Here is a 57,357-nt window from a genome sequence, read left to right as displayed (position 1 = left end):
CTGCCTCACTCTCTCACCTTCTCCTCTCTCCTTATTCCACTGACCATGCATGTTCCAAAAACAGCTCTCCTTTTCATTTCGTCGCAACCCCTCAGCCCCCTCTAAGTCCTCGGGGTTCCTGTCCAAGTCCCGAATCCTTTGCAGTAACCACGCCCCATAAAACCATAAACGAAGAGCCGGAATACAGGGGCATCACCATGATCAGGCTCAACCAATAGGATGAGTCGTGGTGGTATAAAACGTTACACAGTTTTGCAATTGTTCGCTCTTTCTGTCAGTCCAGCACTCCTGTAAGGAGGGGGGTCAAAGTAACGGGGACAGACTTCTTTGTTCGAAAAGAGCATCACAAGCAAAAGAAGCACAAACGGATAGATATAGACTTTCAGCTACACCAATTTTGCTCCTGAAGATCCTTCAGCCCTAGCAGGATGGAGGACGCCCACACCAAATCTGGCTCAGAAGTCGTAGCCTTCTTCGGGGTTGATGAGACCACTGGGCTTACACCTGACCAGTTCAAGAAGAACTTGGCCAAGTATGGCCCCAATGGTGAGAAAGAGAGAATGGAATAATGGGATGGAGTTAAACCAGGTCATGACTAGGTTGGGAATAGGATTTGAAAACAGCTTGGGCTTGAGTTGGTTGACAGATGCAGTCTTGATTCCCCATAATGAAGCATTATGGAATCACCCAGAATCATTGTACCACTTGTTACAAAAAGAAGCATGATCTAAATTCTCGGGTAAAGCTTGAAGTGACATCAACAGGTTGTTCACCAGAAGTTGAGAAGCAGTGCTTTAAAATAGCTCAGAAGGAAAGCAAAAGGAGACAGGTGATGGCGCAAGGGCCTTGCTTTGGTGATTCGAGAAGGCTGATTTCATGAGCGGTATTTCTGCTGAGGGGAGGAGGGAGCTTCTTATGTGTGGTCAGTGTGCATTTTCAGAAATGCAGCTGGCATTGCAAAGTCATGATGTACACACAAGTGGAACAAGACTGCATTTATGAAAGCTTTTTAGATGGCACTCCTTATAAAATGAGTTTGTAATGGCATTGGTTTGTAAAAGATGCTTCATTTGTTATTTTTTTCCACTCAATGTCTTGTAATAAATGTTTGTCTTTCAAAATACATTAAATATATCCAGCAATGAAACAAACAAAAAAACGTTTTCATATACTTCCTGTAATCCATAAGAGCTCAAACTTGGTATGCAACTGTATTAGAAGTTGTTTTTGAGCTGAATTCCTGGTTAATAGAAATCAGTTTGATCAGTTATTATCAGTGGTTGCAGAAATAGCTGACGAGTAATCATCAGCTAAAACAAGAAATATAATGCATTAATTTTTTATTATGTATATTAATCTGCTCTTTTCTCTCTTCCTCTTGCTTTTGTTAACCTGATCTCCAGAACTGCCAGCAGAGGAGGGTAGGTATACTCATTTAATTGTGTTTCCATATAATAGACATGACTAAACTCTTTGGTCCTCCACCTAGAGGTCATTTAGTTACATTATCAAATTGGAAGAGATGCTTACACATATGTTTATTGCATTTTTTAATGACAATCATATCCAATCTCTTACAGGAAAGTCCCTCTGGGAACTGGTCGCAGAGCAGTTTGAGGATCTGCTTGTCCGAATTCTGCTGCTTGCTGCCTGTATCTCTTTTGTAAGTAACCACAAAGCTAAGCACACACACACACACACACACACACACACACACACACACACACACACACACACACACACACACACACACACACACACACACACACACACACACACACACACACACACACACACACATGTCAGAAATCATTGCTAAATCATCACAAAAGCAAGACTAGCAACTGGCTTATTAATCTGTCTACAATGAAGCAGCTCAAGAGATCTAAGTGATGCTCTGAAGACCAATTGTGTCAACTTTCTTTTCAAGCCAGAGTTACAGTAGTGTTATGTTGATACCATAATCTTGATATGGTCAGGTGTTTCAATTCAATAAGTAGCTTTGTTGATCAGTCAGAGGAGGTGACAAACACAGTCTTTTGTGCATTTTGGTAGGTTGCCTGATTGTAAAGGCATTTGTTTTTGACTGACTGCTGAGGTCATAAGTGACATCAACTAAAGGCATTTAGGATATATTCCCCTCATTTACCACACACTTATTGCATACTGCATACTGATACCATCTATGGTGATCCGTTCGTGCTTCATTTGCCAATTTGGCATGTGGTATAAGGAGTTATATTTGTGAGCTTGCCAAATTGGCACAGTTGTAAAGCAAACATAAGCAGCTCGCATGACAGCTGTGTGTCGCGCAACGTAAGACCATCCAAGATGGCGCAGATCCTCTGCCGTGCACCTGAAATAGTTTCCTTAAGAGCTTATCAGTGTCATTTGGTCGTTATGTCATTTCACTCTGTAAAATCTCTCTTTTTTAATCTGCCTCTTTTAAACAAGGGTGTTTCTTTTAGGGAATGGGGTTTGGTTAGGGTTATGTTATGTTATGGGGTATTAAGAAGTAAGAGTTGGACATGAAGTGGTATCGATTGCTTCTGCCCTCCTCCTCATGCCTTGGCCAGCTGTCGCAATGGCCTTAGAAGGAAAATATTGAAGTGCAAAGGAGAGGTGTTTATTTTAAGAAAAGCCTCAAGCTGGGCAGAGAAACTTAATCTCTCAGCAAAGGTCAGGTCCAAGGGAAGATGGGATACAGAGTGCTGGAGAATGAGGTACAAAGAAGGGAGGGCCAGTGTTAAGCATAGACTCTGAGACATCAAATCGCACAATGTTATGCAACAACGTACTATGAAATATAGTTTTCAGTGTTGTATTTTTGTCTGCATTTCACAAGAGCAATGTAGATCACTTTGGACACTTAGGAATCCAATTTCTGCCATGGAGCTAAATATCATGATTACAAAATAAACCTCCCCTGAGACATAAATAGTCTACTATAGGGATCAAATTTTATAGTACCCTTATAACTATTCTGGTGAAATAGTACTTGTTTTGTATAAGACTGAAATGATCAGACCTCATTGATATAACAATCATTTAAATCAATAAAGTCATCTATACGTATACAGAAGCACATTTTTCACAACCCTCATTGTGGTGTTGGTCTTGTCCCCAATTGCATGTCTCTTCCTCTTCAGGTGCTGGCTTGGTTTGAGGAAGGTGAGGAGACTGTCACAGCCTTTGTCGAGCCATTTGTCATTCTGCTTATCCTCATCGCCAATGCCGTTGTTGGTGTATGGCAGGTCAGGACAATGACAATCTAGTAGATGTTATATCACAGTTTTCATATAATATAAATATAAAAGTCCTTAAGTCATTCATTCTCTGAGTCATTGTATCATTGGGACTAAAATAAAGTGTTAAATTTGACAGGAGCGTAACGCTGAGAGCGCCATCGAGGCTCTGAAGGAGTATGAGCCTGAGATGGGCAAAGTCTACAGATCTGACAGAAAGAGCGTGCAGAGGATCAAGGCCAGAGAGATTGTCCCTGGTGACATTGTTGAGGTTTCTGGTGAGGCATTTTTGCTTTTCACTTCTTGTACCCCCTTCTCTGAGTAACACAGTAGAAAAGTCTGTAATTGCATGATAAAAAGCTAGGACTCTAGAGAAGGCCTGCAGGGGCATCATAAGAAGTTCACATCCTAGCAGAGGCTTGTAAGAGCCATGTAAATACTAGCTTGCTAGTGGAGTATGTGTTAATGACATGCTCAGGTTATTTAAGGTACCATGTGAGAAGGAGGGAGCAAGAGAACCGTGGAGGCATGAAGGATGGCTTTAAAAACATGCTGAGGGATTGAAAACAAAATCTTGTGTATAAATACTTCCCTGACACCTGCTAGTTACACTGCTTGCTTTTTTGTTGCCCTCCTGCTTCCTGACTATTCAGTATATTTTATATGAGTCCTTTATATTCTCAAAAATGAATATTTATACACAAAAGGTGTTAGAGAAACCTCAGAATCAATGTGGTTGTGTTCATATTACAACAGTTTGCAGCATAGACTATTGCATCAGCAAGCAGATATTTGGCCAATGGATTCTGCTTTTGCCATTTAATTTCTATAACAAGAAGATACAAAAGATAAACTTTATATTTTTTACTAACCTGAGACTATTAGAGTGACACTGAGAACTTGTGTCTTTACTCCAGTTGGTGACAAGGTCCCTGCAGACATCAGGCTTATCGCTATCCGTTCCACCACCCTGCGTGTTGACCAGTCCATCCTTACTGGTAGGTATCAATGTTTGTTGATCAAATGATTCTCAGGTGATTATTGTTCTTACATTAGAACCTTTTGAATTGATGATACTGGTGAATAACTACTTTACTGATTTCATTTGCCATTGGTGTGATCCCTCAGGTGAGTCTGTCAGTGTGATCAAGCATACCGATCCCGTCCCTGACCTCAGAGCCGTCAACCAGGACAAGAAGAACATGCTTTTCTCTGTGAGTTGACAGTAATCAACCCATCCATGCTCATTTTTTAGGCATCCATCTGTTCTAGCTTGTTCTTCTCTCTCTTCCTATCCACTAAATGCTCTGGCAGGTGATCCAATGGATTCCACTTGTGGTCCTGGAGAACCCCAGATTAGAAACATACATATTATACCATACATTTTTGACTAGTAAAGGCTGGTTAATTAACTGCTGATTTAGATGAGTTGTTGGAGTGCAAAAGGTTCTGTAGTACCAGAATTATATCTTTTACTCCATCCTTTACTTCAACCCCACATTATTCCATTAGTTCGCCAGTTTATCTGCTCAGAGCATGCATACTTTAAATTACTTTCACCATTTTTCATTCCTGTCAGAAGAATCATCCATCTATACATCCACCCATCTATCCATCCATCAATCCATCTGTCCACCCATTCATCCATCCACCCATTCATTCCATTTCCAATGTCTCTTTCCATCCAGGGCACCAACATTGCTGCTGGCAAGGCTATTGGTGTTTGCATTGCCACTGGTGTTTCCACTGAGATTGGTAAGATCCGTGACCAGATGGCTGCCACTGAGCAGGAGAAGACCCCTCTGCAGCAGAAGCTGGATGAGTTTGGCGAGCAGCTTTCTAAAGTCATCTCTCTGATTTGCGTTGCCGTCTGGATGATCAACATTGGTCACTTCAATGATCCCGTCCATGGTGGCTCATGGATCCGTGGCGCTGTTTATTACTTTAAGATTGCTGTCGCCCTGGCCGTCGCTGCCATCCCTGAGGGTGAGGAAATAAAAATTATGTTAAAGATCTTTAGTTTTGCAAACCCGGAAATTGAGCCCTGGGGTACTGTATAATGGGGTCTCAACAAGGCAGAGGCCCTGGGAAAAAACACTGGAACTAAATTTGGCAAAGGGGTGAGGTTTAGGTCAGTATTATTGACAGCAGGTTCAAAATACCTATTTGTCAAGTACAGTTAGATTTTCAAGAAACAAAGAACCAAAGATCTGGAAACTACTTGCAGTAATTATAGAGTTTTTATAATCATGCAATTTTTAAATCTAATCAGCTAGTAATGCCTAATCAACTAATTTAATGAATAATGATGATGCTAGGTGAGGCTAAATGTTTCCAAAATACAAATGAAACAAATTAGCATATTCAGAAAGCTGGTATTATGTTGGTGATCTTATGTTGGTGTTATTTGCTTCTAAACAACATCTTGTGTCTTTTTTATAACATAATAAATATAATTAAAAATATTAAAAATATAAAAATTAACAATATAAAATAATTTGACTTTGTAACTTCTAGCATCTATCAAAGCTTAATAGGCTAATTTACTAATGATGAATGGGGGAGGAAGAGACTCTTTTTCTTAATAACTAGTCAGGAAAGTTACCTTGTGAAGTAAAAACTTGACAGTTCTTAGCTGTCTTAGAGTCTAGTCTGAGATGAAGGCCACATATTGTCACTTGTCAAATAAAAATATGATTTATTTATCAGTATGTTGATTTTATTTATCCAGGTTTGCCTGCTGTCATTACTACCTGTCTGGCTCTCGGTACCCGCCGTATGGCCAAGAAGAATGCCATCGTCCGTTCTCTGCCCTCTGTGGAGACTCTGGGCTGCACTTCTGTCATCTGCTCAGACAAAACTGGCACCCTCACTACCAACCAGATGTGTGTCACAAAGGTGCGTAATAACATTTTTTTTGTGTTAAACATTACAATACTCAAGAATTTGGCTAGAAATTAATCCATATGTCCAAGCCTCGTGGTTCATTAATTATTAATATATCAATTCTTATAGGCTGTTCTGTTGAAATAAAATATTGGCACCCACTTAAGAATCTAATTAAGAATACAATTAACATTTTAATTTCTTAAAGGCCTAGAAGCTATAAATGTCAAAATCTCAAAATGATCGCTAATATTTAAGATCATAATAATAAGGTAGAAATATCATACAATCAGTGCACATAAGTTTCCAAATTGCGTGAAACTAAATATATAAGACAATAATTAATTGCATCATTTCTGATTACACTTGATTCATTTTTACTCAACAGATGTTCATCATTGACAGAGTGGATGGCGATCATGTGTCCCTGGATTGCTTTGATATCTCTGGCTCCAAATACACTCCTGAGGGAGAGGTGTAAGTAATGGATTTGTCATATTTTTATTAATTAAATAATGAAGTCATTATTTGTATCCTTTTATATTTAAATTCAATGTCCTGTTAATAATTGAAATGTGTATGAATGTTTTGCTCTTTAGGACTAAAGGAGGTGCTAAAGTCGACTGCAGTCAGTACGATGGTCTGGTGGAGCTTTCCACCATCTGTGCCCTGTGCAATGACTCCTCTCTCGACTACAACGAGGTATACAGTGTTTCGTTTTTATCCTTTTACATCGAAAAACCTAACAGTTGACCAGCTTACATAACACCAGACAAGAGACATAACACCACCAGAAACACACTTATAGCAAATAAAATAAAATAAAATGAAAAAGGCTGCTCATTGTTCTGAGTGTAAACAGATAAATCTTTTAGATGTAGATTTTCAGAAGTAATAGATTTAGAAGATAGTAGAAGTAGATAACTAAAAGCTCCAGAAGTATGGAAATACATCAAACAAGTCATCATATTGAGATGTATTAGTGTTAATCAGAGACCGCTTCATGTTGTGTAAGTTTGTAGTGTATTCAGAATTGTAGTGAATGCTGTTTCATGTTTTATATGTGTGCTTCATCCTCAGTCTAAGAAGATCTATGAGAAGGTTGGTGAGGCCACTGAAACTGCGCTGTGCTGCCTGGTAGAGAAAATGAACGTGTTCAAGTCCAACGTTGGCAACCTGTCCTGTGTGGAGAGAGCCAACGCTTGCTGCAGCGTGAGTCACTCCGGTCTACACTTGCCAAATATGTTTACATTTCAGTGTTATTTTAAACAGCCATAGTTTTAAAGAAAGACAGCTCTCAGGTCTCACTGGATGTGAATTTATTAGTATTTTCCCACCTGACAAATGTTCATTCAGGATAATTTTTCTTATGCAGGTCGTGAAGCAGCTGATGAAGAAGAACTTTACCCTGGAGTTCTCCCGTGACAGGAAGTCCATGTCTGTGTACTGCACCCCAGCCAGAGGAGACAGCGGCAGCAAGATGTTTGTGAAGGTGTGTTCATTGCTCTCACGTCTCTCCCAGCATCTCTCTTTTCATGTCTAATTTTATATGTAATTTTCGTTTCTTAGCTCTAATAATCTTTTTTCTTACTCTAATTAATAGGGTGCCCCTGAGGGTGTGATTGATAGGTGCACTTATGTGCGTGTTGGCTCCACCCGTGTGCCCCTGACTGGCCCCATTAAGGATAAGATCATGACCATCATTAAAGAGTGGGGTACTGGCCGTGACACTCTGCGTTGCCTTGCTCTTGCCACTCGTGACACTCCACTAAAGGTCGAGGAGATGAAACTCGAAGACTCCACCAAGTTTGTTGACTATGAGGTATTAAAAATCGTAAATTATTCTTACTATGAAAGCACACTCAATATGCAGTCCACTTATGTGGGCATAACCACACACCCTGTTCACTATCTTGGCCATATAAACACCATCGTCAGTCCCCTGTGGGTGTGTCCCAAAACAAACACCCTATTCAATATACTTTGCATATAAACACCATCATCAATCTAATAAGAGCATGTCCCAAAGCACAGACCGTATTCACTTTATAGGCCACATTAATAACATGATCAGTATACTGTGGATGTGTCCCAAATCACTCACACTATTAAATATGCAGTAAAAACAAAACACTACAATTAGTCCACTACAGGCGTGTCCCAAACCAAACACTCTATTCACTGTATAGATGATATAAACCCCATAATACATTGTAATGTATTTATAAAGAATAAGGAATAACAATTTCACTTCTTTTTGCTTAATGCTTTGTGTTATCTCACAGACTGACCTGACTTTTGTTGGCTGCGTTGGTATGCTGGATCCCCCTCGTAAAGAAGTCACTGGCTCCATTCAGCTCTGCAGAGCTGCTGGCATTCGTGTCATCATGATCACTGGTACATATCTCAAATCCATTTTTATTATAATCTTTTCCATGCACACTGTTTTTAAAATACTGTATACAATGAGTGAAATTCTTTTGCACATAACACACAACATAAAACTATACAAAAGCAGCATTTTAAACCAAAAAAGAAACAACTCTTTCAAAGAAATGTGTATATTATATAGTCCCTATAAATGGATTAAAAATGTGAGAACGAATTTAAGAGAACAGGGCAAAACATGCCTTATGGATGTTCTTACTTAAATGGGTCAAATCTCTTGCTCTCAGGTGACAACAAGGGAACTGCTGTGGCTATTTGCCGTCGCATTGGCATCTTTGGTGAGGATGAGGATGTTACTGGAAGAGCCTACACTGGTCGTGAGTTTGATGATCTATCTCGTGCTGATCAGAGTGAAGCTGTAACCAGGGCTTGCTGCTTCGCCCGTGTCGAGCCTTCCCACAAGTCCAAGATTGTTGAGTACCTGCAGGGCTACGATGAGATCACTGCCATGGTGAGCATCAAATTTTACAAATTTATTCTCATGTTCTTGTTTTCCACAGTAATTTTCTCTTTATTTACCCCATTTTCACTTGCTCCACATTTTCCTACATCTACCCATGTCATGCTTTAGCTCCCCATGTCATGCATAAACTCACCTTAATATTCTTGTTTTTTCACCCTCCTCCATACAGACTGGTGATGGTGTGAATGATGCCCCTGCCCTGAAGAAGGCAGAGATTGGCATTGCCATGGGCTCTGGCACTGCTGTTGCCAAGTCAGCCTCTGAGATGGTCCTAGCTGATGACAACTTCTCCTCCATTGTAGCTGCTGTTGAGGAGGGCAGAGCTATCTACAACAACATGAAGCAGTTCATCCGTTACCTGATCTCCTCCAATGTTGGCGAGGTTGTCTGGTGAGAGCACAGAATGGCTTGCTATATATTTGCAAATAGTGAGGCCAATAGAAATATTAGGGAGGGTTAATATTGTCATCTCTCAATTCAGGGTGTTGCTAACTATCAATTCTCTTGACATTTTCTAGTATCTTCCTCACTGCTGCTCTCGGTCTTCCTGAGGCTCTGATTCCAGTGCAGCTGCTGTGGGTGAACCTGGTCACTGATGGTCTGCCAGCCACTGCTTTGGGCTTCAACCCCCCTGACCTGGACATCATGGGCAAACCTCCCCGTTCCCCCAAGGAGCCCCTCATTTCAGGCTGGCTCTTCTTCAGATACCTGGCCATTGGTGGTAAGTAGATATAAAATTCATGGAACAGTGAATACACAGGAACAGGATTGCTTTTGTAGATTTCCTCATCCTGGTATACCATCATACTTAATTCTTTCTTCCTGAGTAGCCATCACACCCAAGATAATATTTTGTTAGACAGGGTTAGACCTGAGCATAAAGTCATGGATATTTGGGAATCCACACAAGTCAGTACTGCTATTGTGTATGGTGTTGGCTATGGTTCTCGCTTGTATTCCCTGTTATCAATATAAGGCACTCGAATATCTAATATAAAAAAAATTTCATCCCCTGGAAGCTACAACCACCTGAAAATGAAAGTTTACTAGAGGAGGATTGTCTGTTTTGCCTATATTCATATGTACTGATGCCTACCAAGACTGAATTGCTGGTAATTACCATCAGTATTTTTGGAAATTAGCACCCCTTGTATTTAATATCCTGTGCTCAAAAAGACTAAAATTGTGCATACTCATATTTTGTTGGAAACATAGTTTATGTTCCAGCTGGTTTGAAAATTTGGTTAAAAGACTCATCTAAATCTAACCCACATTAAGTGTTAGAAAAATACTATTGATTATGTTGATGTGGGATTACTTGCACCAGGGGCGATTCTAGGATTTCATCTTTAGGGGGCTTAGCCCTCAGTGAGAATTTAAAACAAGAAGAGTTTTATATTATATATTATATGACTACATAGTAAGCCAAAAGTTATGGTATTATTTAAAATGGCAGAAGTAGACACCAAAATTTTATGCATGTAATGATGCTAGTCTTGAATCAAATCAGTTCATGTATGTGTGCATTCTCTACAAACAGTGTGTCCAATGAATGCAGTCATTAATATAAAAATATTCACAAGACAAAGACCAAATCAATAAATGTTATTTTTATTTAGCATTGAATGGATTGTTTGCATTAATATTTTGTTTGTGCTATCAACTCTGGTAATAAGAATAATGAAATTTCACTGATTTTTGTTGCCGTCTTTGCGTCATTCTGCCGATTAACGTTATAGATAAACAGCTCCAGCTCTGACTGCGCGTACACGCTGCGCGTACCTGTGCTTCTCCGTTCAAATAAAGCAGACAGCTGAAGACGCACTTTTGAAAGACTACAACGCACGCGCGTAAAAGCAAAGTAAAAAAAGTCGCTCTTGTTTCAAACTGATACATAATTTTATTTCCCATCAACGACATTTTAACGTCATTTTTATTGTTTGTTTATGAAAGTAAATATTATACTTATAGTTTAAGGGTGGCTGAGATCACAGACAGGGGGGCTGGAGCCACCCTATAAAAGGTCTAGAACCGCCCCTGACTTGCACTATTGGATACTCAAACTGCCAACCAATTTAATGGTGGTGTTAAGATTAAGAGGCCCATTTGTTATTGGGAATAGACAAACACAATTTTCCATGTACAAATTTTGGCTGGCGTATGATTCATATAATTCCAGTAATGATGTTCATAGTGGGTGCACATCGTGTTAGGCCCTTCTTGACAACCTTGTTCTTATTCTACCAAATCCAGTGTCTTAGTTTGTGCCTGATGAAATCTTGGCCTGATTAGAAAAGCTATTTCTCTTTACCTTTAGGATATGTCGGTGCTGCAACTGTTGGTGCTGCTGCTCACTGGTTCCTATACGATGATGAGGGTCCAAAAGTGACCTACTATCAGCTGGTGAATCTTTATCTTTACTGCTGTTTTGTGTCTGCTTGATTTTTCTAATTTACTTTATCAACAAAGTAATGTTCTAGCATTTTTTAAATCCCTTTCCTTTGTTGTCCAGTCCCACTTTATGCAGTGCCATGATGAAAACGAGGATTTTGCTGGAATTGAATGTGAGGTGTTTGAGGCTGCTCCCCCCATGACCATGGCCCTGTCTGTGCTGGTCACCATTGAGATGTGCAATGCCCTTAATAGGTAAGAACCTTTTTTTTTTTTAAACCTGGTTCAAAAGTCGCACTACTGATTAAAAGGTTTTGAGGTGGTGTAAGGCTGTCCTACATTCAGTGTTTGTCTGTTAGGGATAAGATAGCAAGTTCCTCAAAGATTCATCCTCAGACACTCTTCACCCAAGCCATAGAACCGATTAAGCATCCTAAAAATGTCTATTGAACTACTGGCCATGGTCATGAATAAATTTGTTGTTGTTTTTTTAATGTCATTGGTTATTTGATTTAAAACGCTTTATCTACATTTCTCCAGCTTGTCTGAGAACCAGTCACTTATCCGCATGCCTCCATGGAGCAACTTCTGGCTGTTGGCCGCCATGACCCTCTCCATGTCCCTGCACTTCATGATCATCTATGTGGACCCCCTGCCCGTAAGTCTGTTCCTCCAACATGGCTGCATTTTCAACCCTGCTTTCTTTTCCACTTACCTACACTAAAGTTATGCTGTAGTACATGCATGTAGGTCATTGTCAGTGATGAGGGTTTGATGGAGTTTCTCTCATTTCAATATCCTATAGCTGGTCTTCAAGCTGACCCACTTGAACGTGGAGCAGTGGATGGTAGTGCTGAAACTGTCCTTCCCCGTCATCCTCATTGATGAGGTGTTGAAGTTTGTTGCCCGCAACTACCTGGATGGTAAGACCAACAACATGGACCTAATAATAAAATAATTTTTGAAATGCCATATATTATAATATTATAATCAACTGATAAACAAGTGTCCTATATTAATAATTACTTCTCTAATTAATGCATATATCACATTAACTATTTCTATCTATCTATCTATCTATCTATCTATCTATCTATCTATCTATCTATCTATCTATCTATCTATCTATCTATCTATCTATCTATCTATCTATCTATCACTAAATATATTCCATCCTCATTCCATCATTCCATTTTAACTATCTTACCCACTTTCAGCCCATCATCCTTTCACTAATTCTTCTATTTACTTACAGCCTAAACCAGTTCCCTCCCTCAGTTACCAAGTAACAAAAGCAAGGTATCCAAAAATTTCTGTGATTTGTTCGGATTTGTGTATTTCTTGAACGTTTGTATGTGTGTGTGTGTGTGTGTGTGTGTGTGTGTGTGTGTGTGTGTGTGTGTGTGTGTGTGTGTGTCTTTAAAAAAGACCATAAAAAGAGATAGATGGCTGGATGCAATGCAGATTATTTTGTTTGCAATTGTTAAATGCAATGCAGTGACACTGTTGCTGTTGTGCTGCAGCTTGTTTTTATTTAGTAGTCATGCAGCTGATATATATATATATATACTAGCAGCTTTTATGCAATGGCAGAGATTCTGCCAGCTAGCAGCAACTGGCTAGCATTAAATGTGAAAAAAATAATCATAAAATAATCAAAAACTGCATGAAAATGAATTGCTGGTAAGTTACAGGTTCAATAAAGGTATAAAAAGGTGGGGTATTGGCTTGCTTAATACATTCTTGTGTTTATGAACAGCTAATTGTGACAGAATGAGAGCTCTTGTATTTTTCCCATTCAGCAAAGAATTTGTGAAGATCTTGTGAAAGAATGAAAGAGGCAAGAGAAGGAGACAAAGAAAACTAGAGGAGGAGTCGAGAGATGACATCGAGCCGAGAGAAGCCTTTAATGAGCCCTCCACCACAGGGAGAGAGAGCAAAACACAGGAAAATGTATGAAAAAAATCTTTAAAACTGACTGATAGAAAATCTATTTAAAAAAAAACTGTTTATGGAAATAATTAAATTAATATATAGGGAAACGGTTCCAAATTAGTGTTTGACTGATGATTCATTTTATTCTTAAATCTAATAATAAATGTATTAAAGTTACATTTTTTGTTAAACTTGTATACTCTCTTCCTTGTCTTTTTCTTTTACACATGTTGATTTTTGTCCTGTTAGCATAAGCATTAACTGTACATTTGAATTATTATCATTTTTTAACCATAACATTTTGGTCACATAAAAAATCTTCAGCATAGTTGGTTGTGGATACAGAATTATCATTAGAATGGGTCTGCTTGCTGGTTTATCTTTGAACATCAAAATCAATTGAACATCAAGTTTTATTAGACAGAAGTTTTTGATTTTTTTTTTATATAACAGAAACAGTAGCACAGCCGTGGTTCATTGAAACAATATTTAATATTTGTTTAACATTTATGGAAGGAGTCTCCATTGTCAGTGCTGTGTACCAGTCGGACATAAAGCTGTAGCTTTAGCTTTTCTGACACTCAGAAGGTCTTCAGGACAGAGATTACACTTTTGCAGTTTCTCTGTAACATGACAATATGCATTTTTTGTCATATCAAGAAAAAAAAAGACAGGCTGATGAGGGAACGACTGTTTATACTGTAGCTGCTATACTAAGTGATAACAGGAACGGACTTGTTCCGCCAACGTTCTACAACATTAAATGTAACTAGAAACAGAAAAAATGTATGAATTGTCATTCTTTAATGATTTAAAAAAAATGTAATAACTGCCTTTCTGCTTTGGTTTGGTGCACAAAAACTTGTTATTGATTGCATTTTATAATGTATATGCTGCATGGCATATCTCATTCCACATTGTTGGTTAATTTTAGAACATTATATATTTGCAGTCAAATATTTTGCCAAGTTCAGATATTTATCAAGTTCAGATCAGAAATTTAATTTGTCTGCAGTCAAAAAAGAATAATGTTTGTACAGGTTGTTTGTACAATGTTTACATAAATCAGCAAAATTTGACATTTTGATTGATTATTGATTCATCTTAAAGTGCAGGTTTTGATTCTTCTATACGTTTTTCAAATTTTGGTGTGAAAATTAATGTCCATGTCAGCCATTTGTCTGGCGTAGTCCTCATCAAACATCTGGGACTGAGCTGGTGTGAAGTAGTTGGTCCAGTCTCCAACCTCCCCTGTGAAAAAGAAACACAATAATTATATGTTAATGTGACAATGACTTGGGCAGAAACAGGAGAAATGTTATTAATGTTATACATTCAGACCTTTTCTCATGAAAGGAGAGATGGACTGGTCAAACTCTTCCTTTGGCATGAATGAGTAGTTGGCCATTGGGTTGTCCTTCATAACTTTAAAGGATGTCAACTTCACGATCTTATCAATAATGTCTTCAGATACTGACAGGTCCAAGTACCTCATAATTTTCACTATTTCTCTGCGAGGGTTCTGAATTTAGAACAAAACTGAGTAAATAATGGGTATGAAAATCAACCTATACAAGTTCAAAATAACGATAAAGAGTGTACCAAGAAAGTGTGCCAGAAATTTGGAGTATCCCTAACCTAAGCATACATACACACACACACACAATATATATAAATATATTATATAATATATATATATCAATATATATAAATATATATATATATAAGATGTTGTAAACATCAACATCATATCACTGGCTGAGAGACATTGAAAAACTCACCTACCTCTTTCATATCCTCATAGAAAAGGTAAAGAATATTCCTCCTCTCTTTTTCTTTCCAGTAACCTTTCACATGGTTGTACCAAGAGCCCCAGGCCACTGGAAACATATTAGTGAAAAAAATTAATTTTCAGCCTAGGTACAAACAATGCATAAAAGAATGAGAAACATTATTTTCAAGTCTCACATTTTCCCTTCATGAACTTCTGAACATATTCTTCCCATGAACCTGGTTCTGGCTGAGTCAGATTCATTCGGTCAAAGTGGTAGTAGCTGACAAGGTTGTCTTTAGCATTTCGAGCCACATAAATAACCTGGAAAAACAATAGGTGTATTAAGAAAGATGAAAAGTCTGGCTAATTAACCAATTTCTTCCATTTTTTGGGATTTTTTTTTATGACTTTGTTGGTCATAAATGTACCAGAAAATGCTATTTTCTAAACCAGAGGTTAACCTAACATTTTTGACACTGAAATTGCGAGATTGAATTCCAGTGATGTAGCAGCTGACCTGCATTTACAGCCTGAGATGAATGAGCTGAGATAAAATTCAATATTTACACTCACCTTGCATTTATTTTCCCAGAATCCTTCAGGTACTAGCTGTATGGGTAAGTGTGTCTTGATGAATCTGGGAGGTTTCATTTTGTTTAGTAGGTCAAGTCCTGGAGAACAAGTAGACAGTACGATTTCAACAATTTTTGAATGCAACACTTGTGCATAATGTTAGAGAGAAAGTCAGCAATGTGTAAGCCCACTGGTACACTATGCTGAAAAATATATGTAAACACCTTCCTATCTCATTACAGATTCAGTCCAACTTTGCTGTAGGGGCTTGCTCATTTAAGCACAAGAAGCATCAGTGAGATATTTGATGTGGTTAAGGTTAAGGTTGTGTACAGGCTAATCAAGTTCTTCCACATCAACCTTGGCAACCCATGTGTTTATGAACATTGTGCTCAGGAATATTGGAACACTAGAACAGGTTTGGAGCCCTTAGTTCCAGAGTAGGGAGGCCATAATTCTTCATTATACAAATACATTCAATGTGTGCTTCCAAATTTGTGGCAATAATGTTGGGAAGCCCATATATGGTGGTGATAATCAGGTGTCCACATACGTTAGCAATATAGTGTACTGTTATTAAGCAAGTTTGTAATCAAATGTTAGTTACACTATCGCACATGCACACGAAGAAATCCCTGATGTCTCTTGCTCTAGCGACCGTTTACAGACCCCCAGGGCCCTACACAGTTTTTCTTAGAGAATTCACAGATTTTCTCTCAGACCTATTGGTTAACTTTGACAAAGCATTAATTGTAGGAGACTTTAACATTCATGTTGACGACACAAACAACGCTTTAGGACTCACATTTATGGACTTACTAAACTCACTTGGGCTCAAACAAAACATCACTAGTGCAACTCATCGACGTAACCACACACTAGATTTAATAATATCACACAGAATAGATGTCACTGATATAGATATCATACCTCAAAGTGATGACATCACAGACCATTACCTTATAATGTACTCACTACCTATAGAACAGACTAACTATGTCTCACCGCGTTATCGACTCGGTAGAACCATTATTCCGACCAACAAAGACAGATTCACAAATAACCTGCCTGATCTGTCTGGACTTCTTACTGTACCCTCAAACTCAAACGACCTAGATGCAATGACTAACAGTATAGACGCTATATTCACTAGCACATTAGACACTGTTGCCCCAGTCAGATTACAGAAGGTTAGAGATAAAACACTTGCACCATGGTATAATAGTCATACTCACACCCTCAAGAGGGAGACCGTAACCTCGAACTGAAATTGAGAAAAACTAAATTAGAGGTTTTTAGAATTGCGTATAAGGACAGTATGTCCAGCTATAGACAGGCTCTAAAAGCTGCTAGGGCTGAGCACCTGAGCAAACTCATAGAAAATAACCAGAACAATCCCAGGTTTTTATTTAGCACAGTGGCTAGTTTAACAAAAAAAAACAGAAATCTGAACACACTATTCCATCACAGTTCAGTAGTGAGGACTTTATGAGATTCTTCACTGATAAAATCAAAAGTATCAGAAATAAAATAGGTGACGCCCAACATATGAGAGCAACCAGTGACACAATCTCACCTAAGGCTTTACACAGCTTTACAAGTACAGGACAGGAAGAGTTAGATAAACTTATTACTACAGCTAAATCAACAACATGTTCACTAGACCCCATCCCAACTAAACTACTGAAAGAAGTGTTACATAAAGCTGGTAAGCCTCTTCTTAATATCATTAACTCCTCGTTATCTTTAGGTTACGTCCCGAAGTCTTTTAAGTTGGCAGTTATTAGGCCTCTCATCAAAAAACCTAACTTAGATCCTAGTGAACTATCAAATTACAGACCTATCTCACACCTTCTGTTTTTGTCTAAAATACTTAAAAAGGTTGTGTCTGTTCAACTGAGTTCCTTCTTACAGGAGAGCAACATCCTTGAAGAGTTTCAGTCAGGTTTCAGGCCCAATCATAGCACAGAAACTGCACTTGTTAAAGTTACAAACGACTTGTTCTTAGCTTCGGACCAAGACTGTATGTCACTATTAGTTCTACTTGACCTTAGTGCTGCATTCGACACTATAGACCACAACATTCTTCTAGATCGCTTACAAAATTACACAGGTATTCATGGACAGGCTTTAAGCTGGTTTAGATCCTACCTGTCTGATCGATACCATTTTGTAGAATTAAATGGTGAATTCTCCAGTTTATTACCAGTTAATTATGGGGTCCCTCAAGGATCAGTTCTCGGACCTCTGCTTTTCTCTATATACATGCTTCCATTAGGGAACATTATTAGAAGACATGGGATTAGTTTCCATTGTTATGCTGATGACACACAGTTATATATCTCATCAAAACCAGATGAAATAGCCACAGTGTCCAAATTAACTCAATGCCTTAGAGAGATAAAAGACTGGATGAGCTGCAACTTTCTATTGTTAAACTCCGATAAGACAGAAATACTACTCATAGGTCCAAAAACCAGTGCACAGAAACTCTCACAACTTAACTCCCATTTAGAGGGATGTACTGTTACTAGTAGCTCGACAGTGAAAGACCTCGGTGTTATATTAGACAGCAACTTATCTTTTAAAAATCATATCGCTCATACTACCAAAACAGCCTTCTTCCACCTTATAAATATTGCCAAGCTGAGAAACATCCTGTCTGTATCTGATGCTGAGAAGCTAGTTCATGCATTCATGACCTCTAGACTGGACTATTGTAATGCATTACTAGGTGGTTGTCCTGCATCTTTAATAAATAGGTTACAGTTAGTCCAAAATGCAGCTGCCAGAGTTCTCACTAGGACAAGAAAGTATGACCATATAACCCCAATTTTATCATCTCTACACTGGCTACCTGTTAAGTTTAGAATTGACTACAAACTGCTGCTACTTACGTACAAGGCTCTTAATGGTTTAGCTCCCATGTATCTAACTAGTCTTCTAACACGTTACAATCCTTCACGCTCTCTGAGATCACAAAACTCAGGACTTTTGGTAGTTCCCAGAATATCTAAGTCTACTAAAGGTGGTAGAGCGTTTTCGTATTTATCTCCCAAACTTTGGAATAGTCTTCCTGATAGTGTTCGGGGCTCAGACACACTTTCCCAGTTTAAATGTAGATTAAAAACTCATCTTTAGTCAGGCGTACACATAATACATCCCATAATATCATGCACCAGTACATAAGACCGGGACATTTTTATGAACTGCAGATATGTTAATCCCTTTCCACTGCTTCTCTCTTTGTACCCATCCTGAGGCATCCAGACATTGTACCAGCTCCCAACGTCCACTGAGCCGAGGCCGACTCTAAGAATCCTGAGACATCTCCAGTTAGACTCTGTGATACTAAGGAGATCCGAAGTCCATGATCCTTACACCAATACAACATTTAAATGACTATATATTACAATCACACCCCCAGTGTCACCCATATGAGGATGGGTTCCCCCTTGAGTCCGGTTCCTCTCAAGGTTTCTTCCTTTACCAATTTAAGGGAGTTTTTCCTTGCCACTGCTGCCTGAGTCACCTCAGACTTGCTCATAGGGGAATACATACATACACATCGTGAACTATATACATCAAATAACAACCTAGAATTTTTATTCTGTAAATTCTTATTTCTTTTATTATTCGTTATTTCCTTTATCATTAATTATGTCTACCTTCTGCTCTATGTTTATGTTCTGTAAAGCTGCTTTGAGGCAATGACTATTGTAAAAGCGCTATACAAATAAACTTGAATTGAATTGAATAGAATAGATGAAACATAGCAGAATTTAGTAAGGAATGCTTGCTTTAGTAGATGTAATGGATGTACATTTTTTGACCATTTTTTTACCTGATGGATTTGGGGGATGAGAATTGATCTCTAGAAAAGGGATGTGTACAGTAGTTGGAGCTCTCTTGCAAGTTGGAGCTCTGCTCTCCATTATGGAGCAGCAGATCCACTATTTCCTGGGTCCATGTGGTACCTGTTTCATGGATGAATATATTTATGACCATAATCATATGTAGAACCCAGTGTGTGTGTTAAGGTGGGTGGGAAGGAGGATTCAGGAGATAGACAGACATTGACAGACCTTTGGGGATCATCTTATTTTTCAATTAGCACATTTCATTGCACTTTCAACAACTCAAACAAGCTAAATAAAACACAGTCTCAATATTTTGTCATGTTCACCCTGGGTAAGCTTCCAACAGTCTTCAAGCTCTGTGTGTACATTTGTGTTGGTCTATGTGTCTTATATGCAACCTCTAAAAAAATTTACTCTCCCCTTCTGGTTGGTAACATTCATTCCTGAAAGGACAAACAAAGCACATTTATGTAAACTGGTCATGATCACACACAGGTGAGAATAATCGCACTTCACCTGTTTCAACCAGCTTCCTTTCTTTTTGCTGCTGATGCCCCACTATCACAAACCTCACCAGACAACTTCAGCAAACTCCCTTTTCCATGGTGAGAGATGAAAATACCACCTGCATCTGTGCCCCAGGCCTGTGGACCACCTCAAACCGATGATTTCAATGATTTTAAAGAGTGATTTGAGCATTGCAGAGAAGACAATAGAGCAGATATAACCAGAACAGAGTTTAAGGGGAAAAGGGGTGGGGGGGGCACCTACTTAGTGCTTTCATGATTGCACTGTATTTACTCTAATTACAAAGAGCTTTTGGCTTTCCATACAGTATCCTATCCTATTCTTTTTTTTTAAAGATAGTGCCAGAGCTACTGTATATGAACCAGTTTTTTTTTTTTTTTTTAGTACTCTCTTTTTTTTTTTTTACCATTCTTGTCAATTTTGGATGCTAATTCATCCAAAAGCCAGTTATCAATAGTCCACACAAAAAATGGAATGAGCCATCAACTTTGGGCACCAAACCCATGTCTATAATAGGCTTAGGTTGAACAGGAACCATTTTTTCTGTTTGCATAGCCAATAGGTGCATACAACCACACTTGAATAGTCTTGATGTGGTGCTCATGAGGTATGAGTGACCATGTAGATACAAATACATTTTGGAAAATTCCCATTTCAACCTTGCAACCTGTGCTTTCTGGGTTGTCAAAAGGTGGTTCACACAGGAAATTGTGGAGAGTTGAGCTGGACATTTTAGATTAGCCAGAGATTCAGATTAGTAATGTCTGAACACTCATAGTACTCAATGGTCTTTTCAAATATGTATCTACAAAGAATAATTTAAATCCTATCCTGGCCTTAGTGAATAACAACATCTGCACTGAATGTAGAGTGTTACCTAACTGCTGCTGTACTGTAATCATAAAGACTGCTTAAACAGACTTAAAGTATGGATACATTTATAGAAGGAGTCTCCAAAATTAGCACTTTATAACAGGTAAATTTTACGTTTTCTAACAAAGTAATGCATATTTTTTTCTAAACAGAGAAAAAGATCTGTCTGCCAAGTTAAATTTTTTCTCGGGTGTGCAAAAATATTTATCGGTAATTGTTCCCAGACCTTTAGCAAAAACACACGCACACACATACAAACACACAAAAAATGTCTTGAAGTGTTGGCTCTATTACCGCTAACCTGTAGAAACCCATGTAAACGTAAAAAAGTAATCCCTTCACTGATTGTGATAAAGAGATACAGCAGACATTTGCAGATATGTGTAATGATCCATCAGAGGTGGAATGTGATATGGGGCCAGAATTGTTTCGTTATTCTGAATAAATATACTATGATCCACAAATAAATATAAAGAGTTTCACAATTTTTTTTTAAATCAAAACATGTACAATAAGCATACCGTAAATATATGTTACAAATTTCACAAAAAGAAATGAAATTCACAAATAAATAAAATGGGATTTGCAAATAAAAAAATATTTATAAATTGTATTTATTTGTGAATGGCATCCTGCTCATTTGTGAATCGCTTTCTGTGCAATTGTGAATCACTGCACGCATTTTTGGATTGTGTTCTGTGCATTTGTGGATTTGAAACATTTCTAACGTCAAGACGTGCACAAGAATCCACAAATAGGTGGACTCCGCCCACCGTCTACTCCAGCCAATCGGACGACGGTCGGGCAGAGTAAATGTGTCTTATATAATTTGTGCTAGGAGCACTGTCAGAAAAAAATGGTGGTATTATTATTATTATTAATAATAATAATAATAATAATAATAATAATAATAATAATAATAATAATATTCTACAATTGTATGTACATTTATGTACATATATGCAATTGGTACAAACATGTACCTCTGAGGTGCGATCCAACTTGATAGGTGCATACCGCCACCTACTGTGATGGAGTGTGAAGAGTATAAATCAGAACGTGATTCGTTGGAGGTAGACCGTGCCACGATTGGTCAGTGCCATGAGACCGTTGTCCGATTGGCTGGAGTAAATGGTGGGCGGAGTCCACCTATTTGTGAATTTTTGTGCACGTCTTGACGTTAGAAATGTTTCAAATCCACAAATGCACAGAACGCAATCCACAAATGCACGCAGTGATTCACAATTGCACAGAACACCTTTCACAAATAAATACATTTTATTTATTTGTGAATTTCATTTCTTTTTGTGAAATTTGTAACATATATTTACGGTATGCTTATTGTGCATTTTGTTGATTTAAAAATATTTGTGAAACTCTTTATATTTATTTGTGGATCATAGTATATTTATTCAGAATAACGAAACAATTCTGACCCCATATGTGCTGAATCCATGTGCTTTTTTGTGTTTTTTTTTTCTTAGACCCAGTCTGTCTGGGTGTTCCATGTGTACATCTGCAGTAAACAAATTTCAAGGATATCATACGCATTGATCCAGGTTTGCCTATAGTAATGCTGTGAGGAGTGCTGCGATAGAGCAGTAGTTTCAAATAGAAAATTCAATTAAGCATTTAGAAAACCCAAGAATCTTTAGAGCACCTTAACGTTTGAGGGTGTAGGCCATTCCATCATGGCCCATACCTTGCTGGCATCCATCTTTACTCCCAGGCAGCTGATTACATAACCCAAGAATGATATAGTGTCCCGGTGAAACTTACACTTCTCAGCCTTGACGAAGAGCTGAGGTAGCAGTCAGGTTAACACCATGCAGTCTTGGCTAACATGGGTTTTATGGGTCTTGAAATAAATCAGAATGTTGCTGATGTAAATGATTATGCAGTGGTTTAATAGATCTTAGAATATCTTGTAAAAGGTACTAATAGTGCACTTTGTGACGAGAAATGCTGTCTTCTACTGTTCCCCCTTGATAATCCGGAAGATGGTACTTCTTTGGAAATGCCATTCCCTATGGGTTTATTTTCCCTGCTGTGATCTTCAGGGTGGGTAGACAGAGTTCTTCCTCCAGCTGCCAATGAATCAGATAAATGGCTGACCCTGAGTCTATTTAGGCTAAGAGATGATGAACTCCATTAGAACAGCTTATTTGTACTGGTAATTTTAGATTTTTTTAAAAAAAAAGTTCAGGCTCATCTTAGCAGTTATTTAGCTGGATTTATCATGGCAGGAGGCATAGTGATATCCTGGTTGGCCACAGTAAAAGTAGAGTTGCTTGAGTGGAGCAATAATTGTCTGTAAGTGTTCCCAGAATGTTGGCAAAGATTCAGATGTCCTTACAGGAAATTATGTATTTTCCAACTGGGTGTATACCACACACATATACACAAAATGTTGAATATTTTAAAGTGTCAGCTCTGTTACAGATAACCTGTAGTAAACTATATAAACAATTTCCTCTATGTAGTTGAAACTAATGAATTCACTGACTGTCACATTTTTTAAACTGTAGCCTAAAAGAGATCTGTGGTACAGTAAATGTAAACAATAAAAAAGTATTGGGGAGGACTGCTCTACCAATGTAATTAGTGATCCCAGATCCCAGCTGTTCTTACACTTTGTCTAAGTGTCCAGGTCAGTTTGGGGCACCAAGTGGTTGTACCTGTAGTGCAAACCTGCATTTCACAAAATTAAATATACCTATAAATTTGTAAAATGTGTGATGCATAGTGTCAATAATCAACTGTAATCGTTAGGTAGCTTGATGCGGTGTAAGACAAATAAAATGTGTCATTATAGAAATGTTCTAAACTTTGGTGTGGGTACACCACCATGTCCTATGAGTTTCTAATTAGATGTATTATCATGCATTGATCTGCACACATTATGAATGTTACATTCTGAATTAAATCCATCATTAATTCCTAAAGCTTCCAGAAACAGGGCCTTCTACAACCTGATTGACATAAACTTGTCATCATTTATGAGGTCTCAGTGTTTTTACCTGCTTTGGATAGGTGGAGATGAGCATATCCGATGGATCTGGGCGGAAAGCCCAAATGGAGCTCCAGTTTTGAGTGATCCGGTTCATAAGAGGTATGCCTTGCACATCAACCAGAGGAAAACGATAGAGCTCATTGTTGATGGCTTCTTCATTACTCATGGATTCTTTCTTCTTGTCCATTTTGTGGATGTCCATGTTTCTAGATGTTCTATTGTTTTATTGATATTTAAGATGCAACTGCATGATCTTGCTTCCTTCTTCAACTTTCAAATCTTACTGTCTTTCTTTTATAGCTTCTTTATTAGAATTGAATTCCAGGTGCAGTGCTTATCTTCTTTCTTCTTTAAAGACACAATGTTTAATAGATGTTATTATGAAGTTCCTGAATGGTTTACTCACTTTCCTTTTTTTCCTCTCACAACCTCCACTTCTGTCTGTCTGTTAGGGATTAGCGCAGATCCGTGATGGATCTGTGCAGACTTATAGCTCTTTCCCACCCTCCCGCCCTTTTCCTCAGCTTGCCGAGGCACGGGTTTGGCCGTGGTGCGTCGGGGAAGATGCTCAGCCCTTCAGTTCGGATGCGGACGTCGCCTCGGCCCTTCAGCTCAGCTGTGGATGTCGCTCAGCCCTTTCCGGCTACGCCGCCGTGTGCCCTGCTCCCCCAACCTGCCTCGCCGTGTGCCTTGGCTCCCCTCGCCTACCTCGCTGTGGTCCTTGCTCTCCCCACTAGTCTCGCCGTCGTCCTTGCTTCCCTCACCTGCCATTCGCCGTGGACCTCGCCCGCCCGGACCTTGCCGGGTTTTGGCGCTTCGGGAGCCGCGCCTTAAAGGGGTGGGGGGGTTTCTGTTAGGGATTCTGTTAGCAGACTTTTGGCCATGTGCGTTTGTGTTTTTTATGTCACGTGATTGCCCCGTCTTTGTCTGCTCCTTCCGGTCATCACTCCTATTCCCCATTGTGTGTGATTGTCCGTGTCGCTATATATGTGCCTAATGCAACGCGGCTTTATTGATAATATTGTTTGTTCCCTGTGTAGCATGGTATATGTTTGTCTTCCTAATGTATTTGTCATTTTCCTAATGTATTAATCATTTGAAGCTATCCTGCGTACGGGTCTGTCTCCGCACCACCTCTATCCGGGGACCTGTCACTGTCCCTCTGCTCTGGAGGTACCTAAAGTGCAAAGCTGTTACATAAAACCCCTCAAGTTAAACTTTGAACTGCTATGAAATTGTCTCTGGAGCAGATCAATAACTGACTGTCAAAGTTTTCAGAACTTGGCAAAGAAAGAGTCAGCCATCCCCCTTGAACTATTTTCCAATGAACTATTTTCCAACTGGGTGTATACCACACACACACACAATGTTGAATATTTTGAAGTGCCAGGTTGCTGTTGAAAATGACCCCCGAGCTGAGGGGCTAAACCAATATGCCCTAAAAAGCTTTGGGGAGGCAACTGCTTCAGAAGGCTTCAGGCAGACTACACTAATGGCTGATTATTATAATACTAATGTAAGATTATTCAGCTTGCTATTAGGTGCATTTACACATTTCAAGCTTTAAACTGTATTTACAGCCAAAATAAAAAACTTTGCTTAGGTTTAGGTGCTGCAACTGTTGGTACTGCTGCTCAGGATGCACTTATTTCCAGGGATTTCAGAACAGTGTAACAGATATTGCGTCATCGGGTAGGCTTGGCCTATTTGATAATCTAACCCTAACCGTAGCCCTAATCATAACCGTAGTTTTTGGTTGTTTATTTTTTTCTAAAATAAATCTACCTGTATGACTGTTTTGTCCTTCGTAGTGTGGTCTTTTTTTTTGAAAGAGGGCGTTTTTCCAAGACCTCCGGAAACACGCCCACTTTACGTCATGAATTTAGTGAATGCCGCTGCTGCTCACTGGTTCCTATATGATGATGAGGGTCCAAAAGTGACCTACTATCAGATGGTGAATCTATATCTTTACTGCTGTTTTGTGTCTTTGATTTGATTTTTCTAATTTACTTTATCAACAAAGTAATGTTCTTGCATTTTTTAAATCCCTTTCCTTTGTTTTCCAGTCCCACTTTATGCAGTGCCATGATGAAAACGAGGAATTTGCTGGAAATGAATGTCTATCTATCTATCTATCTATCTATCTATCTATCTATCTATCTATCTATCTATCTATCTATCTATCTATCTATCTATCTATCACTAAATATATTCAGTCCTCATTCCATCATTCCATTTTAAGTATTTTACCCACTTTCAGCCCATCATCCTTTCACTAATTCTTCTATTTACTTACAGCCTAAACCAGTTCCCTCCCTCAGTTACCAAGTAACAAAAGCAAGGTATCCAAAAAGTTATGTGATTTGTTCGGATTTGTGAACGTGTGTGTGTGTGTGTGTGTGTGTGTGTGTGTGTGTGTGTGTGTGTGTGTGTGTGTGTGTGTGTGTGTGTGTGTGTGTGTGTTTTAAAAAGAACAGAAAAAGAGATAGATGGCTGGATGCAGTGCGGATTATTTTTGCAGTTTTTAAATGCAATGCAGTGACACTGTTGCTGTTGCTGTTGTGATGCAACTTGTTTTTATTTTGTAGTCATTTCTTTAAAACTGACTGATAGGAAATCTCATCTCAGAAAATCTATTAAAAAAAACTGTTTATGAAAATAATTAAATTAATATATAGGGAAACGGTTCCAAATTAGTGTTTGACTGATCCATCCATCCATCCATCCATTTTCTACCGCTTTCATTTTATTCTTAAATCTAATAATAAATGTATTAAAGTTACATTTTTTGTTAAACTTGTATACTCTCTTTGTCTTTTTTTTTTTTTTACACATGCTGATTTTTGTCCTGTTAGCATAAGCATTAACTGTACATTTGAATTATTATAATTTTTTAACCATAACTTTATCATTTTGATCACACTAAAATCTTCAGCATAGTTGGTTGTGGATACAGAAATATCATTAGAATGGGTCTGCTTGCTGGTTTATCTTTGAACATCAAAATCAATTGAACATCAAGTTTTATTAGACAGAAGTTGTTGATTTTTTTTTATATAACAGAAACAGTAGCACAGCCGTGGTTCAGTGAAACAATATTTAATATTTGTTTAACATTTATGGAAGGAGTCTCTATTGTCAGTGCCTTGTACCAGTCGGACATAAAGCTGTAGCTCTAGCTTTTCCGACACTCAGAAGGTCTTCAGGACAGAGATTGCACTTTTGCAGTTTCTATGTAAAATGACAATATGCAATTTTTTGTCGTATCAAGAAAAAAAAGACAGGCTAATGAGGGAACGACTGTTTATACTGTAGCTGCTATACAAAGTGATAACAGTAACGGACTTGTTCCGCCAACGTTCTACAACATTAAATGTAACTAGAAACAGAAAAAATGTATGAATTGTCATTCTTTTTTGAAAACATAATCACTGCCAGTTTTTTTTATTGAATATGAGGAAATTCAGGAGGTGCACCAAGCACAATTGTTTATTCCTTATGTACTAATTGTTCGGGTCAACAATGCTGTAAATGATTATACATCAAACAATTTTTAAAAACTTTTGCCAAAAATGGTGCTGTCTTTGGTTAGGAGGTCTTTCTGCTTTGGTTTGGTGCACAGAAGCTTGTTATTGATTGCATTTTATAATATATATGCTGCATGGCATATCTCATTCCACATTTTAGAACATTATATATTTACAGTCAAATATTTTGCCCTATCAAGTTCTTATCAAAATGCAGTCAAAAATGAATAATGTTTGTACAGGAGCATTTGACATTTTGATTGATTTTTGATTTATCTTGAAGTGCAGGTTTTGATTCTTCTTGACGTTTTTCATATTTTGGTTCGAAAAGGAATGTCCATGTCAGCCATTTGTCTGGCGTAGTCCTCATCAAACATCTGGGACTGAACGGGTGTGAAGTAGTTGGTCCAGTCTCCAACCTCCCCTGTGAAAAAGAAACACAATAATTAAATGTTAATGTGACAATGACTTGGGCAGAAACAGGAGAAATGTTATTAATGTTATACATTCAGACCTTTTCTCATGAAAGATGAGATGGACTGGTCAAACACTTCCTTTGGGATGAATGAGTAGTTGGCCATTGGGTTGTCCTTCATAACTTTAAAGGATGTCAACTTCACAATCTTATCAATAATGGCATCAGATACTGACAGGTCCAAGTACCTCATAATTTTCACTATTTCTCTGCGAGGGTTCTGAATTTAGAACAAAACTGAGTAAATAATGGGTATGAAAATCAACCTATACAAGTTCAAATTAACAATAAAGAAATTTTTGTGTCACTTGTGCCAGAAATTTGGAGTAACACTACATCATATCACTGGCTGAGAGACATTGAAAAACTCACCTACCTCTTTCATATCCTCATAGAAAAGGTAAAGAATATTCCTCTTCTCTTTTTCTTTCCAGTAACCTTTCACATGGTCATACCAAGAGCCCCAGGCCACTGGAAACATATTAGTGAAGAAATGTAATTTTCAGCCTACGTACAAACAATGCATAAAAGAATGAGAAACTGCACCAAGTTACGTATGTAGAACCTGAAAACGGAAGACGCTGCATCAGGGCTAATGCTATGGGAACGCTTCTGTGAAGAAGTTGTATCTGAAGCTCTGTGTGTACACACGCCAATTTAATGGCTCGGGAAGGACATGTGACAAAGTGATTACGTGCCAGTAAGTCCAAATAAGGGCATCAATGTCACATTACTCAAGCTTCTACTTGTTTGAAGGAAGCACAAGAGGACCCTCGGGGTATGGCCAGTGATGCAGTCGATGACTGTGCCAGAGGCCATGAAAGAGCATGAGCAGACTGGGAACAGACCATCAATAGCCTTGCAGGACTTGGGACCCTGGAGTGGGGTCCAAGTACAGGTTTTAGAACCTTGATAAAGGTGTGTGGAGAGGACCAACCTGCCACGGCACAAATATCTTAAAGGGGGACACCCCTGGCCAAGGCTCTGGACCCCTAATGGAGTGAGCCCTGTTGCCGAGAGATGAGGCAAGACAGCGCACCTCATAGGCCTGAGCTAATGGCCTCCACCACCCAGTGTGCCAGGCGCTGCTTGTAAACCGGATTACCCTTATTCCAACCCCCAAAACAGACAAAAAGGGCGGAGCAGCTACTCCACAAGCTAGAGCAGTGGACATAAGTCCTCAAGGCCCTTACTGGGCAAAGCAAATGCATGCCTCTCCTGTTTGGCCGACTCATGGGGCAGGGGGCAGTAGGCCCGCAAATATGACTGGAAGGCCAGCCATTCTGGGCACCTTTGGGACATATCCTGCCCTGGGGTGCAGAATAGCTTTGGACATGCCAGGGGAAAAATTCTAGGCTGGCAGGGGTGATCGACAAGGCCTGCAAATCACTCACTCTGAGAGAGGCAAATGCTAGGAGCAGAGCCAACTTCAGGGTTAGAAACTTCTCAAAGGCTGACTCCATGGGCTCCAAGGGGGCTTCCAGCAGCCCCTTCATGACCAAGAGAGGACCCAGGAAGGAAGTCGTGGTCTGCAGGAAGGCCTCAGCCACCTGACACCATGCAGAAAGCGAGAGACCAAAGGGTGCCGCCCCGTGGACAGGTTCATAGTTTGCAGTGATGGCGGTCACATACACTTTTAAAGTAGATGGGTACAGGCCTAGAGAAAAACAAGACTGCAGGAACTCCAGCACTGTACCGAACATGATCCTGACAGTGTTCATCACACCAGAAAGAAAAAAGGCTTCACTGCAGAGCACACAGCTTCCTAGTGGAGGAACCTTAGCATTCAGTAGAGTCGCCCGCCTCAGGGGCCAGACCCAAAGCTTCCACATCTCAGGGCGGGGGTGTAAGATTGCCCCCTGCACCTGAGAGAGGAGATCCTCCCTGGTGGGAACCTCATATGGAGTGCCGTTCAGGAGGGAGGCTAGGACCATGAATCAACTTGAGAGGGCCAACAAGGGGCAACTAGGAGAAGGTTGACCCGGTCATGGCGCACTCTGGCTAGGACTTGCGGGAGCAGAGTTACCGGGGGGGGGAAGGCATACAGACAGAGCCTCAGCCAAATCCATACCCAGGCATCCGGCCCCAAAGGGGCCAGATGAGAGAGGGAAAGCCATGGTGGACAGTGGGTCGACTCCTTGGAGGCGACCAGATCCACTTCTGCCCGGCAGAAAATCTGCCAAATTCGCTCCACCACGTGGGAGTGGAGACGTCACTCCCTGGGCCTCAGCACCTGCTTCGACAGGAAGTCTGCCTCCCAATTTACATGCCCTGGAATGAAAATAGCTCTCAGAGCAAGGAACCTGGTCTCTGCCCAGAGCAGAATCTGCTGTGCAAACCTGTAAAGGGGGTGCAAATGCAGACCGCCCTGATGATTGATATAGCGAACCACAGCAGTGCTGTCTGTCAGTACTAAGACATGGCAGCCCCTGAGGTGTGGAAGAAAGTGTTTCAATGCTAGATACACAGCCCCTATCTCCAGGCAGTTTATGTGCCATGAGAGATAGGGGAAATCCCATAGATCTTGTGCAGGATGGCCATCCAAGGCAATAGAGTGGGACCCAAGGCCAGGAACCATGGTCTTTTCCACATAAGAAGGATACGAAGCCCACAGCGCATAACCCTTATAACCCTGAGGGGATGTCTGCGAGGATGAAAGCCCGCACCCCTGAGCCAGAGCTGGAATGGCCTCATGTGAAGCAGACCTAGGGATAACGTTTGGCTGTACCTCGGTGACAGAGAGGCCTTGGCCTAGCCAAATAGCTTTCACCTCTGACAAGATGGAAGCCACCCGAGCGGGAGACAGATGTGCCTGCATCGTGGTGGAGTCCCAAACTACCCCCAGAAAGGTGGTTCTCTGAGAAGGAGAAAGCGCTCATTTTTCTGGGTCCAACCAAAGACCTATAGACCTCATATGGGCAAGCACAGCATCTCGATGACTGGCTGCCATAGCCTTCGACTGGGCCAGAATGTGCCAGTAGTCCAGGTAATTCAGTACATGGATGCCGGTGCCAGGGCAGCATCCATGCACTTTGTAAACGTGTGTGGTGAAAGGGCTATGCCAAAAGGAAGAACACAATACTGGTACACTTCGCCCCCAAAAGTGAACCTGAGGAACTTTCTGTGCTCTGGCAGAATGCCTATGTGAAAATAAGCATCCTCAAGGTCACAAACCAGTCTTTGGACCTGATCTGGGACACGATAACCTTGAGTGTGAATATCTTGTATTTGTGAGTCTTCAGAGTACAGTTCAGAGCCTGTAAGGTCCAAAATCGGACGCCCCCCCCCCGTCCTTCTAGCAAAAATATCGTCTGTATAGCCAGAGTCCCGCTCAGGGAGGGGGACATGCTCTATGGCCCCTTTCCTCAGGAGAAAGAGAAGTTCCTCTTGGAGGAACAACACCTGGTGCCTGCCAACGATCATGGGCAAGACACCCTGAATACATGGAGGACGGGAGGAGAACTGGATGCTGTAGCCGTTTCTACAGTACCCAGGACCCACTGAGACATACCTGGCAGAAGTTTCCACGCTGCCTGGTTGTCTGATAGTGGTGTAAACCTCGCCCAGACCTCCCGGGTGCCCTGAAACAGTGCACTGGCAGGTGCTAACCCAGGGAGATTTGTGCAAGGAAGAGGAGCAGGCACAGACCCTACTGCTCCCCAAAACGCCAGAGGCGGTGTGGCAGGCAGTAGGGGAAGCCTTCCTGAAAGGGACGCTCCTAGAATCCTCAGCCCTTAGGCATTGGGTCTGGGCTGGGTAGGCTGACCGGCTTCCCTAGTCTTAGAAAGAGTAACCCTCCTTACTGCCCTGAGTGAGCTAGGAGGAAACTCCCTGACAGCCGCTGACTGGCATTTTACCTCCTGTTGTCTGTCGACAACAGTACTCACTGTGTCACCGAACAAGCCCTGAGGTGACACTGGCGCGTCCAAGAAAGAGGACCTCTCCTTATCTTTAATATCAGTTAATTTGAGCCACAGGTGCCTCTCTGTGGCAACCAGCACAGCCATTGCCCAGACTATGGAGCGGGCCGTCTGCTTTGTGGCATGGAGCGTAAAGTCAGTGGCTCGAGGGAGCTCAGATACCACCTGAGGTCCCAACCCCTGGCCACCGTTGAGCTCTGTCAGTAGGTCAGCTTGGTAGGCCTGCAAAACTGCCATGGTGTTCAGGGCCGCACCTGCTTGGCCTGATGTCATGTAGGCCTTACCCACAAGAGCTGAAGTAGTCCTACAAGGCTTGGATGGAAGGCAGGTTTCCTCCATGCGGGCGATGTAGGTGAGAGGTAGCCCATAAGCGTCTCTTCAATCACAGGCATCACCCCATACCCATGGCTTTCAAACCCTATAATGGCAGAATAGTCAGATATGGCAGGAGAAAAAAATATGCGCTGAAAATGGATTTCTCCAAGACCTCGACACCTCTGCATGGAGGTCTGCGAAAAAACAGCAGCTGCCTGTGTGAGGGTGGCCTGCGGCCTGAAGTTAGAAAGTGGTAGTATAGCTTAAAACGGACAACATTAACTCCCTCTTCAGGCTAATCTGATTTTAACTTAGACACAGCTCGTGTCACCACCTCAAGGAGCTCCTTGAACGCCACTGATTGTGTCGACCGTTCAAAGGGGGAAAGCCTCTCCCCATCCTCAGAGCCCGATGCAGAAAGCAGCATGCTCTCTTCCCGGTGGGGATAAATCGCAGCACAAGCTCTCGAAACAAAAACTGAGTGAATGGAGTGAGGGGCAATACCCGTCTCTTGCTCCGCTTCTGCTAACTCAACCTGCGAGCCCCATGATCGAAGCCGCCAAAAGTGAACCTGAGGAACTTTCTGTGCTCTGGCAGAATGCCTATGTGAAAATAAGCATCCTCAAGGTCACAAACCAGTCTTTGGACCTGATCTGGGACACGATAACCTTGAGTGTGAATATCTTGTATTTGTGAGTCTTCAGAGTACAGTTCAGAGCCTGTAAGGTCCAAAATCGGACGCCCCCCCCCCCCGTCCTTCTAGCAAAATATCGTCTGTATAGCCAGAGTCCCGCTCAGGGAGGGGGACATGCTCTATGGCCCCTTTCCTCAGGAGAAAGAGAAGTTCCTCTTGGAGGAACAACACCTGGTGCCTGCCAACGATCATGGGCAAGACACCCTGAATACATGGAGGACGGGAGGAGAACTGGATGCTCCCATGATCGAAGCCGCCATGCCGCCTTGGTGGATTGTGGGACCCAAAATACGAGGCGCAGCCGAAGCTGAAAATACAGCCAGGCGAGATCAGAGAGTATGCAGAGGGAATCCCTCACAATGCACGCAGCCGGCTTTCTCGAGAGTGAACCGGGCATGCTCCTCTCCCAAACAAACAACGCAAAGAGAGTGCGTGTTGTCCCCCGTGATAAAGCGGGGGCACGAATGCATGCATCTCTTAAAATCCTTAGATCGCAACATATTATTGTTTTTCTTGCCTAGCTTTCCCTAATATATATATATATATATATATATATATATATATATATATATATATATATATATATATATATATACATATATATTAAGGCTGGGCAAGTTAACGCGTTTTTATCGTGTTAACGCATTAATTAATTAACGCCTTTTTATTTATTTATTAACTTTTTATTTTGAAAGTCCGTTGCTCACTGCTTTTGAATACACATAGATAGACTGTAATAATATGAACGAATACAACACAAACCATGGGTCACAGGAGGGGTGGGATGTTTATCAGTAGGCTACTGGCTGCTTGGGATGAGCGTCATCACGCATCATTTGTTGTGTGCCTAAGAGAGCTACAGCGCGAAACAGAAAATATCTGTTGCCGATAGAAAAATGGAAAAGGTACCGAAATCTTAAATGGACATTTTTATTTTAAACCTCTTCCACACGGTGGAGTTGATAAAACTAAAGCTATTTGCAACCACTGCAAAGCTGAATTGTCTTAACCTCGGAGTTACAGTGCATTACATTGATGAACAATGGGAACTGAATTCACATGCTCTGACTGTAATGAAGACACAAGAGAGACATTTTGCTGAAACATGCGCTGAACATTTTATCCATGTTGCACAGCAGTGGAACGTTTCAAATAAAGTCAGCACACTTAGCACAGATAGTGCAAGAAATATGATCGCTGCTGCGAGACATCTGCCTTTTGAACACGTCCCCTGCTTCGCGCACAGTCTCCAGCGTTCTGTCACAGTATCTCTGCACAACAGCGTGTTTGACAACATCCTGGCCAAATGCAGAAAGGTTGTGGGCCATTTTAAGCACAGTCCAGCGAGTGCTGCAGAATTAGAACAAAAACAAATTGAACTTGCTTGGACAAAAGAAGGAGTCGCTTATACAAGACATTCCAACCAGATGGAATTCGACACGGGACGTGATAAAAAGTGTCCGTAGAAACGAACAGCCACTGAGGGATGTCCTCACCACACACAACACGAAGATTGCCATGCCAACAACAGCTGAAATGGACAAACTGCAGAGGTTGGAAATGCTACTGGAGCCCTGCAGCTATATTTTACATCATATATTTCTCACTGTCTTGTCTGAGTGCATGTGAGAGAGAAATAATGTGTCTGTATGTGTGTGTAAGCATGAATATGAGGGCATTTTTTGTGTGTTTAAGTGAATGCAAAACATTTGAGTGAAATGGGTTTGATTTTTTGCAGGTATGTGACTGAACTTCTGGATGGAGAAAAATATGTTTCATGCTCTGTGGTTCTGCCTGCTTTTTACCATCTCTCTCGGGTGATGGAGAGCTCAGATGATGACCCTGCCTATGTGATCAAATTCAAGTCTACATTCAGAACAGACCTGGAGACACGTAAGGAAAATGCCAACATTGCATATCTGAAGATATGCACCGCATTGGACCCGAGGTTCAAGGACCTCAAGTGTATACCCAGAGCTGAGAGAGGTGATGTGTGGGCCTCAGTCACTAACTTACTCAAGGAACAGAGTGTTGTTGCAGAGGAACCTGTGGAAGCAACAACATCAAAGCCATCAAAGAGAAAGTTTGCCCTATTGGCTGCTTCATCAGAATCTGATTCTGAACAGGAGGAAGACTCAATTGAGAACGGTGTGCGTCGATACAGAGCAGAGCCCACCATCAGTACAGAGGCCTGTCCATTACAGTGGTGGTCGCAACATGCAGGCTCACACAGCAGGCTGGCCTTAATTGCACAAAAGTACTTGGCCACACCTGCAAAATCCGTACCCTGTGAAAGGTTGTTTTCTCTTGCTGGTCATATTGTACAGAAAAGAGAGTTTCTTTATCATCTGAAAATGTGAATGACCTTGTGTGTCTTAGCAACTGGCTTGGTGCAGATGAGTAAGTAAATGTAAAGTTGGAAGACTGGATACATGCAGTTAATTTCGTCCACTCAACCTGCATAACTGAAAGTTTTTTTTTTGGACTGAGATTCTCAGTCTCCTAAAGGAGTTTGATGTTGTTGCCTGGAAGGGGCCAGTTATAATGTTATGATCGAGGTTCTGGACAATGTTTTATTTAATAAAACATTAATGTTTTAATGTTATATATATATATTTCTATCGCTGCACTAGACAGACAAGACAAACAATTGACACACATACACAGAGCGCTTCCTGAAGACAAATAAGCTGGAGTAATGTGATGTAGATGCCCATATATGGACTTACTGGTGCGTAATCACTTCGTCACGTGTCTTTCCCAAGCCAATAAACTGGCGTGTGTGCACACAGAGCTTCAGACACAACTTCCTCACAAAAGCATTCCCATAGCATCAGCCCTGATGCAGCGTCAAGTTCCGTCGAAAGGGAAAAGTATTTTCAAGTCTCACATTTTCCCTTCATGAACTTCTGAACATATTCTTCCCATGAACCTGGTTCTGGCTGAATCAGATTCATTCGGTCAAAGTGGTAGTAGCTGACAAGGTTGTCTTTGGCATTTCGAGCCACATAAATAACCTGCAAAAACAATAGGTGTATTAAGAAAGATGAAGAGTCTGGTTAATAATTCTTATAACTAATTTCTTCCATTTTTTTTGGGATTATTTTTTTGATGACTTTGTTGGTCATAAATACCAGAAAAAGCTATTTTCTAAACCTGAGGTTAACCTAACATTTTTAACACTGAGATTGCGAGATTGAATTCCAGTGATGCAGCAGCTCACCTGTTCCTAGCAAACAAAGGAGCAAAATTGGCCTTGATTTTTAGCTTGGGATGTATATTATATGCTTTCTCTCCCTGTCTGCCCTGTGAGTCAGTTTGGATTCATATGTTTTGGAGGAAGCAGATGCAAGCTTTCAACCTCCTCGGTCTGGCTGGTTTACCAACCACCCTAATTCACTGTGCTGTGCCCAACAATCTCCTCAAAACAATAATTTCCTAGGTAATTTCCCGTATTGGAATCATGAAAGAGAATAGTGTACTAATTTTGTCTCTCACACTTTAGAGACAGTATGAATTATTAGGGATTGTGTGTGATTCACTGTAGCATGGTGAAAATGGTTCCTGTGTCCTAAGTGAAGATAAATCCCACAGATAAAAAGTTCAATAAATCTCCTTTAAGACAACTTCACTAAGTCAAAAATTACTTACACATTTATAGCTTGAGATGCAATGAGCTGAGATAAAATTCAATATTTACACTCACTTTGCATTTATTTTCCCAGAATCCTTCAGGTACTAGCTGTATGGGTAAGTGTGTCTTGATGAATCTGGGAGGTTTCATTTTTTTTAGTAGGTCAAGTCCTGGAGAACAAGTAGACAGTAAGATTTCAACAATTTTTGAATGCAACAACTGTGCATAATGTTAGAGAGAAAGTCAGCAATGTGTAAACCCAATGGTACACTATGCTGAAAAATGTATGTAAACACCTTCCTATCCCATTACAGTTTCAGTCCCACTTTGCCGTAGGGGCTTGCTCATTTAACCACAAGAAGCATCAGTAAGATATTTGATGTAGTTAAGGTTAAGGTTGTGTACAGGCTAATCAAGTTCTTCCACATCAACCTTGGCAACCCATGTGTTTATGGACATTGTGCTCAGGAATATTGTTACACTGGAACAGGTTTGGAGCCCTTAGTTTCAGAGTAGGGAAACCATAATTCTTCATTATACAAAGACATTCTACAATGTGTGCTTGCATCTTTGTGACAATAATGTTGGGAAGCCCATATATGGTGGTGATATTCAGGTGTCCACATATGTTAGCAATATAGTGTACTGTTAATTAAGTAAGTTTGTAATCAAATGTTAGATGAAACATAGAAGAATTTGGTAAGGAATGCTTGCTTTAGTAGATGTAATGGATGTACATTTTTTGACCATGTATTTTTACCTGATGGAATTGGGGGAGGAGAATTGATCTCTAGAAAAGGGATGCGTACAGTAGTTGGAGCTCTCTTGCAAATATCAGCATCTCCATTATGGAGCAGCAGATCCACTATTTCCTGGGTCCATGTGGTACCTGTTTTATGAATGAATATATTTATGACCATAATCATATGTAGAACCCAGTGTGTGTGTTAAGGTGGGTCGGACGGAGGATTCAGGAGGTAGACAGACACTGACAGACCTTTGGGGATCATCTTATTTTTCAATTAGCACATTTCATTGCACTTTCAACAACTCAAACAAGCTAAATAAAACACAGTCTCAATATTTTGCCTTGTTCACCCTGGGTAAGCTGCCAACAGTCTTTAAGCTCTGTGTGTGCGTTTGTTTCAGTCTATGTGACTTTCTGAGTACACCTTTTTCACACCAATTATCTCTGTACTTGCCCTGTAACACCATGTCGCTCGTGTGTCTGACTTTGAGTGCAGGTGAGAACATTTTCAAGCTGCACTCGGTGGAACTGGAGCTGGAGGCGATGGGGAATCAGATCTGCGACCTACAGGTGAAGCGGGCCGAGCTGCGGGAGCAGAAAGCTGAGCTGGAAGCTTCCCGGTTGGTCGTTCACCTGTCCCAGGTTAATCCTTGGCGTGAAATTACTACTCCCTCCACCTCTACTCTGTGTGTTTCTTTGTCCAGGCACAGTGCACCCAGGAAGCTGCCTGCCCAGGTGCTGTTCACTCCGGAGCCAGGGTACCATGGACCCTGGGTGCAGCAGCAGAAGATGCGAGCCGGTCCCCGGTCGAGGACCTCTCCCCCTCCGCCACTACTGGTATTCGAGATCCCCACCTGGAACTGCTTCGCCCCTCTTCGCGTGATGGACTGTGACGCTGTGATCATCGGAGACTCCATCATCCGCCACATCCGTGCTACTGTGGCTAAAGGCTCGCACTCACTGCTTACCTGGTGCTCATGTGCTTCATGTCGCTGCACAGGTACCTAGGGTCATGAGCAGAGACACCCGAGCTGTGGTCCTTCATGCCGGCACGAAAGACACCAGCCTGAGGCAGTGATGAGGGACTTCAACACCCTGGTAGAGATGGTTCGCAGCACAGCACCTGCGGCGAGGATCATCGTGTCTGGACCTCTTCCCACATACCAGCGAGGAATCGAAAGGTTCAGTAGACTTTTTGCTTTAAATTAATGGTTACCGTCATTGTGTCAGGCTCAGAATTGACTCTTTATTGATAACTGGAATGTTTTCTGGGAGCGTCCTAGGCTGTTCCGTTCTGATGGCCTGCACCCCAGCAGAGTTGGAGCGGAGATCCTCTCGGACCACATCTCCAGGGCATGCACACCTTCTGACTGGTAAACTATGATTTAAATCTAAATTTTAATAGCCATCCTTCACCTTGTCACATTGATACAAATGCACACATAGCTCATCCTATAGAAACTGTGTCTGTTCCCCGAGTAATGAGATCAAAATGTAAATGCATGAGAAGTTCTCAAAATAATCTTACTGTAATTAGACCAATAAATGGCAAACAAACAAAAACAGTTCCTAAAGTTTGGGCTTCTGAACATTAGATCACCTGCACCCAAAGCACTTATTGTTAATGAAATCATCTCAGAAACTAGCCTTACTACACTCTGCCTTACTGAACTCTGCCTTACTGCCTCAAAAAACCCTTATGAGTGAATTAAAAGTAGATAAGTAAATAAAAAGGAGCCTGAGCTGGTGCGTGCATTTGAGAGATACCGACTAGATATAGTTGGGCTCACCTCCACACACAGCTTGGGCTCTGGAATCCAACTCCTTGAGAGAGAGAGGCTGGACTCTCTACTACTCTGGAATTGCCCATGGTGAGAGGCGGCGGGCTGGTGTGGGCTTGCTCATAGCCCCCCAGCTCAGCAACCATGTGTTGGAATTCACCCTGTTGAACGAGAGGGTCGTTTCCCTGCGCCTTCTGGTCGGGGATAGGTCTCTCATGGTCATTTGTGCTTATGGGCCAAATGGCAGTGTAGAGTACCCGACCTTCTTGGCGTGTCTGGAAGGGGTGCTGGAAAGTGCTCTGACCGGGGACTCCGTCGTTCTACTGGGGGACTTCAACGCTCACGTGGGCAGTGACAGTGACACCTGGAGGGGCGTGATTGGGAGGAACGGCCCCCCCGACCTGAACCCGTGTGGTGTTCTGTTATTGGACTTCTGTGCTAGTCACAGTTTGTCCATAACGAACACCATGTTCAAGCATAAGGGTGTCCATCAGTACACATGGCACCAGGACACCCTAGGTCGGAAGTCGATGATCGACTTTGTGGTTGTTTCATCTGACCTCCCGCCGTATGTCTTGGACACTCGGGTAAAGAGAGAGGCGAAGCTGTCAACTAATCACCACCTGGTGGTGAGTTGGATCCGATGGCAGGGGAGGAAGTTGGACAGACTTGGCAGACCCAAACGTACTGTGAGGGTCTGCTGGGAACGTTTGACAGAGTCTCCGGTCAGAGAGATCTTCAACTCCCACCTCCGGCAGAGCTTCAATCAGATCCCGAGGGAGGTTGGAGACATTGAGTCCGAGTGGACCATGTTCTCCACCTCAATTGTTGATGCGGCCGCTCGGATCTGTGGCCGTAAGGTCTCCGGTGCCTGTCGTGGTGGCATTCCCCGAACCCGGTGGTGGACCCCGGAAGTGAGGGATGCCGTCAAGCTGAAGAAGGAGTCCTATCGAGCCTGGTTGGCTCGGGGGACTCCGGAGGCAGCTGATAGGTACCGAAAGGCAAAGCGAGCTTCAGCCCGGGTGGTTAAGGAGGCAAAAATTCGGGTCTGGGAGGAGTTCGGTGAGGCCATGGAGAAGGACTATTTGTTGGCCTCGAAGAAATTCTAGCAAACCGTCTGGCGCCTCAGGAGGGGGAAGCAGTGCCCTGCTCACACTGTTTACAGTGTCAGTGGGAATCTGCTGACTTCGACTGGGGACATCCTCGGACAGTGGAAGGAATACTTCGAGGTTCTCCTCAACCCCAACGACATGTCTTCCACTGAGGAAGCAGAGGGCGGGGGCTCAGTTGTGGACTCGTTGATTCCCCAAGCTGAGGTCACTGAGGTAGTTGAGAAGCTCCTCAGTGGCAAGGCGCCGGGGGTAGATGAGATCCGCCCTGAGTACCTCAAGTCTCTGGATGTTGTGGGGCTGTCTTGGTTGACACGCCTCTGCAACATCGCATGGAGGTTGGGGACAGTGCATCTGGACTGGCAGACTAGGGTGGTGGTCCCTCTGTTTAAGAAGGGGGACCGGAGGGTGTGTTCCAACTACAGGGGGATCACACTCCTCAGCCCCCCCGGAAAAGTCTATGCCAGGGTACTGGAGAGGAGAATTCGGCCGATAGTCGAAACTCTGATTCAGGAGGAACAATGCGGGTTTCGTCCCGGTCGTGGAACACTGGACCATCTCTATACCCTCGCCAGGTTGCTGGAGGGTTCATGGGAGTTTGCCCAACCAGTTCACATGTGTTTTGTGGATTTGGAGAAGGCTTTTGACTGTGTCCCTCGTGGTGACCTGTGGGGGGTGCTCTGGGAGTATGGGGTCCGGGCCCTCTGTTAAGGGCTGTCCGGTCCCTATATGACTGGAGCAGGAGTTTGGTTCGCATTGCCGGCAGTAAGTCAGACTTGTTCCCGGTGCATGTTGGACTCCGGCAGGGCTGCCCTTTGTCACCAGTCCTGTTCATTACTTATATGGACAGGATTTCTAGGCGCAGTATGGGGCCGGAGGGGGTCCGGTTTGGGGACCACAGGATTTCGTCTCTGCTTTTTGCAGATGATGTTGTCCTGTTGGCTTCCTCAAACCAGGACCTTCAGCGTGCACTGGGACGGTTTGCAGCCGAGTGTGAAGCGGCGGGGATGAGAATCAGCACCTCCAAGTCTGAGGCCATGGTTCTCAGTCGAAAAAGGGTGGCTTGCCCCCTTCAGGTTGGTGGAGAGCTCCTGCCTCAAGTGGAGGAGTTTAAGTATCTTGGGGTCTCGTTTACGAGTGAGGGAAGGATGGAGCGGGAGATCGACAGGCGGATTGGTGTATCTTCTGCAGTGATGCGGTCGATATACCGATCTGTTGTGGTGAAGAAAGAGCTGAGCCACAAGGCGAAGCTCTCTATTTACCGGTCAATCTACGTTCCTACCCTCACCTATGGTCATGAGCTTTGGGTCATGACCGAAAGGACGAGATCCTGGATACAGGCGGCCGAAATGAGTTTTCTCCGCAGGGTGGCTGGGTGCTTCCTTAGAGATAGGGTGAGGAGCTCGGTCACTCGGGAGGAGCTCAGAGTAGAGCCGCTGCTCCTCCACATCGAGAGGAGTCAGCTGAGGTGGCTCGGGCATCTGTTTCGGATGCCTCTTGGACGCCTCCCTGGGGAGGTGTTCCGGGCATGTCCAAACAGGAGGAGGCCCTGGGGAAGACCTAGGACACGCTGGAGGGACTATGTCTCTCGCCTCGTTATTCCCCCGGAAGAGCTTTAGGAAGTGTCTGGGGAGAGGGAAGCCTGGGCATCCCTGCTTAGACTGCTGCCCCCGCGACCCGGCCCTGGATAAGTGGTAGAAGAAGAAGAAGAATACATCGGTCTAAATGAGTCTACACCATCAGGATATATCTATAAGCATGAGCCTTATCAGACTGGTCATGGAGGTGGTGTTGCCACTATCTTTTATATTTCCTTACTGTTACTCAGAGAACACAGTATAGATTTAGTTCTTTTGAAGTGCTTGTTCTTAATGCTACACTCTTGCACATGCACACGAAAAAATCCATAATGTCTTCTGCTAAAGTGACCGTGTATAGACCCCCAGGGCCCTACACTGATTTTCTTAGAGAGTTTGCAGATTTTCTTTCGGACCTAAGCATTAATTGTAGGAGACTTTAACAGTCATGTTGATAATACAAATGATGAGTTAGGACACATTCATGAACCTACTCAACTCATTTGGGCTTAAACAAAACATCACTAGACCAACACATCGTCTGAATGACACACTAGATTTAATAATATCACACGGAATAGATGTCACTGATATAGATATCAAATCTCAAAGTGATGACATCACAGACAATTACCTCATAATGTACACACTACCTAAAGAACAGACTAACTGTGTCTCACCACGTTATCGACTCGGTAGAACTATTATTTCGACCACTAAAGACAGATTCACAAATAACCTACCTGATCTGTCTTGACTTCTTACTTAACCCTTAAACAAAACGATCTGGATGTAATGACTAACAGCATAGGCCCTATATTCACTAGCACATTAGATACTGTTGCCTCCGTCTGATTAAAGAAGTTTAGAGACAAAACACCTGCACCGTGGTATAATAGTTAAACCCCTCAAGAGAGAATAATAGTTAAAACCCTCAAGAGAGAAACCCGTAACCTCGAGCAAAAGTGGAGAAAGACTAAATTAGAAGTTTTAAGAATTGCGTATAAGGACAGTATTTCCAGCTATAGACAAGCTCTAAAAGCTGCTAGGGCTGAGCACCTGAGCAAACTCATAGAAAAATATAGCTGCAAGCAGCGATGACGGGTCCTTGCACGTTTTTTTATTGCTATACGGTGCCTCCCAGAAAACAGTGCACGGTGGGCAAGTGCATCAAGTGGGTAAATATCAGTGGACTATTTGACGTTGTTACTGAACAATTTGGGGACTGTGGGTAAATGAAACCACATTTTTGACAAACGGGGGCGCTACTGAGCCTCTTATGAGACACACCTTTGTCTGACCTTTTTGTCCACACTTAACAGCCGACAAATTTGATGTATGTGTCAAATTTCAAGTTAACCTAAGCATGCCAAAAGCCTTAAATATGCCTGAAATAAAACTAAACTTTGACACGATGCCATGGCAACAGTGTTTGAGATATCAAAAATCCCTTGTTAAGGGACCCCAATTAGCCAATGTGTGCTAAAATAAATAAATAAACAAATAAAATAATAATAATAAACCCGAGCAAAAACAATAGGGCTTTGCACCATCGGTGCTCGGGCCCTAATAACCAGAACAATCACAGGTTTTTATTTAGCACAGTGGCTAGATTAACAAAAAAACAGAAATGTGAACACACTATTCCATCGCAGTTCAGTAGTGAGGATTTTATGAGATTCTTTACTTATAAAATTAAAAGCATCAGGAACCAAATAGTTGATGTTCAACATGCGAGAGCACCATGTGACCCAGTCTCGCCTAAAGTGCTACACTCAAAACTACAGTGCTTTACAAGTACAGGACAGGAAGAGCTAGATAAGCTTATTACTACAGCTAAATCAACAACTTGTTTACTAGACCCCATCCCAACTAAATTACTGAAAGAAGTGTTATATAAAGCTGGTGAGCCTCTTCTTAATATTATTAACTCCTCACTATCTTTAGTTTACGTCCCTAAATCTTTGGCCCTAAAAAGTTGGCAGTTATTAAGCCACTCATTAAGAAACCTAATATAGGTTTCTAATGAACTATCAAATTACAGACCTGTTTCACATCTTCTGTTTATGTCTAAAATACTAGAAAAGGTTGTGTCTGTTCAACTGTGCACCTTCTTACAGGAGAACAATATCTTCGAAGAGTTTCAGTCAGGTTTCAGGCCCCATCAAAGCACAGAAACTGCACTTATTAAAGTTACAAATGACAAATTCAAATTCTTAGCTTCGGCCCAAGACTGTATGTCACTATTAGTTCTTAGTGCTGCATTCGGAAACTGTAGATCACAACACTCTTCTAGACAGCTTAGAAAATTACACAGGTATTCATGGACAGGCTTTCAGTTGGTTTAGATCCTACATGTACGATCGATACCATTTCGTAGAATTAAATGGTGAATCCTCCAGTTTATTGCCAGTTAATTATGGGGTCCATCAAGGATCAGTCCTTGGACCCCTGCTCTGCTCTATATACATGCTTCCGTTAGGGAACATTATTAGAAGACATGGGATTAATCCCCACTGTTATGCTGACGATACACATTTATATATCTCATCAAAACTAGTTGAAATAGCTGAATTGTCCAAATTAACTCAATGCCCTAGAGAGATAAAAGACTGGATAAGCAGTCATTTTCTGTTATTAAACTCTGATAAGACAGAAATAATACTTATCAGTCCATAAACCAGTACACAGAAAATCTCACAATTCAACTTCCATTTAGAAGGATGTACTGTTACTAGTAGCACGACAATGAAAGACTTGGATGTTATATTAGACAGCAACTCAAGCCTGGGCCTATCTCAGGCGTCATCGGGCATCAAGGCAGGATACACCCTGGACGGAGTGCCAACCCATTGCAGGATACACATTCTCATTCACTCACACACTATGTGCAATTTTCCAGAGATGCCAATCAAACTACCATGCATGTCTTTGGACAAGGGGAAGAAACCGGAGTACCCGGAGGAAACCCCCAAGGCATGGGGAGAACATGCAAACTCCACACACACAAGGCGGAGGCGTAGACAGCAACTTGTCTTTTAAAAATCATATCGCCCATACTTCAAAAACAGCCTTCTTCCACCTTAGAAATATTGCCAAGCTGAGAAACATCCTGCCTATATCTGATGCAGAAAAGCTAGTTCATGCATTCATGACCTCTAGACTGGACTATTGTAATGCATTACTAGGTGGTTGTCTTGCATCTTTAATAAATAGGTTACAGGTAGTCCAAAATGCAGCTGCCAGAGTTCTTACCATCACAAGAAAATATGATCATACAACCCCAATTTTATCATCTCTACACTGGCTACCTGTTAAGTTTAGAATTGATTACAAACTGCTGCTACTCAGCTGCTGCGACTCTTAATGGTTTAGCTCCCATGTATCTAACTAGTTTTCTAACAGGTTACAATCCTTCACGCTCTCTGAGATCACAAAACTCAGGATGTCTGGTAGTTCCAAGAATATCAAAGTCTACTAAAGGTGGTAGAGCGTTTTCATATTTAGCTCCCAAACTTTGGAATAGTCTTCCTGATAGTGTTCGGGGGCTCAGACATACTTTCCCAGTTTAAATGTAGATTAAAAACTCATCTCTTTAGTCAGGCATACACATAATATAACAGACTTGCAAATATTATGAACAGCAGATATGTTAATCCCTCCGATCCCTATATGATCCCTGTACCAGCTCCGATCACCTTCCGTGCGATGAAGATTTTGGACCTCTACTGAGACGAGGCCTACTCAGTGAATCCTGAGGCATCTAGAGATCTACCAGCTCCAGTCAGTCTCTGCGATATTAAATAGATGTGAACTCCATGTGATCTTTTGCATCTATACAACATCTGTTTGACTGTATTTTTATAATCACACCCTCCAGTGTCACCCATATGAGAATCCTCTCAAGGTTTCTTCCTTACCATCTAAGGGAGTTTTTCCTTGCCATCTAAGGGAGTTTTTCCTTGCCACTGCTGCCTGAGTCACCTCAGACTTGCTCATTGGGGATAAATACATACACATTGTGAACTAAATCTATCTAATATTAATCTTGAATTTTGCATTCTATTAATCTTTATATTATTCTTTATATTAACCTTTTGTTCTATGTTTATGTTCTGTAAAGCTGCTTTGAGACAATGTCAATTGTAAAAGCACTATACAAATAAACTTGAATGGAATTAAATCGAATATTCAAAAAAAAAAATTGTGTCTCTCTTTCTGATTGGTAACATTCATTCCTGAAAGGACAAACAAAGCACATTTATGTAAACTGGTCATGATCACACACAGGTGAGAATAATCACACATCACCTGTTGTTTCAACCAGCTTCCTTTCTTTTTGCTGCTGACGCCCCACTATCACAAACCTCACCAGACAACTGCAGCCAACTCCCTTTTCCATGGTGAGAGAGGAAAATACCACCTGCATCTGTGCCCCAGGCCTGTGGACCACCTCAAACTGATGATTTCAATGATTTTAAAGGGTGATTTGAGCATTTGCATCATTCATGCAGAGGAGAAAATAGAGCAAATTTAATCTGAAGAGTAAGGGGGTGTGTGTGTGTGTGTGTGTGTGTGTGTGTGTGTGTGTGTGTGTGTGTGTGTGTGTGTGTGTGTGTGTGTGTGTTGGGCTTTTGGCTTTCCATACAGTATCCTATTCCTTTTTTTCTTTTTCTTTTTTTAAAGAGAGTGCCAGAGCTGTATGAACCAGTTTTTATTTTTCAAGCTGGTTCATACAGCTCTGGCACTCTTTTTTTTTTTACCATTCTTGTCAATTTTGGATGCTAATTTATCCAAAAGCCAGTTATCAATATTTGGCATTGGGTGTAATTTACACAGCATTGACTTTTCTAAAGTCCACACAAAAAATGGAATGAGCCATCAACTTTGGGCACCAAACTCATGTCTATAATAGGCTTAGGTTGAACAGGAACCATGTTTTTTCTGTTTGCATAGCCAATAGGTGCATACAACCACACTTGAATAGTCTTGTTGTGGTGCTTATGAGGTGTGAGTGACCATGTAGATACAAATACATTTTGGAAAATTCCCATTGCAACCTTGCAACCTGTGCTTTCTGGGTTGTCAAGAGGTGGTTCACACAGGAAATCGTGCTGATAACAGATCTCCTAAAATAGGAAAAAGAAAGCTTCAGACTAGCTGTGCACCTCAAATGGATTTTGTTGACCTGTGAATCATTCTGAAAGCAAACCAAACTTTGTGGCAAATATGTGACACTTTGTCTTTTAAGCTTCCCCTTTGTACAACAATTTGTAATAACAATTTGCACAAGAACATTTGTGCAGATTTCTAGATGTTCTATTTCCGATAAAGAAAGATAATCATTCTTGAATAGTTTTCTGATATTTTGAGGAAATCTGGCATACTGAACAGTCGGTTGTAACATAGATGCTAGGTTTATATTAACACGCTCTTTTTAATATGTTATTGTTTCTATATTAACAGCTCATTTGCTGGGACTTAAACAGACTTTAAAACTTTTCTATATGGATACATTTATGGGAGGAGTATCTTAGCACTTTGTAACAGCGGTAAATTTACGTTTTCTAACAAAGGAATGCAGTTTTGTTTGTTTTTGGTCTTATGAACTTCTAAACAGAGAAAAAAGATGATATAACTTGTTTCCTGGGCATTACAACATTAATACTAACATTAGTGTCTAGTACTGTTTTGATATATTCTACCATATCTTAATTCTAACTATTGTTTGACTGCAAATATGTGCCTTAAACCCATCTCTGTGCTCAAGTCCTACTCTCGCAGATGCTCTCATCCACAGAGCAGATGTCACAATCCCAGAAACCTCATCTACCCTCCTCTGTTGTGTACGTCTCAAACAGTGGTGATAGGTGGGCTCTGAAATTGCCAGTCTGCTGTGAAAAAAGCTGATTTGATCTCTGCTTTAACTTCCCATTACTCTTTGATTTTCTTGACGGGCATAAGGGAGAAGGATAAGTCCTTTCTCCTGGACGCCCCAGTTTCACCTCAGGGCTTGTTCGGCGACGCAGTTAGTACTGTCGTCGACAGGCATCAGGAGGTGAAACGCCAGTCAGCGGCGTTCAAGGAGTTTCTCCCTCGCCGCGGGGAGCAGCCTGGGCCATCATCTAGCCGCCCCCCCTTCTAGCTCACTCAGGGCAGTGAGAAGAGCTAGTGTGGCGGCCCGAGCCCCCCCGTCTAAAACTAGGGAGGCCGGTTCACATGCCCGGACCCGTCCGGTGAGAGAGGACCTTAGGTCTGTCCTCACAGCCAAGCGGGCCACGAAGGAGTCCTGATGCCCGAGGGCAGGGGCTCCTGGGAGCGCCCTATTCAGAGACGCTCCCCCTACTGCCAGCCCCGCCGCCTTTGTCGTTTCGGGGGGCAGTGGGGCCTGTGTCGGCTCCCCTTTCTTGTGCAGATCTTCCCGGGTTCGCGCCTGCCGGTGCGCTGTTTCAGGGCGCCCGGGAGGTCTGCACAAGTTTGACGCCACTGTCAGGCAGCCTGGCAGCGTGGAAACTTCTGCCAGGGGTGTCTGAGTGGGTCCTGAATACTGTGGAAAGGGGGTACAGGATCCAGTTTTCCTCCCGTCCTCCGTGTTTCCAGGGTGTGTTGCCCACAAATGTGGGCGGGCACCAGGCGGCGTTCCTCCAGGAGGAACTCCTCTCACTTCTGGAGAAAGGGGCCATAGAGCATGTTCCCCTCCCAGAGTGGGACTCCGGCTTTTACAGCCGATATTTTGTTGTTCCCAAGAAGGACAGGGGGCTGCGTCCGATTCTGGACCTGCGGGCTCTGAACTGTACTCTGAAGACTTACAAGTTCAAGATGCTCACGCTCAAGATGATCGTGTCCCAGATCAGATCCGAGGACTGGTTTGTCACGATCGACCTCAAGGATGCTTATTTCCACATAAGCATTCTGCCAGAGCACAGGAAGTTCCTCAGGTTCGCTTTCGGGGGCGAAGCGTACCAGTATCGTGTCCTTCCTTTTGGCCTAGCCCTTTCACCACGCACGTTCACGAAGTGCATAGATGCTGCCCTGGCACCATTGCGTCTACTGTACTGTCTGCGTGTACTGAACTACCTGGACGACTGGCTCATTCTTGCCCAGTCGGAGGCTATGGCAGCCAGGCATCGAGATGCTGTGCTTGCCCACATGAGGTCCTTAGGACTCAGGCTGAACCCAGGAAAGTGTGTGCTTTCTCCTTCTCAGAGAACCACCTTTCTGGGGGTAGTTTGGGACTCGACCACGATGCGGGCACATCTGTCTCCCACCCGGGTGGCCTCCATCTTGTCAGCGGTGAAAGCTATTCGGCTAGGCTGCAGCCTCTCTGTTGCCGAGGCACAGAGGGTGCTCGGCCTCATGTCAGCAGCAGCCAACGTTATTCCTTTGGGTCTGCTTCACATGAGGCCATTCCAGCTCTGGCTCAAGGGGGCGGGCTTTCATCCTCGCAGGCATCCCCTCAGGGTTATACGGGTTACGCGCCGTGGGCTTCGTACCCTCCTTATGTGGAAAAGACCCGGTTCTTGGCCTTGGGTCCCATTCTAGGGGCGTGTCACAGTCGCAGGACTCTTTCGACGGACGCCTCGCTTTCGGGCTGGGGCGCAGCCTTAGATGGCCGCCCGGCCCAGGGTCTATGGGAGAGCCCCTGTCTCTCATGGCACATAAATTGCCTGGAGATGAGGGCTGTGTTCCTAGCGTTGCAACACTTTCTCTTTCTCTTTCACTTTCTCCCGCACCTGGAGGGCTGTCATGTCCTAGTGCGAACAGACAGCACCTCGGTGGTGTCCTATATCAACCATTCACGCCCCCTGTTCAGGTTGGCGTGGCAGATTTTGCCCTGGGCAGAGACCAGGTTTCTTTCGCTAAGAGCGTTTTTTATCCCAGGGCGTGTACATCGGGAGGCAGACTTCCTGTCGAGGCAGGTGCTGAGGCCCAGGGAGTGGCGTCTTCACCCTCATGTGGTGAAGCGAATCTGGCAGATTTTCGGCCGGGCGGAAGTGGATTTGTTCGCCTCAGAGGAGTCGACCCACTGTCCGCTGTGGTTCTCCCTCTCTCAGGCGCAGGAGGCAATTCTTCAACCCCCGCCCCGAGATGTGGAAGCTTTGGGTCTGGCCCCTGAGGGGGACCAGCTCCTAGACGCAGGCCTCTCAACTGAGGTGACTCTGCTGAATGCTAGGGCTCCCTCCACTAGGAAACTGTATGCTCTGAAGTGGAGGCTTTTCCGCCTCTGGTGTGACGAGCACTCTCAGGATCCAGTTCACTGCCCGGTTGGTACAGTGCTGGAGTTCCTTCAGTCTTGCTTTTCTCGGGGCCTGTCGCTGTCTACTCTAAATGTGTACGTGGCCGCAGTTGCCGCGAACCACAAACCTGTCCTTGGGGCCTCCTTGGGTAGGCACCCTTTGGTCTCTCGCTTTCTGCGTGGTGTCAGGTGGCTGAGGCCTTCCTCTAGGCCACGCCTTCCTTCCTGGGACCTCTCTGTGGTCCTGGAGGGGCTGCTGGAAGCCCCCTTTGAGCCCTTGGAGTCAGCCTCTGAGAAGTTTCTGACCCTGAAGTCGGCTCTGCTTCTTGCCTTTGCCTCTCTCAGGAGAGTCGGGGATTTGCAGGCTTTGTCGATCGCCCCCGCCTGCCTAGAGTTTGCCCCCGGTATGTCCAAAACTATCCTGCACCCCAGGCCAGGATATGTCCCTAAGGTGCCCAGGATGGCGGGATGTCCAATCATCCTGCAGGCCTACTGTCCCCCGCCCCATGAGTCGGCGGAGCAGGAGAGGCTGCACTTGCTTTGCCCGGTAAGGGCCCTGAGGACTTACGTCCACCGCTCTAGCTCGTGACGTAACTCCTCTGCCCTTTTTGTCTGTTTTGGGGGCCGGAATAGGGGTAATCCAGTTTCCAAACAGCGCCTGGCGCACTGGGTGGTAGAGGCCATTACTCAGGCCTATGAGGTGCGCGGTCATGCCTCACCTCTTGGCATCAGGGTCCACTCCACTAGGGGTATCGCCTCATCCAGTGCCTTGGCCAGGGGTGTCCCCATTGAAGATATTTGTGCTGCAGCAGGATGGTCCTCTCCGCACACCTTTATCAGATTCTATGACTTGGACTTGGACCCCACTCCAGGGTCCCAGGTACTGCGGGGTCTATGATGTGCTGTTCCCAGTCTGCTCGTGCTCTCTCACGGCCTCTGGCGCAGTCATCGACTGGTGCGTGGCGGCGTGGGTATTGGCATTCCCATAGCGTCAGCACTGACGCAGCGTCGAGTTCCCTCGAAAGGGAACTACACCAGGTTACGTATGTATCCGTATGCATCCGTTCCCGCTTCCTTCAGACAAAGAGAGCTGGAGCAGCGTGACGTAGATGCCCTTATATGGACTTACTGGCGAGTAATTACTCCGTCACGTGTCCTTTCCGAGCCATTAAAGGCGTGTGTGCACACAGAGCTTCAGACACAACTTCCTCAAAGAAGCATTCCCATAGCGTCAGCACTGACGCAGCGTCTCGTTCCCCTCTCAGGGAACCGGGTTACATACGTAACCTGGTGTAGACTTCCTCTGCCCTATGTTCACTAAACCCAAGAATACTTCTTGTTCTCCTTCTTGGCTTTCAGATGTGCTGCACAACAATCAAAGAGAGCTAAGATCATCCGAGAGAAAGTGGAAGAAATCACAACTTGATGCAGATCTTGATTCTTACCGAACACTTCTTGCCAAGTTCTCCACAGATGTGACTTCTGTGAAGACTTCCTTCTACAAGGAAAAGCATGAAGCTTCCTCACATGACCCTCGTAAATTCCACAACATCATCTCTTCTCTGCTCAACCCCTGGCTCCACCTTCTTCATGCTACCTGAGTGCAGAAGTCTTTGCTTCTTTCTACCAGGAGAAGATTGAGGTATCACTTTCTCATTTATTTAAAAAATTCTTGAACGCATTGTCTATAATCAAGTGTCTGTCTATCTCTCACGAACAACCTCCAAGACCCCAACCAGTCTGGCTTTAAAGCAGCTCATTCCACAGAGACAGCCCTTTTGGATCTCTCTGAGAAGCTACATGCTGCTAGATCAGCCAAACTGTCGTCTGTCCTTATCCTCCTTGACCTTTCAGCAGCGTTTGATATGGTCAACCACAAGACCCTCTTATCCACCCTCTAGAGTCTTGGGATTTGCGGATCAGCTTGGGAATGGTTTGCCTCCTACCTGGAAGGACGCTCATATCAGGTAACATGGAGGGGAGTGACATCTGCTCCACGCAGACTCTCCACTGGCGTCCCACAGGGCTCAGTACTTGGTCCTCTTCTTTTCTCTCTGTATACTCACTCTCTTGGGGAAGTTATTTCCTCACATGGTTTCCCTTACCACTGCTATGCTGATGATACACAACTTATCTTCTCTTTCCCAAGTCCATCAAGTATACTACAAGACTCTTCTCTGTTCTGGCACCAAGGTGGTGGAATGAACTTCCCCTAGAGGTCCGGACAGCTGAGTCACTGGCTATTTTCAAGCGGCGACTGAAGACCTACTTATTCAGGAAACACTTCAACTACCACTTCTTTCCTTATATTTTACATTTAAAAAAAAACACAACCTTTGACATATTTCATTGTAACTTTGAACAAATGTTTTAAACTCATGTTATCTTAAGTATGTAACCTAGTGAGCCAACAGTAATGTATTCAATGTTAGAGATTTAAGCACTTATGTACATCGCTCTGGATAAGGGCGTCTGCCAAATGCTGTAAATGTAAATGTAAATATACCTATAAATAAGTTAAAAGTAAGGAAGATACGGTTCTTTATTGTCATTGTATAAAATACAGTGAAAATTAGTTGGCAACACCCAGACAGTGACAAGAGCATCTGCTGTTGGTTGAGGGATGATGGAAACTACTGCTTTTGGAAAGAAGCTGTGTGATGTGTCATATAAATAAACAACTGTAATCATTAAGTAGCTTGCTGTGGCGTAAGAGGCAAAAACAGCTGTTGTTCAAGAAATATTTAAATTTTGTTGTATTACTGTGATGTATTATCATTTCACTGTATAGATCATGTGTTACATTCTAAATATTGTACATGGTTCCCCTATATTTACTATTGCTTCTGAGATTCTTATTTTGCATTATGATGCTTTATTTCAGTCAGGACCACTTTGTCAAATGAGAATTTATTAGATGATATGCATACAGTTAGCCGTACGGTTCTGTTCTGGGCAAAAATCCACGTGCCCGTCTGTGCACATGCATGGAACGAGCGGGAGAGCAGCAACTAGAATATAAAATAGAACCCAAAACAAACCATGTGCCAAAGGAACAGTGGGTAGACAGATTTCTTCCTCCAGCTGGCGATGAATCAGATGAATGGCTGACCCTGAGTCTATTTAGGCTAAGAGATGATGAACTCCATTAGAACAGCTTATTTGTACTGGTAATTTTAGACTGTAGGGACAAAAGTTCAGGCTCATCTTAGATGATTAGATGATATGCATACAGTTAGTGTTGGCGGTATGGTTCTGTTATGGGCAAAAATCCACGCGCCCATCTGTGCGCATGCATAGACAGAGCGGGGAGAGCAGCAACTAGAACATAAAATAGACCCCGAAAACAAACCATGTGCCAAAGGAACACCCCCCCCCCCCCCAACATAACTGTTGCAGTAGAAAGCTAGTACATCCGGAGCTAATCAAAGATTGGAGGAAGCGTCATCCGAGGCTGAGCAAATGTCGGCAAGTGTGAATCGTAAAGAGGAAGCATAATACACCCCTGCAGCAGCGATATAACAAGCATGTTGTATATCCACTAAATTATAGTGAGAACAGGTAGGGGAAGCATGCGTCCTGTAGAAACTCTGGTTTCTCATGAAGCTTGATATTCAACATCCAGTGGAAAGACAACGATGTTGCAGTATGAAAGCTAGTACATCCAGAGCTAATCAATGATCAGGGAAAGCGTCACCCTGGGCTGAGCAACTGGCAGCATATTTGCAACAAGCATGTTGCTGTAGTCTGTTGAGCCGAGTGCAGCAGCAATATAACAACAAGCATGTTGTATATACACTAAGCTGTAGTGATAACAGGTAGGTGAAGCATGCGCCCTGTAGAAGACTCTGGTTGCTCATGAAGCTTGATAATCGAACATACTTTTGAAAGCTAGCACATCCGGGGCTAATCAACAATCAGGCGAAGCATCACCCTGGGCTGAGCAGATGGCGACATATTTGCAACAAGCATGTTGCTGTAGTAAGTTGAGGCCAAGTGTGCAGCATAAAGGCGGAAGCATAAAACACTTTTGCAGCAGCAATATAACAACAGCTTTCCTTATACGCTGTCTGGTGCAGATGTCCTGGAGGGAGGGAAGCTCACCTCCAACGATGTGGTTGGCAGTTCGCACAACGCTTTTCAAAGCTTTATGGTTGCCAGTGTGCTGTTCCAAACCAGGCAGTGGTGCAGCCTGTCAGGATGCTCTTTATAGTGCAGGTGTAGAATGTTCTGAGGATGCTTTGCCCAGCCATGCCGCTTTTTGACTGTTTTAATGAACTGGATAGCATGTCAACCGAAGCATAAAACAGGAAAAATTGGGGAGAGGAATAACATAATCTAGCATGACATACCACAACATGACGTAACATAGCATAGCCTAACATGACGTAACATAACATGACGTAACATAACATAGCCTAACATGACGTAACATAACGTAACATAACATAGCCTAGCAAGGCATAGCATAATGTAACATAGCATAACGCCTAGCAAGGCATAGCATAACATAACGTAACATAACAGCCTAGCAAGGCATAGCATAATGTAACATAACATAGCCTAGCGAGGCATAGCATTACGCAACATAGCCTAGCAAGGCATAGCATAACATAACGTATCATAACAGCCTAGCGAGGCACAGCATAACGTATCATAACAACCTAGCGAGGCATAGCATAACGTAACGGAACATAACATGGACTAGCAGGGCATAGCATAACGTAACATAACATAGCCTAACAAGGCATAGCATAACCTAGCATAATGTAACATACTGTAGCCTAGCAAGTCGGAACATAACCTAGCAAAACATAACATATAGCCTAGCAAGGCATAGCATAACCTAGCATAATGTAACGGGACATGGCGTAGCATAGCATAACCTAGCATAGCAAGGCATATCGTGACATGCATAGCAAAACATAGCATAACATGCAGGGCTGTCAAGTGTCACGCACTGAGAGTGACAGTCACGCATTTTGGTCTTTTGTCACGCTCTCCCGCCACACATCGTATTTCTCACGAAGAAAAACTTTTTGACTATTTATCATATATTTAATAAGCTGCAGCGCCCAAAATGTATCTGTCCGCACCGCTGTCTCTATGGAACCGGGCAGGAATCAAGCGCGTCTACCCTGGGGTTCTTAGTTGAACCTGACGCTTATCAGCCAATCAAAAAAAGAGGCTACACAATAGACAGTCAGAAAATAGCACTATCTGGGTAAGATTTAATGCAACAACCAATGAAAAATATTTCTAAAGCGAAATAAAGCGATGCTTGATGTAGCTTGCTGTGGTGAAGGACAAGTAAAACATGTCGTTATAGAAATGTTCTAAACTTTGGTGTGGGTACACCACCATATCCTATGAGTTTCTAATTAGATGTATTATCATGCATTGATCTGCACACATTATGAGTGTTACATTCTGAATTAAATCTATCAGTAATTCCTGAAGCTTCCAGAAACAGTGCCTTCTACAACCTGATTGACATAAACTTATCATTTATGAGGCCTCAGTGTTTTTACCTGCTTTAGGATAGGTGGAGATGAGCATATCTGATGGATCTGGGCGGAAAGCCCAAATGGAGCTCCAGTTTTGAGCAATCCTGGTCATAAGAGGTATGCCTTGCACATCAACCAGAGGAAAACGATAGAGCCCACTGCCCGCTTTGTTGATGGCTTCTTCATAACTCATTGATTCTTCCTTCTTGTCCATTTTTTTATGTTTCTAGATGTTCTTTTTTCTATTGATATTTAAGATGCAACTTGCTTCTTTCTTCAACTTTCAGATCTTACTGTCTTTCCTTTGCAGCTTCTTTATTAGAATTGAATTCCAGGTGCAGTGCTTATCTTCTTTCTCCTTCAAAGACACAATGTTTAATAGATGTTTTATATATTTGCCCTCTCACTCCCTCCACTTCTGTCTGTACCCCTGCTCTGGAGGTTCCTGAATTGCAGAGCTATTACGTAAAACCATATTTCACAATTCCAAAGTTTTCATCTGTCTTGGCTTAGGGAGCGTCTGAGAAAAGTGGAGAGAGGGCCAACAGTGTGTGAACAGAAGATAATTAGGTAAAGCTGTGGTTAATTTTAGAACTCAATAAAATTTACCCTGGATATGAACTATCTTTTATTACTGTTTACTGTAAACAGAATTGTGCATGTTTGTGTGTATGTGTGTGAGAGTGAGACACCAGTTAAACTCTTGGTATTCAAAGTAACATAATTAAATAAATGGCATGGCTGTGACAAGATCCTGCACTAGCAGTTCATCCAGCAGTTCATCCTGCATAATCTTGTAAATGGTTCCTCTATATGTGCTATTGCTATTTACTTAGTTACTTTTTTTTTTAAATTTTGCATCAATTCTTCTTTTATTCTTTTTCATGTAGTGCATTTTGGGATTTTTAACCATTGTATCATGGAACTATGGTGAAGATTGAAAATCTTTTTAATTACTAGTTTTAGAATCTTTACTTCTGTTAAAATCATGTATTTCCAGACTGTCCCTGGTTCAAGTTAAACTTTGAACTGCTATGATATTGTCTCTGGAGCGGACCAATAACTGACTGTAAAAGCTTTCAGAACTTGGCAAAGATTCAGACGTCCCTCTCACAGGAAATGAACTATTTTACACACACACACACACACACACACACACACACACACACACACACACACACACACACACACACACACACACACACACACACACACACACACACAGGTCATCAGGTAGGCTTGGCCTATTTGATAATCTAACCCTAACCGTAGCCCCAACCATAACCGTAGTTTTTTGGTTGTTTATTTGTTTTCTAAAATAAATCTACCTGTATGACTGTTTTGTCCTTTGTAGTGTGCTCTTTTTTTTGAAAGAGGGTATTTTTCCACGACCTCAATAAACACGCCCACTTTACGTCGTGGTAACAAAACCCCTGGAATTTAGTGAATGCCGCTGCTGCTCATTGGTTCCTATACGATGATGAGGCTCCAAAAGTGACCTACTGTCAGCTGGTGAATCTTTATCTTTACTGCTGTTTTGTGTCTGCTTGATTTTTCTAATTTACTTTATCAACAAAGTAATGTTCTTGCATTTTTTAAACCCCTTTCCTTTGTTGGCCGCCATGACCCTCTCCATGTCCCTGCACTTCATGAGGTGTGGACCCCCTGCATCTTCAACCCTGCTTTCTTTTCCACTTACCTACACTTTAAAAAGTGTTGTGCTGTAGTACAGAAGGTCATTGTCAGTGATGATGGTTTGATGGAGATTCTCTCATTTCAATATCCTCTAGCTATAAATTTTTTAAATGCCATATATTATAATATTATATAATCAACTGATAAACA

General features: G+C 42.3%; 2 protein-coding genes and 1 pseudogene across 4 annotated transcripts; 1 reads left to right on the top strand and 2 right to left on the bottom strand.

The window, feature by feature from the left end:
- Positions 1-258: 258 nt before the first annotated feature.
- On the top strand, positions 259-13,563 carry atp2a1l (ATPase sarcoplasmic/endoplasmic reticulum Ca2+ transporting 1, like). The gene is made up of 23 exons (XM_027159144.2): positions 259-546; positions 1,404-1,421; positions 1,581-1,663; positions 3,150-3,254; positions 3,385-3,523; positions 4,163-4,243; positions 4,374-4,459; positions 4,934-5,231; positions 5,977-6,143; positions 6,520-6,608; positions 6,731-6,833; positions 7,212-7,343; positions 7,507-7,623; positions 7,735-7,953; positions 8,417-8,528; positions 8,807-9,030; positions 9,212-9,432; positions 9,561-9,763; positions 11,360-11,445; positions 11,555-11,688; positions 11,974-12,091; positions 12,239-12,356; positions 13,236-13,563. Exons 1-23 carry the CDS (start codon positions 429-431, stop codon positions 13,247-13,249), a joined length of 2,985 nt encoding a protein of 994 aa, XP_027014945.1. The 5' UTR covers positions 259-428; the 3' UTR covers positions 13,250-13,563.
- Positions 13,564-14,482: 919 nt separating this feature from the next.
- LOC113650653 lies at positions 14,483-24,176 on the bottom strand (annotated as a pseudogene).
- A 2,896-nt stretch (positions 24,177-27,072) lies between these two features.
- LOC113650652 (sulfotransferase 1B1-like) lies at positions 27,073-55,982 on the bottom strand. Of its 3 annotated transcripts, XM_027159097.2 has the most exons (7): positions 55,537-55,975; positions 37,315-37,443; positions 36,627-36,724; positions 35,811-35,937; positions 28,368-28,462; positions 28,031-28,211; positions 27,073-27,940 (listed from the first exon to the last, which is right to left on the bottom strand). In XM_027159097.2, the coding sequence occupies exons 1-7, from the start codon at positions 55,724-55,726 to the stop codon at positions 27,828-27,830; spliced, it is 933 nt and encodes a 310-aa protein (XP_027014898.1). In that variant the 5' UTR covers positions 55,727-55,975; the 3' UTR covers positions 27,073-27,827. The 3 variants fall into 3 exon arrangements, with proteins under 3 accessions (XP_027014898.1, XP_027014899.1, XP_027014900.1); XM_027159098.2 differs by lacking the exon at positions 28,031-28,211 and having other exon boundaries at positions 55,537-55,982; XM_027159099.2 differs by lacking the exon at positions 37,315-37,443 and having other exon boundaries at positions 55,537-55,978.
- Between the last annotated feature and the right edge of the window lie 1,375 nt (positions 55,983-57,357).

Source organism: Tachysurus fulvidraco, chromosome 8 (genome assembly GCF_022655615.1).
Source record: "Tachysurus fulvidraco isolate hzauxx_2018 chromosome 8, HZAU_PFXX_2.0, whole genome shotgun sequence".
NCBI classification, from domain to species: Eukaryota; Metazoa; Chordata; class Actinopteri; order Siluriformes; family Bagridae; genus Tachysurus; species Tachysurus fulvidraco.
The sequence above is the reverse complement of the archived record's forward strand: the minus strand, read 5'-3'. Positions and strand labels throughout refer to the sequence as shown.

What these genes read in the sequence shown, in the direction of transcription:
- atp2a1l (XM_027159144.2), top strand. Translation starts at nt 429, where the DNA reads ATGGAGGACGCCCACACCAAATCTGGCTCAGAAGTCGTAGCCTTCTTC. An exon ending in AGAAGAACATGCTTTTCTCT is followed by an intron (nt 4,460 to 4,933) that starts GTGAGTTGACAG and finishes CTTTCCATCCAG; the next exon opens with GGCACCAACATTGCTGCTGG. An exon ending in ATGTGCAATGCCCTTAATAG is followed by an intron (nt 11,689 to 11,973) that starts GTAAGAACCTTT and finishes ACATTTCTCCAG; the next exon opens with CTTGTCTGAGAACCAGTCAC.
- LOC113650652 (XM_027159097.2), bottom strand. Translation starts at nt 55,726, where the DNA reads ATGGACAAGAAGGAAGAATCAATGAGTTATGAAGAAGCCATCAACAAA. An exon ending in TCCTCCCCCAATTCCATCAG is followed by an intron (nt 36,725 to 37,314) that starts GTAAAAATACAT and finishes CTTGTTCTCCAG; the next exon opens with GACTTGACCTACTAAAAAAA. An exon ending in CTCATCTTTCATGAGAAAAG is followed by an intron (nt 27,941 to 28,030) that starts GTCTGAATGTAT and finishes TCTTTTTCACAG; the next exon opens with GGGAGGTTGGAGACTGGACC.